Here is a 72,089-nt window from a genome sequence, read left to right on the forward strand (position 1 = left end):
GCTGTGCTCCCCAGGAGCAGTTTGTGCTGCCAGCAGCTTCTGCAGCCAAAGCAGAGGCAGCTCTCACCTGGGGACCAAAAGCAGCATCATTCAGGGAAGTTGGGGTCTAAGGTGGCAACTACCAGTAATAAGTCTGCAACAGGATTGCCTGTGGGCACTGAAACTGCCTCATGGTTTTCCAGCCCCCAGAGAGCTGAGTGCCCTCAGCCCTCCCCACAGAAGCCAAGGTCACCTTGTAGGTGTTTTGTGGGGATCAAGCCCCACAGACTCTGACTCCATCTCCAGTTTGTCTGGAGGTGCATAACTTCTGGCATACCTCGATGCACCTAATTATTGTCACTATTAGAGCACAAGGACAAATTGCTGACAAAGAGGGCTGCATAAAAATGCACTTGGGTGCAATAGCTGTGGCAGTATTTCAAACAGCTTCCTATTGTACATCTCCAAGAGAGAGGCAAGCACGTGTGCTTTATAATTGTGCAACCATATCATTGAATATGGATAGCACTTACAAGTGCTGTGTAACATGTTGACAAGTCTGCACACATAAATATGTATTGTTTTTCAGGCACAACCCAGGCAAAGGGAAAAACTGAGGTTTTATTTTAGTTTCTTCTGCAATATCTGAGCTAACTGCTACAAGTTTTCTTTATAAAGGAAAGTGGGAGTCCTAATGACTTAACAAGCAACTCAAGACAAAGCATCTCAGATCTCTAAGTTCAGCTCCCTAAAAAATTTCTATCTATGGCCCAGATCCTAGCAATTATTCCTTTTTATTATCATTATTATTTTTATTAATTTTTTGTACAGCTATTAGCTCCTGAACTTCCTAGTTTGTTCTCTACCTCTATTGGGTGACTTTTCAAAATTCAGATCATTCCACAGCAAAAGCTTTAACCGTCCTTTATACCAAGATTCCTCTTTCTTTTTGACATCAAGACTTTTCTCTTTGATAACTTCAAATGTTTCTTCCTCTCTGCAGTGAGTACTTAATTCTCACCAATGGTTTTCCTTTTCTATCAAACATAGCAGTAACACCCTGAATGTTTTTAATCTGCTTTGGCCATTGAGTGCTTTCTTTGCCTTTTAAAAAAAACTTTCTACTGTATTTATGTAAAAAACACCAGTGTTTGTTGAACATTGTTGTGGAGGTTTTTGTTTTTCCTAATTATGTAAAAATACTCTTGCATTTTAAACCCAATTAAAGCTTCCTTTATGTGTTAGCAGAGCTGCATAACAGAGGTTTTCATCCTGTGCACTGCTTTTGCTGACTGTGAAACAAATAAAAGCCAAGCTTTTGCATTTCATAACCTTGAAGTTCTCTGAGTAGTTTCACCTCCAGGGCTGGGTAACTGAATGTTTTCAAGCAGCTTAGAGAAAAAAAAATGGGAGGGGGAGGGAAGAGAAGAAGGTAGCAGTAAACAAGAATATGATTTCAGATTTTCATGATTTAGACTAAACTGAATTGCAGCAGCAGCAAAAGTAGAGAGAAAGAGAGATGGAATGGTTTTATAATTTAAAATACATACTATATTAGACTTTCAACATAAAAGGGCTAATGTGTTTCTCATAACATCCCACATTTTGTTATTACTTTTCACCCCATACCAGCACAAATGGTATTTGAGTGCTGACAGGCTGGAGGGAACATGCAGAGACCACATTATCTGTAGCTGGGGCATAGCTGCAGATGTGGTACTGTGCTCCAAGTTCTCTGCATTGCTGCACAGCAGTTTCAGGACAGATCTGGGAGCTTTACTGGAAAAGCAAATGCACTAGAATGGAGGTAGTGACTCATGAGTGGTTATGAGCTGTGCAGCACTGCTAGGATCATGGGGCAGGAAGAATGTAATTGCTCACACTAAATCATCACTGCCCCCTCTACACACCCAGGGCATTTTTATTACCACAAGTTATCAAACCTCCCTTGTTTTCCAAATATTCTGAGTCCTCTAAGTTCATTGACTTTTCTCACTGCCCTGATTCACTTGCTCTATCAGTACCATGTCAAAAAAGGTCTATTCCATCTAGAATCACCAGTACTGCTTTCTCTACTGGGCAAGTTTTCCTTAAAAGCTGTTCCTTCAACAGTTGACCTTGTCTGACCTTGTCTGGCTTGTGCTGGGATAGACTTGCAGAAAAGTGCACAGAAAAGTCAGTAAGAGACAGTTTTCCAGAAAAAAATTCAGAACTATTTACCTCCACTGTACAAAAAATCTAGCCCAGACATTCAGAAAATCCCTGATTTGAGACACATTTCTGCATTTATAGAAGAAAGTCTGGGAATTTAAAAAAAGATACAAAAATCAATTATTATATAATGAAGCCTGGATGTTCTTTAAATATGCCATGTGTTAGGTGTTTCATAGAATATAGGTATTCCTGGTGGGACAACAGCTGTGAGATACTGCTTCCAAGGCTTGAATAAACTCATAATATGTCTGTGGTATTTATTGTCTGTGTTAAGCAAAACCCCTTGACACTCATAATTTGAAATAATTCCTTTAGATTACAAATCAATTTATTAATGGATGTCTCCATATATTGAAGTTGAGTGTGGGTGCATATTATTAATTTTGAGTCTACAAAAAGCACATTTTTTTCCCCTCTTATATTATGTTCCTTTTCTTCATGGGTTCAGCATGCCAAGACACTGAGAGACACAAGGAATAGATTTCATAGTTGGAACTTTTGTGAGAAACCAGGGCTTCTCTTTTAACTGACCTGGAAGATGATGTCTGCTCACAGGTAGGATGGGACAATCTCTTTCACCAAAGAAATCATAATTGTCTTCCTTTTTTAAGTGCCACAGACCATGACTTTTGACAGGAGGAAGAATGAGATTTGGGAACCAGTCTTATTTTTACTAATGACCTTGAGACAGAAAGTTCAGGTGTGCTAATGTATTTTGTTGCTTGTACGAAGCTGAGGGGCATTGTGAACACAGATAAAGTTAGAAGACAGCATAGAAGAAGACAAAAATTTTGGCGGTCTGGCAGAAGGAAACAGGGTGCCATTTAGAGTGCAAAAAGTAACAGAAAATATTTTTCCCTGTGAGTTTTTGGTTACAAATTACATGGGAAGAAAAAACCTCTGTGCACTAGAGGTTGACTGTGCACAGTTCCTATGAGTATGTGATGTGATCTTTGAGAAGGAAGTGAAAGGTATCAAACATATTGCATCTGCTTTGCATGAGTATGCATCTAAACCAGAGTTGGAACATATATTTTTTAGTATGACAGGACTTGTAAAGACCAGTTTGTGGGAAGAACCAAGCTGCTATGTTCTGGATCAATTTGAGAAGTACTTTACATAATACCCCCATTCATTACTTCAAGAAATGGGTTCAGTGAGGAACAAGATCCTTTCCATACTTTTTTCCTTTAGTAGTACTACCCTCATCCTTGATCAGATTTCTTGGTAACATTCCTAATTTGTTGATTAGCTGGGATTTCCTTTTGAAAAAACTACGATAAAACAATTATTTCTGCAGAAGTAGCTGCACACTTTTCACAGCTGGGATGGACTTTGTAATTATTGGCTCAGGGCCTGGTTGGAGCTCTGTCACTAGAGGTGTCTCCCAAGGTTCAATACTGGGCACAGTATATTTAAGTTATTCATCAATGACTTGTGAGAAGCCACAGAGTGCCTGCTCAGGAAGTTTGCAGATGACACAAAGCTGGGAGGAGTGGCCAATAGCCCAGAGGTCTGTGCAGCCCTTCAGAAGGACCTTGATGGGCTGGAGAGGAGCAGAGAAGAACTGTCTGAAGTTCAGCAAAGCCAAATGCAGGGTCCTGCCCCTGAGCAAGAATAACCCCAGGCAGCAGCACAGGCTGGGGATGAGCTGCTGGGAAGCAGCTCTGCAGAGAAGGACCTGGGGGTGCTGGTGGACAACGAGCTGTCCATGAGCCAGCAGTGTCCTGGTGGCCAAGAAGGTCAATGGCATCCTGGGGTGCTCTAGGAAGAACATTGCCAACAGGTTAAAGGAGGTGATCCTGCCCTTCTGCTCAGCCCTGGTGAGGCCTCATCTGGAGAGTTGTGTCCAGTTCTGGGATTCTCAGCACATGGACCTCCTGGAGTGGGTCCAGTGGGGAGTAAGGAAGATGATGAAGGGACTGGAGCACCTTGCTGACAAAGAAAGACTGAGGGAGCTGGGCCTGTTCAGGCTAGAGAAAAGACAACTGAGAGGGATCTCATCAATGTCTATGGGTATCTGAAGGGAAGGTGCCAAGAGGATGGGCCCAGGCTCTTCTTGGTGGTGCCTAGCAAAAGGACATGAGGCAACAGGCAAAAAATAATGCAAAGGAAGTTCCACATAAATGTGAGGAAGAATTTGTTACTGTGTGGTTGACTGAGCACCAGAACAGTCTGTCCAGAGATGTTGAGATTTCCTCACTGGAGATAGCCAGCAACCATCTGGACACAATGCTGTGCCATGTGCTCTAGGATGACCCTGCTTGAGCAGGGAGGTTGGACCAGATGACCCACTGTGGTCCCTTCCAACCCAACCCATCCTGCAATTCTTTGACTCTGTGGTTCTGTGATGTGGCAGTCTGCTGCCCTGTGTCCAGAGCATCCCCTCCCACAGGCTGCTCTGGCTGGCTCCTGTTCCTTGCAGTGCAGTGGCAGTCTCTCCACTGCCTTATCCCCGGCCAAGCACAGCCCAGCAGGAAGGCTCTTGGCTATGAGAAACTCAGGCTGCTCTGTCACAACCCTTCATCTCCAGGACTGACTTTCTAACATAACTGGGATGAAAGCAAGCCTCAGAGGCAAATGGCAAACATAGTGGTAAATATTCTTCCCATACTAAACTCAGAGAGTCTACCCTAAAACCAATGTCCAGCACCTATATACTGAAGCAAGAAGAATAAGGAAGGCCCTATCACTGAGCCATACCTCTATAAAATTCTATGATACAGCAGCAAGAAACCAAGAATCAAGACAGACTAAATAAACAACTGTCCTTGAATGCCTGACATGTTAAATGCAAAGCACAGTGGTACCCCTGTAAAGGTAAGAGTAGGAAGGATGACTATTATCTCCAAGCCATTTAATTTGTACTTAGTGAACAATGATTACAAAGGCTGACCATTTAGTAATGAGATTCAGACTCCCTTAGTTAATTGATATATGGCAGATAACATTGAAAGAGATCTTCTTCAGTTCAATGCCACTTTATACTAAAGTTGTAGTAAGTAAAATAAAGTTTTCTCTGAGCATTCATATGAAGAAAAAGATTAGTTTGTTTGAATTTGCTTGTAAATTTTCATTGGAGAAAAAACTGGGCTTGCAGGGTTTGTTGGAAGTGATGGGATTTTTTTAAGACACATGCCTGTAAACCTTTATATCATGACCTACTAATGTGCTGTGGTCTCAAGGTACTTCCCTGGGAGAAAAAACCCTACTTCTTGACATATTTTAGTTCTAGCAGGAAATGCAGTAGGAAGAATGATTTCTCAAACTTTCTAGGAACACAGAGCATGTAGAAGGAATAAAAACAATCAAAAAAGAGGAAAGAGCAGCACAAGAGTTATTTATGTAAGCCCAGCTTATTTGCAGGCTGAACATTTATGCTTAGTTTTTCTCTTCCTGCACACAGGAAAACATTTATGCTTAGTTTTTCTCTTCCTGATGAATTTAACATGCACAAAAGCACAGGTGATTGTGACTACTTGACTACTCCATGCTAATGGCTATTATTCATGTGCAGATGGCAGCTGCAAGATATAGAGGTGATATTAATACTGCCTCACTTTTCCCAACTCCAACTCCACTCTCTTGCTCTCCTGTGTCTGCAGTACACAAACTGCAGTTTATCAAATGGTCCTGAACTCTCTGAAGGAAAGCTAGGAATTTGCTGGGGTGTAAAGGGGTACCAGAGACATTTTCTTTTGACATAACTGTAAAACTACAGTCCAATTTAGCTAAACAGTTGTCTTTTAAAAAACTGTCTTGTTTTACTCATCCTGTGCAATGATTGCCTAGAGATTCCATTTACCCCACACAGGCTGTGTCCCGGGAGCAGCCTACTCCCAGCAACTGATGTGGCCCTGGACACAACGATGGGGTACAAAGAGTGACTAGTCCCACTACTGTGCCTATTGTTAATGTCCTGAGAGCACACGGGTGAAAAAATAGACTCTGTTTAATGGAGCTGGATGAGACCTTCAGCTGTCTGGGAAGCAGGGAAGGATATATATATTTTATATATATTATATATATATAAAAGCAGACTTGGGAAAGACTAGAAGGGAAAGGTGCATCTGAAGCAAACTCATCGTACTGCATTCTTGGCCTTGCTTTTTTTTTTAGCAAATACCTGTGAAGCTCTCTGGCACCCTAATATGTCACTTTTCTGTCCCACACCATCCTGAAAATGGGACAGCACCCTACTGCTCCCCGGCAATCCACTAGCCCATGGACGGAGGCTTGTATAGGAATATTGTTTTGTCAGTATGGTGCCAGAGATGGAAATTCACTTCATCTCCTCCCCTCACCTCTCCTCTCTAAAAAACTGCACACTGAAATTAAATTAAAAGGAACATGAACACTGAGAAAAATCAATTACTCCAGATTAGCAAATATGGTTCTGAAGGTACTTAAACCTTAGATCAGCCCCTTTCAGTGCACGCTTTCCAAAGCTGTTTTCATTTATGTGTCATGACAAGAAATCTAAAGCTGCCACCTTAGCAGCAGAAAAGGGCTTAGTAAAGCCGCAGTCATCTTTACATTCTTGCTGACAGTGAACCATTTCATTCAGCCAGCTGAGATCCTCATATTCTGTAAAAGGAACTTTTCTTGTGCTTCAGACAGGGGAAAAATGTCAGAATGTTGTAGTTTCAGGGACAAAATTTTAACAGGGAGAGCTGCATCAAATTTGTCTAAAATCCTGCTGTTCTGGTCCTTAGTCTTTCCCAGAAACTAAATCCAAATATAACCTTTCTGCCCCTTCCTGAGGTTTAAAATTATTCTGTTAATATTTTTAGCATGAATTTTCAATTCCTTCCTGTTTCCAGAAAAGCAGGCAGAGTTAATGAATTTCTCCATGTCCTGTGGAAAAAACTGTCAGAGATTAAGTCTTGTGTCTCATATTGTCTGGAATTACAGGTGTTCAGTGATCTCACAGCTCCATGTGCTAAGCACTATGAAGACACAACAGAGACTGCTAAGGAGAGCTCATCTTCTTCACCTCACGAGCCGTGACTTCCTTACTCACGAGATTCTATAAAAGGACTTCTAATATAAATAATGCATCATCCTAAACTAAAATATAATCAGCAGAAATTAATTTGAATATTAATGCATGAGACATTTATGTTCATCACCATTAGCTTTCTACAGCTGTCCCCTTTTGCTGAGCTCTCTGGCCCATTACATTCCCTTGCAGCACAGAATGGGAGGGCCGTCAGGGATGTATGATTGTGGTCAAACTAGTCTTAATCACAATACATACACAACCCCTGAGGACTTATACTGGAGAATCCTGAATTTAGATACTGTCCTCCATCCCCTCCCTCAGCACCTGTGCTGTTTACACACAATTTCTGTCTATGACAAAATCCCTTACTGGCTGGAGGGATTCACCCAGCTCACCATCACTATGAAAGAAATATGGGGGTCACTTTGTGTGATGCTGACTGAATGAATGATGGGTCCAACTGTGCTTATATGACTGTCCTTACACCAGAAAATAACCCTCCCTATGCTGCTGAAAGGCAGCTCCTCCTGGGAGCCTGACTTTTATTTCTTCAGAGGACATTATTCTAGTTGCAGCTGAATTTATATAAACGCTATGGAGAGAATACAACAAAAATAAAATGAAGATCCTGTTTTTAATATGCAGGTATGACTATCTCCTCCACAGGTTTGTACAGCGACAGCTTTGAGTGGAAAAATCACCATGCTAGACATTTTGTGTAAACTGCCCAATCTGTTGCTCTCACATTCCTCACACAATCATAAAACCTATTACCTCCCCAAGGCCATAACTGTGATGCGGCTGGACAGAATATCCTGGACAATGAAACGAAAACCCTACAATAAAAAACAAAGCTAGGGTTTGAGATTCGTGGCAATATATCTGGGGCAGAGTCATTCAACCTTGGTTGTAATTATTCTCTGAAAAAGCAGCAAAAACTCAGTCATTCAGAGGGAAAGTCTTACAGAGCTCTAGCATTGCTATAAAAAGACCCAAACGGTATTGCCTCTGATACATAAAAATATCTACTTGTACAAAAACACCAGGTTACTCCATCACTGTAGATTGATTATGTAGAAACAGCTATCACCACTGCTGGCTAAAAGCAGAAATAATACTCAGCTCCTGAAAGAAAAGGATTTGCTTTGTTAAGTTTAACATGCTACTTGGAGAGATGCTTTCTAATGACGCTGAATAAGTTGAGAACACAAATCTCATTTAATTTGAGGCTAGAGGTAAACCTAAGCTGGGGCTTACAGCCTGAGTCAATATTCTTCCTCTGTCTTCCCAGTCTCCCTAAATCAGCAAAGATGGGGACTACCAAGAACATATGGGATGCCAACCAGGACATAATCAGCAGAACATGGGACAATCTGAGCATACAAGGCAGATGATCACTCAGAAAGATGTTGATGTCCTTATGCCTATTCATTTATCTACTTGAATCAAAGGAATGGAGGAGGAGGGGGAATGGGTATTAGTAAGCAGGGAGGGAGTCTAGGCATGATTAACAATAGGTGTGAGACAGGAAGAACTAGATTAAACTGATGCATATGCAAATGATCTGAGTCTGATTGAATCAAACCACGAACAGTTTAATGACTATGGTAAAATGCCTTTATCTCTGCTTGGATGTGTTCTGAAAAGAAGGACTGCTCCAAGATAAAACAGTTTAATAAGGAGGTTTTTCATTACAGGGTCGATCTGCATTTGCATTTCTCTCTCTAAGCCACACAGCTTTCCTCAATGTCCATTCCTTTTCAAGAGATTAGTCGGGTAGGTATTGTTGACACACACCTTAGGGCATTGCATACTTAACATGTGCATGAGTTTTAGCTGTAGCTCTTCATGACCTGGGTAAAACATCTCAGAATAAAGACTAAGTGGAAGAGTCTTCTTTTTTTGCTTATCTATGAAGCATTATTTGCTCTTCTGATATTTTGAAGCTTTGTAAAATCTTTTCCGTATTCATACACTGATACAGAAAGAGAACATAGCTTGGGTGCTTACATGGGCTGGACTCAGAATGGCATCACGGGCTGTGGCAGGATGATTACTCCAGCTCCTGTGAAGTTAATCTGATTCTCTGGTACTGTAGCTGAGGTCTAGCCCCCTATTTCTAAACTATGTGTTGGTTTCTTCCAAATGGCTGCCTTTGAACATTGAACAAGGTAGCTCAGCACTGCCTCAGCCTCACCTTTTATATGCTCTGCTTACTATTACAGGTACAAGTGAAATAAAACAGAGGCAACCTTCTTCTTGTGCAAGTCAGATGGGGAAATCTCCAGGGCTCTCAGGTTGATCATAGGAAAGACAGCTGACAGATGCCTGTGCTCAGACTCCAGCAGAAGTGGCATGTAGTAAGTACTGGTATTCTCATCGAACTATGATTAAAGCTGTGGTTATCAAAAGCCCTGAATCAGATTATATCTTATTTTTACTCTAAGACATAGTAAGAAGCCCGAGCTCCTCCACCTTGAAGAGATCTAACCTGGCTGGGACATTTTTTAGTGGCCATCTATGGATACTGTGAGCTTCCTCACTCAGGGCAAAGTTTTCCTGTCTAAGTACTGTGTTTTTCTCTAAAGCCTGTGTACACACTAACATCTCTGTTCATATACTACATATTGCAGACAAAAATTGCTTCAATCTCAAGGTGCTAATGCTGCATAGTTACTCTCCAGCTAATACAGGCAAATAAATACCAGTGGTCATCCAAATGCCTTCATGAAGAAGACACTTTTCACAGCACCTAGAGTTTGTCTGTGGAATAAGGAACTCTTGAACTAGGCTGGTTAACAGTCTGCCTACTGAACCTCAGCTTCAACTGATCGTCTTCATCCTTATATCATGAAGATGAGAAATTTCAATAGAAACAAGACACTTGAAAAAAAATTAAAATTCCATTTATTTTAACAGAAACAATCATAGGCCTAAATGCCTTGCAGATTGGGAATCCAAACCTCTTATTGCATATGCCATCATTATTAACATCATTGCTTCTTTTCCATCCCTGGTCTGCTTCATGACTTTAGAAATTTCTGCTTTTATACTCCTTTGAATACAATGTATACTTATGTAATATACTTAAATTATTTTGATTTGAGTGTCACTTCTATATATTTTAGCTTTCTTGACTCCATGTTGATGTGTCTGCAGCTTTGCATTTCATCACTAATTCTGGTTCAGCAGCTACCAAGTCCTTTCTTATCTTAGATTGTAGTTTTTCCCTGTATATATTCCTGTACAGTTAATACTACAGACATACCATCTTTCCTCACAAACTATGAGTCCTACAACAGTAGAAGGCAGAATCTTGTTAATCCAGTCATAAAACACAGTTGTGCCAACAGTTAGAAGACTCCTACTTGTGTCCTAGCTCACTGTTATTTATTACCATCTAAGGTATCACAATGCTGATGGTTCATGGGCAGTCAAAGTAACAGAACAGCTCAGTTACTGGTGGCAGAGAACTTATGTACCCCTGTGCCTTGTGAGAAGATGTGCTCCCAGGGCTAGGTGTGAAGGAGGTGTGCGCAATAGAATCATAGAATCACTGAGGTTGGAAAAGACCTGTAAGACTGAGTCCAAACATTAAGCCAAGTCCACCACTAAACCATGTTCCTAAGCACCACATCCATGTGTCTTTAATACCTCCAGGGATGGTGACTCAACTCACTCTTCTGGGCAGCCTGTTCCAATGCTGACAACCCATTCCATGAGGAAACTTTTCCTAATAGCCAATCTAAACCCACCCTGGGACAACTTGACATCACTTCCTCTTGTCCTGTGACATGAGAGAAGGGGCTGGCACCCATTTTGAAACAACCTGTTTTCAAGTGGCTGAAAGGAGTAATAAGATCTCCCTGAAGCCTCCTTTTCTCCAGGCTAAACAACCCAAGAGGGATGGGTGCTGAACAAATACAGGACAAAAATATATTGCTTTTCCCAAAATGCTTGTCCTTGAAGTACAAGTAAATGCTGACAGATGAGAGATACAATGAGTTAATGGGGGAACATTCACTGAATTTAACTTAAGAGAGCTAACTGTACTTTGTGCTATCTGCCAGACTGCTAATAACAGCTGTATCGATAGACCTTGCTGTCAAGCTCCTGTGGGGGCAGTTCAGAGAATGCCTAATCATCCCTCAAAGGATCCTGTCTGTCTTTATGGATTAAACAGAGAAATCAGATTGCTAACATGGTGAATTGAAGTTGGATGCTTAAAATTAAGTGATGTGAATGTTACCTTTCCTCCACTTCCACTTCCCCCCTTCCACCTGATGATGGATACTGGCAACTGGCTTCATTTGAAGTGAAGCATTTTTAAGGTCAGATTTGAAGACAAAGAAGAATACAATTTTGTTACTGTGGCAGGGAGTTTAAGTGAAAGCACAGAGATGGGTGTTGAGAAGTGTAGTGAGTGGCTGACGGAGGCTGGCACCACCACAGCATCCAACGCATGGCACGCAGTGGCCGTACATCTTTAGGCCTACATCTCAGGCACAGTTCCAACCCTCCTTTGATTAGGTGCTGTCAGATGTCTCTTGGAAGTCTCTGCTCTTCTTGGGCTCAATCTGGATTGGTATTAAAACATGAGTTTACACTGGCATCCTTTCTCAGTTGCCTGTTACAAGGAACAAATTCATCATCTTGCAGTGAACTGCTTGGGGTGAGATTCTGACCACTCTGTAAGTCTAGATCACCTTTGGTTTCAGCGACCTCGAGATCCAATAATCTGTTCTAAACATTTTCATATTATGTAAGTGGGCATCCCTGTTCCAGTGGTGGCCCTTCCCTTCCCTTCCCTTCCCTTCCCTTCCCTTCCCTTCCCTTCCCTTCCCTTCCCTTCCCTTCCCTTCCCTTCCCTTCCCTTCCCTTCCCTTCCCTTCCCTTCCCTTCCCTTCCCTTCCCTTCCCTTCCCTTCCCTTCCCTTCCCTTCCCTTCCCTTCCCTTCCCTTCCCTTCCCTTCCCTTCCCTTCCCTTCCCTTCCCTTCCCTTCCCTTCCCTCACAGATGGGAAGGATGAGTTGTCTGATTTCATATTCTTAGCACCTGTGAACATGACAATTAAACTCCTTGCAGTCCTCTCAGTTGTCCAGTTTCTATTTTCCTTTCATAACCAGAGGAGCTGCTGTTCACAATCACTCCAGGCCTGGTGCAAATGTTTAAACCTTTATAACTTTTACAGGGTCAGTTGTGGAATAGGTCTGATGACTGTGGTCTGGGATGAGTAAGGACTTCTTGGACTCTTCCCATGAATTCATGGTGGGAAACAAAGCTGTCAAAAACATCTGCTATTAATGCCATCAGAGTGTGCTTCTGCTTTATTTGTGTAATTTTATGCTGTCACCTTAGTCCCATGTCATTTGCACTTTTGCCCCTAGGATCAACACTGGATTCTGTATTGAAAGTCGAGAGTAGGTATTTATTGTAGGCTTAGAGCCATACCTAAAAATGATGTTTGATCTCAATGCCATTATCATAGCATAGCTGTCTCTTTCTTCTTTCCAAGTCTCTTTCATTCATAAGGCTGAAAGACCTTTTAATCTTTATGCAATTTCCTCTGCAAGGTCTAAATCACCTTGATATTTGGCAACATTGATTCTGTCTTTCCCTTCTTGATTGCTCAATCTTAGAGAATTTCCTGAATAATAAAAATTATGTCCATATATGCAAACGTGGTCATAAGGTCTCTTTTGGCACCTTTTCTTTATTTATTACATCTAATTTATATAGGATTTGTATTAGTCCAAATGTGCTCTTTAGCAGGCCCGATCCAATTTCTGTTTAAGTCTATGGCACTTTCATGATAGATCTTAATGGCCGTGGGATTTAGCCCAAAGCCTGGTGTATTTAAGTCAGTTTTAATCTGAAGGGCCTGTAATAAAACCAATGTCTTTGATCTTCTTTTCTGGGAGTTCAACTGAATCAGAGACTTTAATTTTTCTTTTTTAACCTCAAGTAACTGCATGTTAGCAGGGTGACTGTAAGAACAGTTCTCTTGTGCATAAGCTGTTCTTCTTTAGAACAGTGCATAGCACTTTGGACTATGACAGAAACTATTTTCATTACAAGCAAAAGTGGGGATTCATTACATAGAAACTTTATTATAAAAATAATTATCTATTTATATTAGGGCCTAGTAATTATATGCATGTGTGTATGTATATGTGTGTATATATGTATATTTATACATTCATACAGGGGCTGAATTGATGAATTAAGTTCAGGGGTGTTTTTTCTAACAGGACACTAAAGCAGCACATATCCTCTTCACCCTTACTGGACACTTTGGGGCTGAATTGTGATGTCTTTTATAATCCAGGCTTCTCAAATAGCAGTTGTGATGAAATTTTTTCCTGATATGCTCATTTATCCAGTAGGAATTGACTGTAGATTACCAAACTGTTACCAAGTAGTAACAACTTACAGATGCTGTCAAGATTGACTTGATATGAGCTGGTGAGCTAGAGGAGAGGGAATAACTTACTAACCATTCTTTTGAGCCACATATTTCCCAGCGCTGACAATTTAACAGAATTGCCAGAATGCTCATCTATTACAATCACAAATCAGATGCCCAACAACCTTAGTGTTTTAATCTTACTCCGCCTTTGTTTCTCCCCTTGTTTTCTGTTTCCCCTCTGCCCCTAATACATACAAACACAGAGATTTTCCGCTTTTATAAATACAATGGATGTTGTTGTCAGTTCAGATAAGAGCAAATGCCAGATAGGATAGCAATATTTTCAGTCCTGGCAAATGCAATCATAAGTTCAGTTTATTAATATTGCAACAGTTGCACTAAATGAGATCACTTGGATAACAAAACATTTATCAACAAAACGCTGCCACCTACTGAAGTTTTGCAAACAGCCCAGATGATTGGATAAGATCACAAATTCACTCTGTCACAAGCTTATGGTCTTTGCTGAAATCGTTCTGAGGGGAAAAAAAGCAAGAATGATAACCAGCAGAACAAGACAAGACATCTCTTTCATGCAGTCTGTTCAGCAAGTGTCAGGGTAAATCCTGGAGAGCAACCTCCAAAGAGGAAAGGAGATTTGGCTCTTTGTGCTCAGTATGCCGGGGAGTTTTCAAGCATTGTGTCTAGGGAACTCATCTTATCAAACACTTTGGCTTACAGCCCATTATAAACTTCCAGTTTTCTTGTGCTGATGTTCAAAGTTTCTATTCAGGCCCTACTAAACGGACAACTTGCCAGCTTTTTGTTGCGTTGCACCACCCTAGATTATAAAGGCTTTGTAAATAAATATAAAAGAAGTCTTAATGATTACAACAAATGTTGTGAATTTTCTGTTGCAAGATCTCAACCAACTAAAAATTGTAATTACTTCAGTATAGGAACCAGAAAAAGACATGAAACAAGAAGTCCTGCACACCATACAGGTGTGTCAACCAGCAGATGATTAAACACGCAAGGGCTGATAAGGCTTTGGATAGGAATTTTTGTGCCCACTTGAAACAGCAGACAGCACTTCTAGACTGCCATAACCTGAAATGACTTTTAGGCAAGAATGTGGATCTCATTTCCTAGTGTCTTGGGAGAACTGCTGGGTTTAGGTGTCAGTTATTGGTAGAAATATTTAAAGGAAATGCAAACACAATTATTCATGGTACAACTATTTTTTATATTATGGGTAGAAAGGAGTACAGTAATTTCACGATTATAAGCCGCACCATTTTGACTAAAATTTTGGTCCAAACCCAAAGTGCGGCTTATAATCAGGTGCGGCTTATATATGGACAAAGAAACAAAAAGTTGCTGAAACCCAGAAGTGCGGCTTATATTCAGTATGGCTTATAATCGTGAAATTACTGTATTTATGTTAATCAAGTAAAGCAAACTCAAAGAGTCGGGACAACATAGTTTAGGAATTACTATCTCTGCCTTTACTTCATGAAATGGGTGACCCACCTTAACCTTGCAATAATATTCAGTTTCTGATTTGTAATTATCACAAAATTAATACTTATCCCTGCAACATCACTGAATGATAAAGTCATAGACAACTAACAGGGCATGGAAAAATATTTGCTTTTTAAGACGACTACAACAAAGCATTTAAACATCTGCATAACTTTAAGCATGGGAGTAATTCCTTTGAAATAAACAGGACTACTCAAACATTTCTGATTTTGCATGTGCTTCAGTGCTGTGCTAGCTTAGGGGCTAAGAATGGATATGCTTATTTAACACAGTGTTTGTCTACTAAGCCTACGTTCAGCATTACTGATTCCTTTCCCTTTCATCAGACAGATACAAGGAGTTCTCAATTTTTCTAGCGTCCTTCTGGGTCAGTGTCTTGGGGTGACTGTATGATACTGTATCCCCTATCATCTGCTTTTTTTTTTTTAATTGTTTCCTCCTAATTTGTCTCAAAACCAAGACATTCAGTTTCAAACTTCCTTCTGCCTTACAATGCATTTTCATTTTATATCTGACATAGAAAACAGCAGCTATAAACCCAAACCCTGAGTCCTGAGGGAGTAAAGTGGATGACTTGAAAGGGAACACTCAGAGGTTAGTCTAGATTAGGGGATGCAATTGATATTAGGCTGGGGCTGGCTCTTCCTGACGTAATTTTGGTCATTTTTGCACTGGGAAACAGGATCTCCTTTCTTTGGATTTAGCTCTTTGTGATTGCTCTTGGGTTCCCCTTTATGACTTGACTAACCCTGGATTCATTCTCTCTCCCTAATGCAGGAATTGTCCTTACAGCTGTGACGCCAAGATTTTTTCATGCAGGACATGAACATATATACTCACTACTGTTGTGGGAAAGCCCAGCTAGTGACAAGCCAGACCCAGAATCATTAACTTGACTTGGCCACTATGTTTAACTCTTTTGTGGTAAAACCTACAACTTCTCTTAGTCTTCAGTGAGTTTTTAACATGGATTGTTTAAGATGGGTTAGTTATCCTATTGTACCTGTTGCGCGCACTCAGTGCCAGCTCCATCATCTTTCTTGCTGTGCAAGCAGGGAAGAACCTGAAATCTCCAATGTGGGCCACCTGAAACTGGTGCTACCAGATATAAGCTCTGAGTAGTTTAGGTAGGCTTGGGCTTTAAGCTGTGCTCTGCTGCAGCTGCTCTCCAACACAAAGGAACTTCAAAGGGTTTTGACTCCACTGGGGGACACCGCAGCCAACACATCTGCTAGCTGCGGAGATGAAAGCGACTGTTTAATGCACACCATTGCCCTAACAAGTGCGCAGGTGCAATTTCTGGCTGGAGCTCTTCACATTGGCCTGTCTGTATTTAACTTCTTCTATCAGGATTTGTGGTTATTTCGGAGTGACACCATTCCTCTAATAGCAACTAGAGATTGCTTCTTCCGTGGGCATCTGCAGACTTCCCACAGTTTTACTCTACCTTGCCCTACGTCCACAATAGTGAATGGCTGTGACAAGCACTCCTTTGGTGATAGAAAATGGCTCAGAGAAGAGACATGAGAATACAGGTTTCTAATGACAAGCTATTTATAAAGTCAAGAAAACATTGATTTAGGGCCAAAGCCCCTCTGCAACCTGTTGAGGGCATGCTCACTCTGCCCAGGGCAGAACCATGTCAGCTGCTCTCAGGAGCAAGACAGCTGCGTCTGGGAGGCTTTACAGTCCTCTGTGAAACACTGCTCATGGCAACTGTGCTCCATCATTAGAGGCTCCAAGGGGATGTACATGACCACCCTGAGGTACATGTGCCCACAAACAGGTCTGGCAGCCTGCTAAAACAAGAGTTTCAAACAGCCAGACTTTCATGCACAGTGTGGAGCTTGGCAGGTTTTGCCCTTACAGATCTGTGTGCTGTGGGTTGGGATGGGGGGTGGGCAGGGATAATTTTCATAAACCATTTTATTATGGAGTCTGGAGTGGCACAAGGGTGATTATATGAGCTCTTACTCCCTGCAGTGAGAGATGTCTGTGTTGGTATTGCTACAACGACAGATCTGATACACTTGATGTGTACCTTCTGGAAAAATCACTGTTCTCCAACTCTTGCTGCACAAGCACACTAACAAAATTTAACACCAAAAATTTCATTATGATTTTTAGTAGCTAGTCAAAACAGCATATTTTATGAGATTTTTCTCATCAACCTCAGTGAAAAGAACATTTTACTTCACCCAGATACAATTTTTGAAGGCACCACATCTAGAGGTTCTCTCTTGCATATGACTTACCTGGATGTTTTACAAGTACAACTTTGTATGTGTTAAGATTTTCTAGTTACACCTATCAAAGAAGTTGGTCACTATGTCATTAAATTAGAAATGCTTGTTAATTTGCATTTTTTTTGGTCAATGTATCTTTACCAGTGAAGACCAGAGCATGATCTCATTTTTCATGTGTAAGTTTACAGTGGACCACACATAGGCAAATGTTGTCTCTGAGCTTTTCCAGAGCAGAGGCAGGTCTTGTGCTGTGGAGAGTTAGGCATGAGGAGCTTGGCTGATTGTGGCTGGTGGGAATAGCTCCTGGGTGGCTGTTACTTGCCCTCTAAACAGATTAGCTTTGAAATAAAGGACTACTATTTTCAATTTCAAGGTTCTCATAAAATTGACAAGTAGGTAAAGTTGCACAAAGGATTTGAAATTCTAGAGCACTGTGACACTGCATTGCACCCAGCCTCCATGCACCTTGCTAGGGCATCACATCCTACTGGACTCTAAAGTGTCCCTATAAACTGGCTGCAGGAAACATGGCTTCTACAGAGAAAAATCTTCAAATAAACCCAGCTACCTAAGAAACCACCTGAGCTAGCTAGACGCAAAAGAGAATTGACACAAGCAACACTTTGATACACAAGATGGTGTACCTGACAAGAAACGGGCTCCTAAGCAGTCCAGACATGTCACTTTTGTGTGTCTCACTGTCAGGAACTTCTAGGGGTGACTACATCTTGATAATTGTATTTTAAAACCCAGACTGATTTTCACAGAAGCAGATAAATAACACAAAACAGGCAGTTATTGGTGTCTGTGGCACTCACTGGACATGTGGGTGTTCAATTCTGATCTCCACTAGCCATTGTTTTCAGTTCCTGTCACTCTGGGAAGCACCTGTGAAGAATTGTGTCACTGCCTCAGCATAATGGTACATGTCTACAGTCAGAAACACGCACATCTATCTTTTAAATTAGGTGAAGCAGCAGGTTTGATTCTTAAAAGACTGAGTGGAGAGCCTTCCTTCCTTCCTTCCTTCCTTCCTTCCTTCCTTCCTTCCTTCCTTCCTTCCTTCCTTCCTTCCTTCCTTCCTTCCTTCCTTCCTTCCTTCCTTCCTTCCTTCCTTCCTTCCTTCCTGCCTTCCTGCCTTCCTGCCTTCCTGCCTTCCTTTCCTTCCTGCCTGCCTTCCTGCCTTCCTGCCTTCCTTCCTGCCTTCCTGCCTTCCTTCTTGCCTTCCTCCCTCCCCTGCCTTCCTCCCTCCCTCCTTTTGTTTAAAAAACATACATAAAAACTTCTGGAAATGTCTGTAAATGCTAACTCAAATTTATTTTTTTTTAATGCAAGAAACCACTCACTTATGTTCTATCACAGAAAAAGGAGATAATCATAATCTATTTTAAATTTTGAGATAAAAAATAAACTACACACCATGGACATGATTTTTTACTTCTCATATTTTTCAGACCCTTTAAGATGCTTTTAGAATATGTATAAATTAGCTCCAACTATAATAACTATACATACTTTATGGCTTTCATAGTGTTACTTAAAATTTCATTTTATTTACCATTAACAAAATGAACAACACTTGAACACCTTCACTCTCTTTCTTACATTCTCATTTGTTTCTGAAAAACAAACATGGATATAAATAATCAAAAGCCATTACAGGCAAGATGTATACCTCATTTCTGGAATCACATTACGCCACTATAAATTAATTCTGCATTTTGCATAAAAAGAATAAGCAACATTAACCCGGTCCACACAATTGATTCAGTGTCACTTTAACGAAGTCATAGACGTCCTTCTGCAGACTTTATCTGTTCCTGTTCATTCAGATGGTTAATCCATAGCAGGTTAAGATCATGACTTGCCAAGAACAAATGACATGTCCTAACTGTGGAGTAAAATTGCTCCTCTGTGAGTGTAGAGGTCCACATTTGGAAGGAAGCAATGCTGTGCAATGGGATGAAGAGAGATTAGAGAATAGCAAATTTGTGGCTGTGAGGTTCCCCAGCTCTTACAACACTGGGCAGCAGGGGAGGGAGGGAGCCCTGCTGCGGGAGAGAGTAAGGGACTCCTGAACTACAAATCAATGTGATTATGCAAAAGTTGATTTATTGTTTACAATTAGTCCTAATTACATACTTTAGAACTACTTCTCATGTAGTCACATATTATTTCATTGGAAAATCTCCTTGTCCACGCATCTTGCTCAAGACCCCTCTGGTATGCTGATTGGTTACAGTCTAGGTCTTCACCACTCATCTTTATCTCAGGTCTTTTAATCTTGGCATCCTGTTTTTCATTCTCTTCTCTCCTGATTTAGCATAGTTTATGTTTCAGCAACCTTGAAGGGTCTCAAAACAAGTTGCAGAAAAATCCCCAAAGTTGTCTCCCATTTGCACCTGTTATAAACACAGTTTAAAACTAAGAAATATACAAAAACATCTAAGCATGGGAAAGTACAGTAAAGTACAGGAAAAAGCATTTAAACAGCAAAATATGAACAACAATAGCTAAATATAGTTTGGTTGGTGCACACAACTCGAACCGTGGTCTGGACTTGGACATGTCCAAGGCCCAGACTTGTTTAATATTACTACACCCTGCTGTTCTGTTGTTTTCATCAGACAGTGCAGCAGTGCCCACCTTGCTGTGGGGGAGGCAGGGAGCTGCCTGGTAAAGGTTTGTCAGGACTAAATCAACGCAGCACCCCAGGCATGGTGTTGATTTGTACTGGCCATTGCACGGTGTGTATAGGGCTGTACCAGTGGTGAACCCAATCCTTTCAGCTGGATTTCCTGTCTCTTCTCATTACAGATACTCCAGTTTAACTAAATCAACATTTACATTACTTCAGTGAGGTTTTTTTTAATTTATATGGAGCCCAGTGTTCTCCACTTGGCACTGCATGAGTTTGTTCCCATTTCATGAAGCCAGCACCTAAATAATCTGTAAGCCAGCATTGTAACTTCCCTGCTCTTTGGCATGTGTTTAAAAGTCACAGTACACAGATTTAAGGCTGGTGGATGGTAAAAGAGATTAAATTTTCAAGTGCCAACTCATCACATCAGGTTGACACAATTCCCACTGTGTTGCTAAATTTACTTGAACCATTTTTTATGTTGGGGCTAAGGGGAGTCTAAGAAAAATGGTTTCTTTACCACAACAGCAAATAAGGAAATACAGGTTTTAAAGTGCAAACTCTTCATTCTGAAAATTGGACTCTGTGCTTTGTGTGATGTATTCCCTGTCTGAAAATTGCATAACTATGAATGTAAACTTTGCATATGTGTGTGTATTTGTGGTTTTATTACAGGAAGCTCAGAGTAAGACCTTAGAGAGCTGGACACCTATGGAATCTACCAGGTGGAAATAATGTTTGTGATCTTTCCTATTGATAAGTTAGTAAACCACAAGAGTGCCAGGAGCTCATTAATGTGGCATTCTCAGACTGCATTCCATGAAGACAGGGAGAAAGACCTGCACTTCTGCAAATGTGTTCCTTTCTTAAAGTAATGGTCTATGGGATGGGACCAGCCTTGTATCAGCTCAAGTCATCATTTCTGGGGATCGCTAGAAGGTTTAAACTCATTTTCATACTAGAAGCTTAAGGGATAAAAGCCCCAACAATCCAACCCTCCATCCCCTGCCTTCTCCTGTTAATAGCTTGTTGTTGGGTCAGTAAGAGATGATTAAAATTATGGAGGTCCTTAGCTCTCCACTGTAAATACCTCTGCTTAGCCAGAGGATGTCATATAGGGCTTTGACTGAGGAAAGCTACCAGTCGAGTTTGTGTTCATAACTTGCAGATAACAAAGACACTTGTACTAACAGATATTCCAGCTCCTGCTATATAATTTACAGTATTTGAAAACAATGAAATACAATGCAGGTATATCCTGATCCTTCATTAATCAGGAAAAAACAACATTAGAGGAAGCACTGGGGGCCCAGTTCTGCTTTCCAACATGTACGCACCTTAACCCCCATTAATTTCAGATGGAGTCACATGTGTGTACCCTGAGGAGGTGATTGCATCCTACAGCAGCTACAAGTGACCGAGAAAGGGAAAATAATCACCCTGATACTGGTCATTTGGACAATGTGGATTTGATGTGTCAGAGTCATTCCAACCTTCCAGTTACCAGATGTCCGTAAAAATTCATAGCAGGCTATTAAATTTAGCCGATCCCATCTTAATTAGATTAGCTTCTGCTCAGCATGCCAGCAGAGTATTTCACTGATGGAGGATTTATAAAGATTTCTGGTGGGAATTCTTTATGGAAGATGTAGTCTTTTATCCAATGGGATTTACAAATGGAGAGGGGGGAGGGAGGAGAGAAAGCCCTGATAAGGACACACAAACATTGTCATGGCATGTTAAAACATAAATGGGAGCTTTTATTTTATGGATGTTCTCTTTTTATTTCTCTTTCACAATACGGACAGGCAGCATGAGTGTTTTTTGTGTCCTTGCATTATCAGGCCCAGCTAACATAATGGCATACGGGTGGTGGAAAACTACAAGCAAATTCTTGTTGTCAAATTCCCTCCTAAAACTAGCACCAAAGGAGTGCTCAATGTTCAGTTGCCTGTCAGGTCATGAGTTATTTTTTCACCTACAGGAAACAGAACTGTACAGTTTGTCTTGGGCTGGTTTTATGTGCTGCAATCCAGCATCTATCCATCCATTGCCCTTCTTTCTTTAAGGTCACTGGGAAAAAAAGACACAAAAAAACCCCCAACAACCAACAAACCCACTTTCTTATTAATTCTACCTCTGTCCCAGTGCCAATGATTTTCTGGTTTTCTCTGCACAGGTTTTTATGGAAGATATATACCGTTAATGGTGACACTGGTGTCAGTAACAGAACGTGAGCAGCAGCAATGCCTGCGCTCTATTCCCAGAGTGTAGATAACTTCATAAAGAAAAAAGGTGGGTGGAGGGGAGGGGAGATCTGGATAATTTTTCTTGTCATTTGATTCACCACTGAAAAGGTCACTCCCTGTAAGAAGAGACAGTCTTCTCTCTGAGGTGTCTGGGGGAGGAGCAGGAATGGTGGAGCCAAAATGGGGGGGGATCCTTGCTACCACGCAGCTTTTGTGAGGTGGCAGAGCAGCCCTTCTGAGCACAAGGGCATGCAACGCCCAGAGTATGCATGCTGGCAGCTGATAAAAACAGAAAGGGTCCATCCTTTGCTCACGCTGCGGGCTGATAGCATTCACATCATACACCGTTTGTTACTAGGCAACTGATTAAATATACGTGCTGGTCCTTCAAGCAGTGCTTGCAATTAATTAACCAAACCATTTTCATTTTGACTGTCTTCCGTCCTCCCCTCCCCACCACCAACCACCTTCCCAAATGCTGACATCTGACACAAGTGAGAGGGATTTGATGCTCCCGACCTGTGGTGTAATAAAAAAAAGAATGGAATCTCTGCACAGTGGATGTGGTCTACACCTGGGCAGTTGACACCTCTGAGCATCACTGGTGGGTCCAGACAGCAGTGGGCACTAGGAACAGACATTTTGCTTTGCTTTGCTTTGCTTTGCTTTGCTTTGCTTTGCTTTGCTTTGCTTTGCCTTGCCAGGGTCAATATAAATTGAACTGTGAAAACCACAGGGCAGATTCCAAAAGAAGTTCTGCTGGCAAATCTATTTGAAGTGCAGTTGTATTGAAGGATGGAGGTTGGGTCTTCTTTCTTGATTTTAAAATTGAGATTCTTTATCCCTAAAGTACTCATCCTCAAATTTAAAACCACTATAGAGCTCATTTGCATGAGTACATATACAGACAAGTGTGTATATATATATTGTGATAAATATAAATATTTATACAGCTACTAATGTATGTGAGTGATGTTAAAGTCCAGATGTCACCAACTCTAAGTGCACACTCATCTGTCATAGCTGTTATGCTGGGACCCCAAAACCAGGCAGTCACTGCACCACTAAGCTCACAATGTCTAAATTGCAATGACAGGCAAAGCGGAAAAAGAGATCTAGACATCAAAGGTTGTTCAAGGTCATACAGGGGGTCAGTAGCAGGGCTGGGAACAAAAAATGGCTTTTGTTTTTGACATAATATTTTCTAATAAAAAATAATAAAAAATCAGTGAGTCATCTCACCCCAAATCCTCTCTCTAATTTTGTAATACAGTTGTCATATTAAACTTGTATGAAATAGACTGGAATTACACATGGAAAATGGGTAACTACAAGAATCCTGGAAGATCTGACTGTTCCTATTACACTTGATCAAATGCAACTGTCAGCTGCTTTGGCAGAGATCACCTTTGATGATTAAAAGGAGAGGACTACATTACAAGAGGGTTTGAGCACGAAACCACTTGCTGCAATCCACAATTAAACAGGAGAGGCTATTGTTCTGTTTCTGACTGGGAACAGAGTTACAAATTTATTGGAGTTCACAGGCTTGCTGCAGAGCTTGTCTTTAACAAAATTGTAGCCCCATTCTGTATCAGAGCTTCCTACCCTGCTCAAAACCTCGAGCGCATTAAAGAAGCAATTTAGGGTTTATTTGAAGGGGGAAAAATAGAATGTCGAGTTGGGTTTCTTTCTTCCTTCCTCCCACTGACTTTCTGCTGAGGAGGGAGGGATTTGAATCAGCAGATTCTCAATGGCACTGTCGCCTATCAGAGCTGATATAGATTCAGTAGAAATGGGTAAGAAGCAAATAATGAAGCACAGACTAACTGACAATTCAAGGGGTTTTTTTACACACTGGCCAGCAGCTGATTTGGTGTGAACCATCTGTGGAGCCATGCTGCTCTGTGCTGCCTGTGCCTTTGAGTCAGAACTGGAATGGTACCTCTGAAAAAAGCATTCTTTGGGTTTTTGACTCTTTTGAATGAGTCAAGGCCATTTTCCACTCCTGATGAGACTCAGTTACCTTGGCCTGCTTTGCTTTGACTCTGGCCTGTCATTTTTTTGGCCTGTACTCCATTTTGAATAAAGAAGGGCTTGTGCCTTTTAGCAGCCTTTTAGCAGCTGGGTAAATCTTTGTGGTGGCAAAAGCAGACCCCCAGCTGCCACCCTCTCTGTCACACGTGCTCACAGCCTGTGGTGGTGACAAGTGGCACAGGTTGACCCTTATGAGATAGCAGATTAAGTCCTTCTTCTCCAAAAATGGCTGGTTGCTTTCAGCAGCCCCACTGAGTTGTGCACTCCTCCTCTTTAACTTTCACTGTGGCTTTGCTGACCTTTGAATGAGGAAAACATCAGTAAAGGGCAATTTTATGCCCTCATAATGAGTTACGTGTTAGTAGGCAATAATGTAAGCAAAAACCAACCTGGCCAAAAGATCTCAGACTCTCAGCCTCCTTCCACTGCTTTCTTTAATGGTGCTGCTGCATTGTTAATCTACTTTGAGCTTGTCAGTGGCTAGAAAGCCCACCCAGATGATGATGGCTCATGGTGCCAGTACAGGCCCTGCTCCTCAGCCCTGCTAATCCACAGAGGTGGAGGGAGAAAATCAGAGAACACCTGTATTTCTTGCAAGTTTCTGCATGCTGCTCCTTTCCTCTTATCCTTATAATGATTTATATTTAATTGACTCGTAATTATACCCACTTTTATTTTTTTATTTTTTTCCCCTTCTAGCTCATCTTGGTTTTTCCATACCCATATATGGTTGGTCACTAGCCTCAATTTTTTTCCACCACATTGAGGCAATAAATCCTGTGGGGCTGGACAGGAAACCCCGCTTGCCAAGGAGAGACAGGATGAATATCTCCTAGAAACAGCCAGAGGTTTGAGTGCGTATTGTCCATACAGCATATTTCAAGGAGTGCCCAGAGCAAGCCTGGAAAAAGTTTTATGTCTGTAACAGTATTTCTTTCTGGAAAAGCAGATTTTTAAAAAAGTCCACTGTGTATTTTTTGCTCCTTTTATATGTGTGGAATTAATGATATATAGAAGTTGGTTCATCTCAAAATTTCATCTAAGACCTGTTTTTTTAATAGGCAGAAGATAATCACATAGAAATGCCTCCTTTATAAAATGTGCATTTGCTGTCCCTTCAGCTATACATGTGCATATTCCTCAAGTTGGAAACAACTTCTGAGATCTTACTGCTCCAAACACCTTTATTAAAAACACTGAGCAAGTTTTATTAATACTTTCTTGGGCTTTCAAGCATGTCTAGGCTCATTCATGTTTATGCTTCACTGCAAACACTGGTGAACTCTCCGATCACACGTTCCACCCAGCTGCTTGTTCCTTTAAAGGCAGCAGAGATCCTGAGATACTGGGATATTGTAACAAAATTCAGATGAACTCAATAAAATGGTGGTAGATGGCGTGCTAATGACACAGTGACTACTCTGCATGTTCTGTATGGAAATGCATACTGTGGATCCCTTTTGAATGAATCCTTTCAGTAAGACTCCTGTGGTATTTGTAGTCCAGAAAATCCACTCCAGGTCTTGCAAAAATATTACCTTGCAGTAAGAATATGAAGGTGTTCAGACACAACACTAACTTACTCTGCATGCAATGACATTGCCTTGCGTCCTGGCACAGTGGTGCAAAATCTCCATATTTGAGAAAGCACTACTTTCAAATATGAAGAATAGGTTACAATTGTTGCTGCTAGTGTAAGCTCAGGGGAAACAGAAGCAGAAGCATTGGTGCCCTATTATAGCTGGCTATTAATCACTATGTCATTCAAATTACGCCCCTTACTGACATAGGAGCTGGTCTGTAAACATCAGGAAAAGAACTGGATCCTTGGTCATCAGTGCATGGGCAAATAAAATTCCCAGATATGCACAAGTCTGGGAGTACAGCATCACTTAACTGCACTCTCTTGCTTGCACACATACGCAGCCACACTCCGAAAGGGTTTGCCAGTGCAGTGTAGTGTTGAATTATACAGGCTAACTCTACAAGCTAGCTCTACAGGAATTAGCTTGGGGACCAGAATAAGTCTAACAGCAGTAGCAGGATACATTAGCTCGCATGGCTGAGTTAGCCTGTCTGGCAACCACGATGATTAGAAGGCTTCTAGAATTAGATTGCTGGAGCTAAGTTATGAAAGCTACCTTGGGTCTTTCAGTATTGATAGGGTGAATTGTGACCCCCTCCTCTCCCAGCTCCTACCCAGCAAAGAGCACTTTGCAAGATGCAGGCTATACCTACTTGCATTCAAGTTCTGGATTCTTAATGGAATGAGCTGGCCCAGCTTCACTGTGGAAGTCAGTGGCATAGCTACACTGATTTACACTGACAGACTCCTGGCCGAGATGTTTCAGTCTGTCAGTTGTACTTACCGTGCTCTGCCAATCGGGAGAGGGGGGCTAGTCATAGTCTTATTCCTTTTAATGATGATTCTGCTGCAGTTGTCTCTTTTTGCTTGTTGCAGTTAAGGCCAACAGGCACTATTATGGTCTTCTAGCTTGGTCTTGCAATGATTTTAGCTCTAAGGGATAATTTTGAATAGCGCTGCAGAAGCAGAAGCAGCTTTCTTACACTGCCAGACGTCAAGGCTCAATCCCTCAGTCTGCTTCCCCCATGTTTCAACCTGCAGAGTGTTATGCTAATTTTGCTTGCAGCTTCAAGTCAGCTGAATTTCCGGCTGGCTTCAACTTAAGCTGTTTTTATTTCAAATAAAGTAAATTACCCGCTTTAGCCCAGGGCTTGGTTTCCAAGCTTCCGTTCTGCCGGTTTTCAGGCTTCACTTCCAGCAGTTCTGTATAATCCCTGCAGAAGGCATGTCCTCCGCTCCTCCTGTGCCAGGGACACACTGCTTTGCTTGGCTGCTCCCAGGGCTGGAATCCTCCTCTTCCTCCTCCCTCTTGTCTCAGGACTTTTGGTCTGAAATCAACAGAAATTATTTTTAACCTTTATTTAGGAAACTTCTGCTAAGAGCAACTTGCCAGTCCCTAGACCCTCCTCCTTGTTTGTCTCCAGACTTTGCAGAAGCTCCCACTGCAGAAATGGAAAGTGTGCTTGACAGTCATTCCCATTACTGGCTACAATTGTGCAGTACACCTGATGGGGCTGAGAGCTCCCTAGCAGGCCCATGGTTGCCAGGTTTCCTTTCCTGAGGCTTATGACAAATTCAGTAGTAACAAAACTGTGATGGTGTGAAGGCAATCCTAACCCGATATTGTAGGAGAAAGTAAAACCAGGAGCATCTGTGGAGGCAAACTTTGGTGGTTTGCCATGGAACCCAAAAATATATCCAGTCAGATTCCTCTAGCCAGGGAGTCACCATGCACTTCCTAATACATCAGAGGACAGCCATCTCTGCCATTGTGCCTAAAAAACCTGAGACAGTTTCTCTCTAAAGGGATTACATTCAAATAAACAGTCCAGATGAGTGAAGGTAAACAAAGTACAGAGAGATGGGGTGGCACATCAAAGCTGAAATATCAGTCTCCCTCCCTATACTGATCCCATTAAGTCTCATGACCCTGTTGAGCCGGTTAGTGTATACTCCCACTTCAAAAACTTCAGGAAACCAAATATAAACCTAGAAGAAAACTGCATGAGGCATCATATTATAGCATAAACGAATAGCATTTCTTTTCTTGCTTTGTTGAAAGCTGACATTTTATGTGCTGTGTGTTGGCATTTCCTGTGATATTGCCACAGGCACAGGACTCAGAAGGATTGTTCAGGAGCACATTAAATACTGCTTCATAGATATAACTTTGCACAGGAATCTGTTTTATGCATGTGGAATGAATAGGCAAACCATCATCCGAGATAGAGATTGTTAGAATCTAAAAAATATTATTGAGGTGCTCTGCAGAAATCTCCCCTCAATAAGGGTAATCCAGCCCCCATTTCTCTATGATTTACTCAAAAGTATCCTTTTTGGTGTTATTTTAATCCCATTTTACAAAGCTTACATTTGTCTTGGTTCACCCTTCATATGTGCAGACAGTTAATTCGGGAACATAGGATAATTACTATTGTGGTGGATTGATCCTGTCCAACAGCCAAGCTCCCACACAGCTGCTTACTCACCCTTGCTCCCACAGCAGGATGGGGGACAGAAGAGGAAAAACAAAAGTGAGAAAACTTGTTTAATTGGTGAAGGAAAGAGGAAAGGAAAACCACAAGCGGAACAACCAGTCTCCAAGCACTGAACACTCTGGAAGCCAAAAAGTTTCTCATTCTTTCTCTATCCCTGTTTTCATGGCTAAGCATTACACTATATGGTGTGCAGCATCCCTTTAGCCAGTTCAAGCCAGCTGTCATGACTGTGTCCCCAGTTGCTTACTCACCTCTCACCTCTTACCTATTTGCTCCAGGAATTGGGGACAGAGTGGAAAAAAAATAAATCTTTGATGTTGTGCAGGCACTGTTCAGCAATAGCTTAAACATTACTGTGCTATGAACACTGTTTTAGACACAAACACAAAACACAACACCATCAGGACTGCTATGAAGAATGTTAACTCCAACCCAGCTAGAATAAGCACAGGTACCTTCTTAAAGATACCCTGCTTCAGAGAAGGTTATAATTGTCTCTGAAACAACAGGTAGAGGGGATTATACAGCAAGCATAACATTCATAGGTACCTCCAGAGAATGGCCCCTTGGATATGGGTTTACACCTCTCATTTCAGTACCAATGCCAAGCTTGTAATTTCAATACCAAGCAGCTTCAGCTCTTAGATAGCTGAAGTGAATTGAGATGACCTTTATTCTTCAGTGATCAGCCATGAGACTTTCTCCTGTTCTCTATCAGTTATTATGCTATATCTATCTATGTGTTTTTTATCTGTGCCACAACAGGTTTCATGTATCTCATAATTTTACCTTTAAATACAGTAACTAAAAGTAATTTTAAATCACTCTTTCTCATATTTCTCTGCAGAACTGGATCCCAGAGGTTAAAAACATATATTTTCTTCGAGTAGTGTGTATTTTTTACTGAGTAAATCTTGTGGATGCTTCTTGGCCCTGGATCTTACTTTCTCAAATGCAGAGAGCAGCTTTTTGTTTAATGTTAAAAGTGACCAAAAATCTGAGACTGACCAAACGCTCTAAACTGTGACAACTGTCACCCCCAAATAAATATTGATTTTTAAGTGTCAATTCTTAATAAAGATAGCTGTCAAAACCCAATAAACTAAATTACAGTGCAATAAAATATTTCCTAACTCTAATTTAAATATGTGCCAAAGGTTTTATAGTGTAACATGGAAAGACAGAGATTCTACTCAGCCTTCTTGGCACAAGAGAGATATTTATTAAATTTATCTGATATATTTTACCAATATAGCCTTTGATTTTTCAGGCCCCAGAGAACCTAAGCATGAGGAGCAGAGGCAGAAGAAACCCAGCCTTGTCAGATCTTTCAGCAGTTCCTTTCATTTTTCTCTTTTGAACAGGGTGGGCTGAACCTGAAAGTGATGGATTGTAGTCTTTTCTTTATTGGTTTTTAAAAAACACCTTTTTAAATAAGTTTTTCAAAAAGACTGATACTTTCTCAACCACCACTGCATGGTCAGGAGTCAATTTCCTGGAGTGGACTCTACAGGTGCCTGATTTATTTGGGGATGTTTAAAAGAAATTCAAAACCTACCCACACACATAAATAGTTTGTAGTGTTCTCTACAAAGAGTTCTTCTCCTGCGTATGTTTAATTCCATCCACTATCTCAGTTCTCTTAATTTTTTCATCCTCTGCAATTTCTCATGACACAAACTTTTTCACCTTTGCTCTTCACCACGGCCTTCAAATCATTAATAAATATTCCAGGCACGTGTCATATTTTTAATCTTGGGGGCACCTGACATGAAGTCCTTTCCCTGCTGAGCCAGACCATTTGTTCCTCTTCTTTGTTTCCACTCCCTCAGCTGTGGGCTTTTTTCTGCCCCCATCCATGCAGGACTTTACCTCTCACCTTGTGGTTACTAAGTTTCCTTTATAGCCTCTTCTCAGGAACTTTATCAAAAGCCTTTTGAAGGTCTAAATAAAATACAGACACAGGTTGTCCTTTATCCACTGTTTTGTTAACTCTTTTAAAGGTCCTGAAGAGGTTTGAGGTTTTTTCTAAGACAGAGGTCATGCTGGTTTGTCCCTACAATATCACCCTCATCTACTGCTCCTGCTTTATAAGAATGTCTAATGACTCCCCTGCACCAGGAGTGTTGCTTAAGAAGAGAAAGCAGAGGGAGATACTTGTCTATGGAGACTTTTCCTTACAGCCTTCTAGCTGGTTGGTTTATGCAGCCTTTAAGCCCTGAGGTAAGGAAACAGGAAAACAGATTAATAGACATAGCAATCTCCCCCAAGATACTTCTAGATAAACACAGCCTTGGGCATTGAGAAAGTTGGATTTATTACACCTTAAAAGAGGTTCCTGAAAACCACGGCTGTTTTATTTTAAAATATGCAGCCAAAGGCATGCACTTCTTTAATCTTTGCCACTCTTTCCAGATAGACAACCAAAAGCACAGGTCCCAGGGTTTAGAAACAGTTGTGTATAAACTGGAAACAATCTCAGCAAGCCTTTAGAACAATGAAGATCTCTTTGGGGGCACTGAAGTGGATTTGAACTAAAGCCAAAACACATTTCCAGTGCACAAGCTGTACAGAAACAGACACAAATGCACAATTGATATTGGTAGGGTAGTATAATTGCCAACATTTTGCTGGAAAAATGAGAATGCAGACAGTGATGTTTGAAGGTAGGTGCTTTTTATGCTCAAAACAGCACTGAAGAGCAAACCCAGGCCTCAGAGCTTGGCTGCCATGGGAAGTCTGGGATCCCATCTATGACCCTTGTTGCCTGCAAAGTGGCATTACCAGTGTACTCACTTCTCATCATTGGTTGAATGTATCCCAAGATCTCAACACTTACTTGCACTGTTCTAGTGGTGGGTGGGCTGCATATGCCAGCTCAGTTGCATACACTCAGCTTAGTTTATATGTTTACTTTTGGGGACCACTGAAATTTTTCATTCATTTTACCTGAGCTAAAAGTATTTGAGAAGATGGCTTTGCCATTTAGCATTCATCTCTTTCTTTACCTCCACAAAGGCATGTATTTGTTGATTTGCTTTTGACATGTGAAGGAAAGGCTAATAGTCCTAGTTACCCTCATTTTGTAATTTCCTCCCCCGCCCCACGTGATCCCATTCCCTCCCTTTCCTTAGTTCCCAATAAACAGGTAAGTACTGTAATTGGAAATTCTCTGACTCCTCAAAAGGCTTAACTTAGAGTTTGAGGTCTATAGCATTTTTTATCAAACTAAAGATAAAAAGCACCCACCACCATGGTCTTATGTGCCAGGTTTATAATTTACCAATAAAACTCTGTAAGACTTTTTTGTGGACCCTCTGACTTTTGTTGCTCCTTTTTGACCATAAACATCTGTGAATTTTGGGTGCTCCCTTCCCCTTAAGGGTGGGATACCACAAAAGGTATTTTTTTCCTTGCTAAATGTGTTACTTTTTGTTATTTGTGAAAAGAAGGATTAAATTCAGGTGTCTTTGATGCCATACTGGTCTAGTATTTTTTAAAAATATTCCAATATCATCAAGAGTGATCTCAGTTCTGAAAGGAACTGCTGGTCCCTCTGGAGATGCTGAGGGCTGCTAGAAAACTATAAACCCATCACTGTTCATAGTCATAGGGCACACTGGGCTGGGTGTTACAAGATTCCCTCTTTTTCAAACTGGTTCCTGCCTCAGATACATCCACCTGCACTTGTAAAGGACACTCATACATGCAGAAGAAAACTGCTGATAATGTGTGTTAGGGATTGGGGCTAGCACTTAATATTTTGTCTTCCACTGTGTCTTCACAAGCCTCCCTGGATACTCCTCATCCCCAGCATTTTGCTTTTTCTTTTTCTGCACTGCCTGAAGCACAGTTTGCTCACGCTTAGGTGATTTACTAAAGGCTGCATAACCGCTTGGAAATATGCAAGGCTGTTTTTGGCAGTGCTGGTGTAGATATTTCAGTGCCCTGCCTCAGATTGATAGTCTTGCACAGGGAAGAGAAAGCAGCTCTGGAAAACATTTGAGTTCAAAAGGAAGAAGAATCTCTTTAATCACTCAGGCTCTCAGGAAACCCAAGACTCAGTGGGACAGTTTCCTCACAGTTGGGACTATCCCAGAAAATCAGTGGCATTTGAAAGCAAGATCACAGCCAAGGAAAGTGCTGCAGTGATGGAGAGGGCCCCAGCCAGTGTGAGTGGAATGGCTACTGCCTCTGCCGCAGCCAACAACTGGCAGGGACACTTGGGGTTCAATTCTGCAGAAAGAACAGCATATTTAGCAATGTCACCTTTTCTTTTTGAAATATCTGTGAGGGTTTGAATCATATAATCAGCTTTTTAAATGAGTGTGGCACAAGGAACTATTTGAAGTCTCTTCAGATTATATTCAGGGCCTGATCTGGCAATTTCTTGCTTGCTTTCTTTTCCTTCTCCACCTCCCTAAATATACACATCCTGACTGACTCCTATGAGATTAATTCAAACGGAGCAACTGCTGGATTAGACCTTAATCCCTTTTCCATCCATTTAAATCATCCTGAACGGCAAGGGATTGCGGTGTGTTCCAGCACTGGCCTAAGATTCATTTCATTCTGGCATCTTGTTGTTTCACATCTGTTTTCTTTTTTTTTTATTTTTTTGCAAATTCTCTCTCTGTCTTCAGTTGTATTTGTAACTTGCAATCCTACCAATATGGTCTGGCAATGACATTTGTCTTGAGGGGACCACTTTTCCCCGGTCTTGCTCTGCAGCAGCCAGTTGATTCTTATGAAACATCCCTCTCTCATCCGCCTGGCTCTGCTCTGCAGCTTCACGGGGTGTGAACTTTGAAAGGCTCAGCTCAGATGATTCACATTTATAACTGTTTGTTTTTGTTAGGTTTTTTTTGTTTGTTTGTTTGGTTGGTTTTTTTCCAGCAGTACCCCTTCCCCCCCAACCAGTCACTAGCTGCCCAAATACCAGACGGTGTGCTACTACACAAAAACCTCTTTGATACAGGAGTTTACTCAAGGGAAGCGGTGGTCACCTCCCAGCCACCCAACTCCCGTCAATCAGGGAATCAAGTTCAAGAGGAAGCACCTCCCTGCACAGCCCGGACTGTGGCGGCGGGACAGGCCCATAGTGACCAACGCAGTGACACTCCGGCCCTGCAGAGCGAGCAGTCCCGCTGCCCCCGGAACACTGCGCGGGCGCGGACCCCGGCCGGGAGGGAGGGAGGCGGCGGGCGGTGCGGGCCGCGCCGGGCCGCTGGAGGCGCGCTGAGGGCCGCGCTGAGGGGAGCGGCCGGGGCAGGGCGGCGGCGGGGCCGGGCCCGCCCGAACGCGGGGTCGTGACGCCCTCTGGTGGGGGCGGCGCGGCGCGGCCGGGCGGGGAGCGGGCCCAGCCCAGCCCGGGCCGGCTCTGCTGGAGCCGCTTGTGTCCGGGTGCGTGGGGGCGCAGATTCGGGTGTTGGCGCGGGCCCGGGGGTGGGTGCCAGGAGGGGTGAACGAACGGCGCCACCTCTCAGCCCAGAGAACCGCCTCGTGTTTTAGCCCTGCGGATAATCCAGTGCCCCGTCGCGCTGTGTCCCCACATGCTCTTGAAGCCCCTTGGGTGGGGAGTGGGGACTGGCGTAATTTAAGAGGACACGACTTGGCCATCCGGGAGATGTAAAGCACTCAGTGAGAGCCCAGGCCCCAGCAGGGGAGCCAGACTGGACAGATCCCTCCAGGAACATCAGGCACATGATGCAGGTGCATCAGGTGCTAGAAGCTAATTGCTGCCAGGGAGGGTCTGCCCCGGCCTTCTTACGCTGCCAGGCTGGAGTGCCACGTGGCAGGAGAGGACATGGATCATAGACTCGTTTAGGTTGGAAAGGACCTTTAAGATCATCTAGTCCAGCAATTAACCCAGCGCTGCAGATCATGGTAGATCATGTCCCTAAGTGCCACATCTTCATGTCTTTACAGTTCCTCCAGGAATGAGAGCTCCACTAACTCCCAGGGCAGCCTGTTCCAGTACTTGGCAACTCTTTCAGTGAAGAATTCTCCTAATATCCAATCTAAACCTAGTAATAAATCTAATAAAAAACCTAAAAATAAATTAAATAGCAACTTAGTGAGAACATATACCTTCATTTTCTCTCTCTTTTCTTCATGCTTGCTCTGCCTAGCTTTGGTGTGCTTTTGTTTTGCTGCATCCTGCTTTTGTTTTGCTGTGTCCTCCTGAAGATGCCTGCCTACCTATCAGGTTTGAAACGATGGTTGAACTAGCTGAAAATTTTAGCTGGTACAGGTGTGCTTCTTGTGTCTTACTGAGCTAGGTTTGCTCATTCTTAGACACAGTTTTGCATCGACTAGATTAGGAGGAACCATCTGTGTGTCACTGTTTGGGATACCTGTAATGGATTTATTTTTGGGAGCTGCAGAAAAAAAGTGATGCGTTGGCCCTTCCAGGCGCATGCAAGAGGTACTTGTGGATTTCAGAGCTGAAAGCCTTTCTAACAACAAGCTCCTGAAGTAGGGAGGGTGCTCTTTGCTATCTGGCATCAAACATGTTTTGAAAGTGTTGTTTGCTCATTGTCATTGGTGCCAGCCCAGATCTCTGTTTGCCAGTGCTGGTGGTTTGGCATCACTGATCTAGAGTGAGATCAAACAAGGGGGAATAAGGAGCCAGAGCCTCAGTTTATTTACCCTAGTGTGAGTGAATGGAGAAATGCCAGTGTTAAATGTAGGTAAGCAAATACATAATCTGTCACTTAGACTCATTTTGACACTTGGTAAGAATAACTTACAAAGCATCCTGTTGGACTACAGTAAAAAAGCAAAGACTGTGTGTATCTACTTTATCCATACGCTTCTTACTAAGGAAGAGGTTTGTAACCCAATCCATTAGCAAAATGAAACGTGAATGTTGCTCAGCTCCATATACCTGTCACCCTGTGTAACTTGCATCTCTATAATTTCCCTTCTGTGGAATGTGTTTATTCCTTCAGCAGGAAGAATAACAACTAGTATATGAAATACTTTAATTCTCTTAAATTGCTTATAAGTGTCAAGTAGATATTGAACGTAACGAAAATACCATCTCAAAGTACATTTTAATGCACCAACTGAACCATTGAACAATATAGAATAGCCAAAGTCTATACATGTATTTTCGATATTCTTTTATTTTGCATAAGATTTTTTAGTTGTTACATGCTGACAGGATTCTTAGTACCTTGACACAACTGATTTTTTTTCCTGGGCAATGTTTGTAGGAGGTGAACGAGTAACTCAGTCCATCAGGGAAGCTGGGAGAACTGTTCTTTTGTTCCTGATGAGTGTGGTCAAGGCATCCTGTATTTCACCATTTCTCATTTGTATGTGTAGCTGGGGATCTGTGTTTCCCAAACCAAAATGAGTAAGGTAATTGAAGTTGTTCTGATCAAAATTCCCTTTTTAATTTTTTTTTTTTAAATTTATATGAAAGAAGTAGTAGAATTAGTTTTAGCTTGTAACTGTAAACCACTCTCTTAGTGTGAATTTGAAGGTATGTCCTGTAAAATCTCCTGCAGGCAACTGACAACTTGTGTTTTCAAGTAGGCAAACATTATTTAAGCGTCAGATAATGCTGTGTTTAAATGATTTAAGTAGTTTGCTTGATTATTTGTGGTTTTTTTCTGCTGAGTTTCACAAATAGTCTATTGAATGAATTTACTACCAGCTATTGAAACAGTACATTTAAGTAAATATCACACAGTATTTTTACAAGGCTATTTTCTGTTTCAAAAGTCTAAATATTGAAGCAAGACTTGATTCAAAATGTCTCATTTAGCTAATCAAGGAAAAGAAATATCTTCTCTCTGTCTGGTGTTCTGAGTTTTAGCATTCTTTTGACTAGTCTTGCAATGAATTGCTGTGGACAACAAATAACTCAGACAATAATTTCAGATGAATAACAGAAACTCACAACAATGTCTGCAGATAAAAAAAAGACTTTTTAATTGAGTAAGTCATTCACTGTGAGCTATCCACTCGGCCATTACTGTGCAGTAACTCTTCTTCATGTGGGGGTTTGGAAAACGTTAGCACCTTGCTCCTATCCTGCAGGATAAATATGGCTGGTTGCATGTCAGACCAGTGGTTAGGTAAGATATCTATAGTGAATGGTTTCCAGGATTTTCCTTCTAGGCCAACAGTTTGTAAAAAACTTTTCAAAGTGCTGTGGAAATGGTTCAATTTTCCATTGGCCTCTGGATAATAAGCATGAGGAGCCCTGTGATTCACTGTGTCTTCCTCAGTTCTTCTGAAGGTGAAGTCCAGGATTAGAAGCCAGTTTCTTTTGGATTTCCTTCATGGCTGAAATTTGCTAACAAAAACTTGATTACTGCAGTGGAAGTAACTTGGGAAGTAAATGGCTACTTCTGGCTATTTGCTGAAGCAATCAATTGCACTAATAGTGTAGCAGCAATCCCCTTCTGCTACTTTAGGTGTACTTCCAATTTCAATAGCATTTCCCCCTGTAGAGTGAAGGATCTTGCAACAAAAGGCATTGCATACTGCAGGCATTTTATCAGGCTGTGGTTGGGTGACAATAGCTTTGTTACACCTCAAACAGACTCTATAGGATACTTCCTCAAGTTCAGAACTGAATTTTAGCTACCTGCACATATCCCTGACTCTTTGCTTGGTCTGGACTGCCCTGTTTGTGTGTATCAGGAGCATGTTGAATACTATTGAGTGAGGTTGTGGCAAATGCCTTTGTCTGTTGAAGGTAACAAATTACACTTAATTTTTGTGAGTGTGATCAGAGACCACAGGCAGAAACAGGACTACAGTAATTTCACGACTATAAGGCGCACCCTTTTGACTAAAATTTTCCCCTGAACCCAGAAGTGCGCCTTATAGTCCGGTGCGCCTTATATGATGTACAAAGTTGCAACATTTGCCACCCCGGAAGTGTGAGCCGTGAGCCATGGGGGGAGCCGGCAGTGTCGCGGCAGCTGGGTGGAGGCGGGCCTGGAGGCCCATGGCTGCCGGGCAAAGGCGAGCCAGGGGCCCCACGGCGCCGCCCCTGTCGGGTCCGGGCAGGCCCCCTGGCCCATGGCTGCCAAGTGAAGGCGGGCCCGGGGGCCCGCAGCACCGCCCCTACCAGGTACAGGCGGGCCCGGGGGCCCATGACTGCTGGGTTGAGGCGGGGCCTCGGCCAGCAACCGCGTGGGGTGAGCTGGGGGCGGAGCCTCGCTGCAAAAAAAAAGTGCGCCTTATAGTCCGGTGCGCCTTATCTGATCTACAAAGTTGCGGGTTTTACCGACTCCTGGGGGGTGCACCTTATAGTCCGGTGCACCTTATGACCGTGAAATTACTATATATTTTTATGAGAAGTGTGCAAACAGGAAGCAAAAAGTCTTGCCATGGTACAATGGCTATAGGCAAATAGTAGTTGGTTCAAATCAAGGGCAAGGTGATTGATAATCAAGATAACTTTTTATTTTAATGCATGTCTTTCAGCAGGCTAATCCTATGCACATTTTCATTTTTCAATTGTGTTTAATTTTCTCCTTCCTTATATTCTGCAGATATTTTGTAGCACAAATTGTTACATTTCTGCCTCGCCTTTCAGGCACTGCCAAAGGCAAATGACCTTCATCCCAGCATTTTTCCATGGTTAGCTTTGCCTGGAATTGGAGAAAAGAAAAAACTGAAAAGAACAGCTCACTGTGACCATGCAGCTTGAGTCACTTGAACCATGTCAGATGGAAAACTATTCTTAGTGGTCTTTCTGTGCAGTCAGCTTATCTTCCAAGGAGGAAAGAAACCCTTTTTTTTGGGTGGGTACTTCACCTTTCACCAGGAGATTTGCCTGGCCTCTTTTGCTGCTCTAATGCGCTTTTTCCCTCATCTTTTCATATGTTATCTGTGCCAGTAAAAGTGCTGGATTTCACAGAATGAAGACAGTTAGGCAAACAAGGTAATCACTGAGGCTTTTATCAGTCAGTTCCTCAAAATTAAACTGAGCAACATTTATCTAGGAAAACATAGCATTGCTCTGCCTGGCGAATTTCCATTACTCTTGCATAATGTGGATACATTTGGCATAGACATACCATGAGGTTCAAGTCTCGGGAAAGGATGCCAAGTAGTCACATCTGCTGGCTTGGGTGCCAGAGCAAACACTCCGCGTTGCCTGAGTCAGGGCTTATGCTTCTTTTGGAGTTCAGAAGAATAGTGGAAGGAAAATTGTCTGCGTAAAGGAATTTCAGCTGAATGTTTATACAACTCTCAGATTTCTTTGTGCTGCTCTGAGGTCTCAGCACTGATTATCACCTAGATAACTGTTCCCCCTACAGCAGGATGGCTCTTTCAAGATCAGTGAGACAATATACTAGGAAAGCACTAGGCTGATAATTTAATGTGACTTTTATGAGACAAAGATGTGGAATTCTGCATTGTATTACTTGCAAGATCCTACCTATTTGTAAGCCATGGTGCATACAAGTGATTACTCAAAAATTCAAGGAAGTTAAATTTTCTCATAGTCCCAAGAACACTGCCCCAGTGGGAGGAAATGCTGGTAGATTGCTCTCATTTACAATTGTCTTGTTAAGACCATGTACACTCATACAACAAGGAAAACTTACCTATTTTTCTTTTTACTTCTTTCTTGGGAACAAGAATTGGACACAACAAATTATTTGTCAATTAAATCCCCCATATGATTTCATAACTCAAATGGCTTACCTTACAAATGGTAGAGTCTTACATATGTCCTGACTATTGTTGAATGCAAAAGTGTAATTACACAGTTTAGTAAGATAAACTTGGTGCGAACAGTTGACATTGAGAAAGCGGCTGTTTTCTTTGCCAGGGAAGTAAAAGATAGACAATGGGAGGGTTTAAAAGGTCAATACAGAACTTAGGCATGTACACCAACAGCAACAACAAAAAAAGTGTGCAGGTGTAAGGCTGGAGAATAATTAAGGCTGGGGAAGTTGTCACAGTTCAAAACAAAGTGTGCGAGATTCCCACAAATATCTCAAGGTGTGCATATCAGAGATTATTTTTAATTACTCAGATCAGTTGTACTTCTCTAGGCCCTCTGAAAACAGAACCAGCTGTAGGTGAGATACCACATAGATACTACCCAACATGACTTCACTATAGCAGGGCTGCCTTAAGATGGTAATTTTTCAAGAATGAAATAGAGCATGCACCACATCACAAGCAGCAGCATCTTGTAGATTTTGAGGGGAAGAGTCAAGGAACATTTGAGATGTTTCCCTTAAGAGGGCTTCCCTATAGCATTTTGTGCATCTTAAGCAGCAGTTTTACCTCTTCAGACCTACTTGTGCAACATTTCCTTTATCAGTTAAAGGCACCGATATTCATGAAGCTTAAATTTCAGAATGACAAGTACAGTAATTTCATGATTATAAAGCCGCACCATTTTGACTAAAATTTTGGTCCGAACCCAAAGTGCGGCTTATAATCAGGTGCGGCTTATATATGGACAAAGAACAAAAAGTTGCTGTTTTAGTTTGGAGGACAGGTGTCTACTGAGAAAGGCAGGAACTTCTCTTTGAAATGGAGAATGTAACCCCCCTCCCTCCAAATTATTATAATTTTGAAATCAAGGGGCTTTCAGGCAAAAATATGGGAATTAGGAATAACAGTTCTTTTCTAGGGAAATCAAAATAGAAATACAGTACCACAAAGAAACAAACCCCAAACCCTGACAAAGTCAGAGTACAACCTGACATCCCACCAGGCAGGATGTTGGTAGCAGTCCCATTAAATGGTGACTGCATCCTCCTGCAGTGACAGATGTGGCTCAGTTGGAGCAGTGCTCCTGTAGAAGGTGCAGTTTCCCTCTGGAGGTCCAGTGGTGATGTGGAGAAATCTGGTTTTTCACTGAAGTCCAGTGGAGAAAGGGGCTCCCTTAGTGTCCCAAAACCTCTGTTTTTATCTTGGTAAGAAATGTTGGGCTCTTCCCCCTGGCTGGAGCAACTTCCAATGGGATGCAGTAATTTTATCAGTCACACAGTGGGACTTAATGGGCCATTAGCAGACAATGACTCCCTGGAGGAAGTATGGGGTGTGAAAAGATAAAGAACAATGCCCTGCCTGGTTTCAATGGATGGCCCATTAGCAGAACTTCTCCCAAGGAGATAAGGATCACTGTCCCCACCCTCAACAGATGGTGATAGAATAGATACCTTTTATCATACTCTGTATTGTAACATGCGGCTTATAATCAGGTGCGGCTTACATATGGACAAAAAACCAAAAAGTTGCTGAAACCCAGAAGTGCAGCTTATACTCAGTGCGGCTTATAATCGTGAAATTACTGTACATTTTTCTTAAACAACCTGAAATAGGTATGTCCAAGTGTTCCTGGCAAAAATGGCTGATAGCCTTGGAAATGGAAATGAACCATGCCACCTGAGTCAGACATATCTGGCAACTTATGTGAGAGCTGGATTTAACATTTGGAAAGCACATTTTGGCAGTGACACATGGGGTTTGTATCTCATTCAAAATAATTAATTCATTCAATATTTGATGGCATAGTTTACTAGAAGCAAGCATAGACTCCATCCATGTGATGCATCATTTTCTGCAAGTAATTTAGGCAGATGTTACTCTTCACTTCAAAAGGGAAGTTCAGCCAGTGACTTCTGTGGGATATACTTTATTATTACTGTCTTCAGGAGAGATCAGCACAGATCTGTGATGAAGAGAGGCATTTGACTGTTCAATTCAGGCTTTCTCTGAACTAAAGGAGGGGACAGATATGGTCAGTGCTTAGAGGCAGATGCAACCCAGACTTGGTGAGTGGGAAGCGGAACAGTGCAAGTCCTATCATGGTAAGCTTGGCTGTGCTTGGAGCTTTAAGCAGAGCTACTGGAAGTGGCTAAGTTATTTTTCTGAATTCCCATGCTTATTTCTCAGAAAGCAAATCTGTGGATGTTGTCAGGGGTCTACTTTCGTTGACTTGCTTCTTCCAAATGTGATCTGGATCTGAAGCATTCAGCCTTCTCCTGAAGAGAAATGCACGCTTTTAATGCACTGCTGAAACCTGAATAAGCTGTTTAAAGAAAAGTTTGTGTATTTGTCCTCAGTAGTCAAGTTAAGTTTTTGCAATGAGCTCAGACCAGGCTGCTCAGGGCTTCATCTGGTTGGGTCTTGAAGACTTCAAAGAATGGAAGCTGCACAGCCTCTTCATTTTCGTGGAGAAAGGACACTTTCAGTTTGCCACCATCAAGGGTAGAAACTGCACACACCCAACCAGGCTACTCCCTCTTTCTGACAAACGTAGATTTTCCTCTTCATTACTGAGACTGTAGATTGTCAAGATGCTTTGTCACAGAAAACAGATTGAGTAAAGCAGGGTAGAGGTGTAAAGAGAATTGTGGGCAGTTTTAGCACCAAAATACTAAATACTAAAGCTGTACTACTGAATTGTGCCACCACACCTGTGAACAGCTGAACCTAGCAATCCAACTGCTTGTTCCATGATTTTAAGTCTCTAGATGTTAGGATGAGGTATTGTGGACTGTGTCTAGAAACCTGGAGTTTTCTGTTCATTACAAAAATGTTCCACCTTTCCCATGTCCTGAGAAACTGTGCAAATCCCTAAACTTGCAAATAATCTTTAAAATAAAAATTTTGTTTTGATCCAGCAACATCAATGGTCTTTTTGTATTTACTGTGTTTTGTTTCACTAAATGGGATGTAGGCTATTTCTCATACCCAGAACTGCTACAAGTGGTCTACCAGATGGAAGCCCCCTATGACAGGAGTATTTTATGACATGGATACTTGTGGAGAAAGGGCAAACACAATCCACCTGCAAGGCTCCATTCTAAAAATAATCTTGCAATAAGCTACATTATGAAAGAGTAGCCCTAAAAGCAAAAGTCCCCACATGGACAGTTCCTCAATTATTTCTCTGCATCAGTCTCTGAATATTAAATGCCATCATGACTGACCATAGTGATTCAGTCATGAACTAATTCATAACTAAAATGAAGCCTGCAATGACTAAAGGTCTACACGAGACTGAAGAGTTTTTTTTCTGAATTACTATGCAAATTTAACAATTAAATCTTCTTTCAGCTCCTAAGGGAATAAGGGGGATTACTAAAGAGAAGGAATTTGATGCGATTGAGAAAAAAAACGAGATGGAATTGGAAGGATTCTCTGCAGTTGCTCAGTTTTGCACTGCACAGTAGGCTTCACAGCAGTTAGTAGGAGTTGCTACAGAGATTTCCAGGAAGATTTGCACAAAGGAGGAGAAGTACAATCAGGAAATATAAAGCCTCCACTGCGTAAGTCAATTTTTATTTGCTTGTCTGTTTGCAAAACTGAGCTATGAATTTATCTTCAAGACCTCAAGTGAACTCCTTGCAAGAAGTGAACTTCTTGCTTCTGTATTCAACCAACTCAAAATAACCAGATAACTTCAGAAAAGAAAAAAATAAGTCAACCAAGAAACAACGACTCTCTTTGGTTTGACTGATCTGAGCCTTTCTAAACTCATTTATTTATTTATTTTCATTATCCCCCCTTTCTAAGCTTGGTAGTTTGAACAAGAGACTTCTGTTTTGACAGCCTGTCTCCTGGGTTCCCACTGAAAAGGCCAAAGCTCCCAGTGAGGCAGCAGTAGCTGCCTTTAAACAGGAGCCGAGCACTTCTTGCTTTCCTGTGCTGCATGCAAATGGAGAAGCTCAGTGCTACCCAGCTCAGCCAAGCTTCCCCCTGATGTGCCTTCTGCATGGCAATGGCCACTACAAGTGACCATCCAGCGTGTCTGTGAGCGTGTTAATGTCCCTGACCCTGGTGTACTGATCACCCGATGTGGCAGGGGACTCATCTGTACAAACAGCGTTTGCAGAGCCCACAGGCTCCCGGCTGTACGTGACAGAGAGCTCGGCTTTATGCTCTGCCTGTTCAGCAGAGCTCAGTGAAGGGCAGCTGCCCCTTCCATGCCTGTAAGTAACACTTCCATGACAACACCTTCAGTTCATTAGTTTTGTTTGTTTCTTTCTAGAATGGCAGTATATTTTCTAGGGTTTTTTAAAGTGTACTAAAGAATGGGCCATCATATCTGTTACTAAGCTACCCATGGGGTAATTCAGGAAAAGGCTGAAGGCTTTATAAACAGCAGAGAGATGATCACACGGCAGAAACTATATTTACTCCTTCAACCCCCACCTCACCACCTGATCCTCTGCTGCAGTGCCAGTATCAGAGCCCAATACATACATTTGTAGTCACACACGCATGAAAATGTGTTTAATAAAGTAAGAAACTCAAAACCCCAAACTGATAAAATCTCAAGCAAAGGTAGTCAAGATGCTGCCCTCTTCCAACTTGCTGTTTGTTCATTTCTTTGATAGGGGAAAAAGTGATGCTACCTTCCCTCTGCCCAGAGGAAACCAAGTAGCCAGGTAGCCCCAGGACGGTCAGAGGGGGATGGATTCATATGGTAGTGGGGAGTAGGTGGATTATCAGGGTATTTGTTGTATCAGGGTGTTTGGCAGCTCTGGGCTGCCAAGGCACAGGCCATGATTCACACCTCAGCTTTGACCTGACTGTGCCCCCCAGTCAGGGATTTGAAGCTGTAAAATCTGTGCCAGTATGAGATTTCAGTGCCATAGCTTGGGAAAAAACTTATAGTCAGCTGGTACCATGAAACGCACCCTAAATTGACACCCTACAAGAGAAGAAAAGACACAAACAGAAACATGTGAAATCACCGTTTAGTAATGTAAAATCCTTTGCTCATTGCTCCCCCCATGCCTCCCCAAATAGTAATCTTACCATTCTATATGAAGGTTTACTTTCCTCCCTAAACCTCACAAAATCTGGTTAAATCTTTAAGCAAAATTTTTTGATAAATTTCACAGCACAAATATTTCAAAGCATTTCTGTGTGGATCATGCATGTGCAGTAGATATTCCCACATATTTGTCCTTTTGTGCTAAATCTAAATGGCCATTTTTGCTCCTGCTATAAAGACTACACCCTAACTGGAGCAGGTGGGCACAGATGAAGAACAGCAATACAATTGTTTTTCTGTTATCTGCACACATGTATCCACAATGAGTACAGCTAACTCTCATTGCTGCTATGAGCTGTGCACACGAGCAGCAGCCAGGCAGATAAGGCACACATGCACATGAGTAGGCCAGGGATAAGGATTCATAGAATAGAAAATAGAGTAGGATTAGTGCAGGGGTGAAGGAGGACAGAGGCAGCAGTGCACATCAGTTAGTCTGCAGGTAAGAGAGAGAGGAAAGGGTGCACAATATGCTGCTCTCTCAAAAGATACTGAGAGCAGAAGGAGGAGATAAAATAAGGGAATGACCACTGGTTAAAAAAAACAAAGAAGAGAAAATGTCACCTTCAGGAAGGAGGTGGTTCTGTAAGTGCTGATTCAGGTATAGTCTGAACCAGGGCAGAGAGATATTGAAATGAAAAGGCCTCTGTTTACTTTAAAAATTGCTGTGCAATGATTATCTGCTTGGGTCTCTGCCACTTTCTTCCCAGCAGTTTCTCCCTCCTATAACCTGGTGCTTCTTATTTGCAGTGGCAGTTTGGCTCACAAGCTGTTCTCTGCCAGCTCACCTGCTACCCCAGCCAACTTTCACAGTAGCCACAAATCCTCCACTTCTCCTGCCTTTTGCTGACAGCACTTTCTGGAGTAAATATCACCTGGTAGCTCAGCTTTAAAGCTCACAAAATGTGGACTGTATTAGGTCACACTTCCTTTTTGTCACCAGTGTTCTCCATGTCAGGATGGGAATAAGAAGAAAAGACACAAATTGTGACTGAGGTATGCTAAGCCTTCAATGCCTAATTGCTGTAAGCCAGAATGCCCATCCCTTAGTTTTATAAGCATCAGCTTAACTCACAAAATTAGGTAAAAGGAAAAAAAATTACACCCTGAGGCAAATTTTCTCATTCAAGTTAAACATTTTTCTCTTGAACAGCAGGGTCTATAAAGGAAACGCTGATACAATCTTAACCTTGGCAGCACAAGCACTGGGGCTGTGTTAATCAATGTAAAGAGCAGAATCAGTGCTTCAAGCATTAGTAAGAATCCCTGAGATCTTTGCATAGAGTGGTACGAAAAAACCAAAATCAAGTCACAACTCAACAAAAAAGGCTTAGAAATTTCTCTTCCCCTGCTCAGGTTCAAAGGCTTCTTTCTCTATCTCTGATAAAAAAACAATATGAAAATAAAGTGTCATTTATGCACAGTCTTAAAGCTGAAGATAAGTACTATTTGCATGCAGATTTTGACAGCTTTGGGCCAGAAGAAAATAGCCACACATTACTACATATGTAGAAGCTGTGTGCATGTGGCAGAACAGTTGCAGCAGGGACAGCCTGTTACTAGGAAGCAGATATGCTGAGTTTCAGGTTCATGTTACCAGGAGACTCGAAAAAGTTGAAACTCAGCCTAACCAGGCTGCCAATGGCCTCTAATGAAAATTTCCATTTGGAAAGGCTTGATGTTGACTTGGCATGACACCAAACAAGCAGCCTGCTGCAAAATTTTACACCAATTGTATTTCTCCTAATTAAACCCTGTCTGACCTCAGCATTAAGAAACAATTTGTTTCAGGATATAACCAGCACACATAAGCAATTACATTCTGTTTGCCCTATTAACATTTTTTTGGCTTCTACTCTTTCCAGTTCTTCTACTATTGCAAATGCTGCGTGGGAGACAGAGGTATAGAAAGTGTGGAGTGTCTAAAATTTTTTGTTGGGTAGAGAGGAAAGGGAGGAAAGAAACAGAAGCTTGAACTGAAAGTATCATTAACTTTTAGTCATCCAATAGGCGTCCAGAAGTAGTGATCAGATGGTACCTTCAAGTTTATTCTGAGACAATGAAAGACAGATGAAGTGACTTATGCAAACCAATGAGAACATATATATCAATATCCTACAATTAAAAAAAAATATATAATAGAATTATTCTCTTTTAACTTGTTATTTTTCATTCAGTTCTCTAACTTGTGCTCTTCACCAGTCAGTTAAAGGACTGCCTTTGGTGCCCTAGCTGTGAAACACTGCCCCTAGCAGGACACATGATGCGCTTGTCTCTGTCTTTCTGAGGGTCAGGGAAAAGTGGCTGTCCTAAGGCAAGTGATTTGGAAGTTAAGGTGGGGCCATGCTGCACCTCCAATACTGATGGGTATCTGTGGAGAATTTTCCAGTTCCTTAAGGGTATTTCTTTCTGACAACTTCAGTACCTCTCAGGCATAGAGTGGAGAATTATTTAATACTATATAGGGTGTAAGAATATAGGAATCATTGGTGCATTATGGTTTCTTCGCAAGCCAGTGATCTGGAAGACCTTTGTCCCTGCATATAGGTTGGTGCTCAAGGACCTACCTTAAGGTGTGAGGAGTCTGGAGAGAGGAGTGAAAGGGGAAGGGAGTGGCCTGTTGACCACACTTTCTACAACATGCACAGGATGGATAAAATGTAAAAGACTGCTGTAGACAGCAGAGGAAAGAGAGGAATGAAATAACCAAATGGGGTGTGTCCTGAATAGGACACATCAGCTACAGTTTGGACATTTCAACATTTTCAGTCCACAATGGGATAGCACTGAAAGCTAGATTAGACCTTTCTGTGTTTCTTTGCCGTTGTGAGGCTGAAGAAGACTTTCTAATGTTCAGATATTCAAGGAACTGTCTGGAAAATAGCAGCAAGATGTGTTTGTGCCAAGGCCATTAACCCTCTATTCTTGCCAACATCAAATTAAATAAACTGAGAAAACAATTTGCATAACACTGTCACAGCAATATACAGTCGAGGCAACCTTTTGGAAGACTGAGCTTATGAAGAGGTTTAGTAGAGTAGATGCAGTCGATGGTAAGACCTGGGAGTGACTGAATGTGACTTTTGGAAACAAGCTCTGCAGGTCTACGCACAGCTTTCACATGCAGTTGTATTGGACTCCTGTCCAATGGGACACAAAGTACAGCCTTCTGCTTTGACCACTGCGCAAACTTCTGGTAGGTTTTCCTGGTGGGCTTCTAGAGGCTGATGAGACCCATAAATATCATAAATATGTGAGCCATTTGAAAGCAACAAGAGAACAGCAAATGAAACTCTGTGATTGCTGGAAAACATAGCTTGTGTGAAAATGTCTAAAACAATCACTTCTGACACTGTCTGTACCTGTTCTTGCTCTTTACAAAGCAGTTGAACCTTGAGCAGAACAGCAGCAGCCACTTCCCTGCCCTGCTTTCACTTGGACTAAGCACATGAGACTTCTGTATCAGATTTGTGTCCTGGCTATTTTTTATGTCCACATGACAGCGAATGGAGTAGCAGGATGTGCAATCCAGAACACAAGATCTGAAACTCTGAGATGGAACACAAAACAATATAAGGCACATCTGGAGTCTGAAATCTTTATGCTAAACAGTTACAGCTATTTACTGTTGCTTCAGATTTGCTATGGATTAGCAAAAAGAAATAAAAAATGTATGCATGGATAATTATCAAAGTATGCTTTAACTTGAGAGATTCTTTCAGCTCTCAAGAAAACATTTAAGAAGGGGTAAATGAAAATGTGCATTTTACACGTTGTCTAACTATGCACATTCTTTTCAATGTATTTGCATATTTAAACAATTGTCTGTAAAGAATGTGTTGTTCAATCCCACAGATAAGCCCAAGAGAGCATGGTTAAATCCTATGCTAACTCATTGAAAGCATAAATCTTAATTTTATTTGAGTACCAACTCATGTAGTTTAATTTTCTTTCTTGTTCTGATTTGTTCCTCCATCTCAGTCTCATCAAAACCAAAACAACCACTCAAATACTTGGAAAGCTAAGAAAAAACCCTACGAAAAGGGAAGTCCTCTAAACTTTCTCTTGGAGCCGTCTGGGAGCAGATACAACATTTTCTTTACAGTCAATTGTGTAAATATAAAAATACCTGGAAATGGAATGTATTTAGGCAAGTTTTAAAATGCATAATATTTATTCAACTCTAATAGCTTTTTATTAGGAGTCAATAGGGTCTATCAACTAAATGGGTATTTCAACCATTTTCAATAGACACATTATTTACTCAATAGACCATAATGATTCTGAAGGAGGCATTAGGGCTTATTATGCAAATCTCTGTGTGTTGTAGGTGTATTCAAAAATAGGGAAATTTTGACCCTGGCTGTTCTACAGATCCTGATGCCGTCGCTCTTTAGAAAGCAAATTGTATAAACCTGGTTTGAATGAAATAGAAAGTAGCACAGTTGAAATAATAGATTTTTTTTTGTTGGGCTGCAGACCAGAGAATATAAAAAAGTTTTAGTTCAACTTGAAATAGTCTTTTTCTTCAACAAAATATATTTTTAAAGAAAGGAAAAATAATTGTGTATTAGAAGAAACATTTCCTTTCCCACACAATGTTTTCACTCCTTTTTTTACCCAGTAGTTACACAAATAACTTTATTGCATTTTTGGCTGGTTAAAACATTCTCCCAGGAGACCTGCAATGATTAACCTACTTGACACTGGATGTGAGAGGAGAGGTTTGAACAAGAATTTGGGCTGTTGCTAAGATGGCAATGTCAGTCACCCAGCACTCCAGTTGGTCAGTCCTCTAATTTCTTTCCAGCTATACTGCTGACAAATTGTTTCAGTCTGACTGAGAATAAATTAAAAAAAAAAAATACTGCAGGTAAGAAACCTATAGAAATGGCCCATTTGTAATGGTATGGGGAAATCCTAATAATAGCACTTGGTAGGTAGCCTGATTCAAAACTAATAGGTATTAATAGAGATGTTTCATAGAGTTTCAGTGGGGTTTGGCTCTGTGTTCCTTGTTGCACACCGGATGCAAAGAGATTTCTTTAGGGATATTTACTAAAATTCTAGAGAGCACATATAACTATAAAAGATACTTCTGACACATAAAATGGCATGAAGTTCTCTCAAATTCAGCTAAAAGTGTCAAAATAGGTGTCTTCATTCTTATCAAATATTATAAAAAAGCATTTCTGAAATTAAAAAAAAAATATATATAGGTCCGTACTCAACAATTTAACATAGAGCAGTGAATCCTGGACTAAGACATCCAGACTAATTCAAGGACCACAGGTAATATTATAAAAGTTTGGACAAAATATTATGTACACGTCTTTATGGCTTGTACAAAGTATTTTGGTACTGGGTGACTGCCACTGCTTGGCGCTTTGACTCTCCTATGTGTCTTTACAGAATAGAAAATAACATAAATGTGACATTAAAAAAATGACAAATTGGCATTGTTTAATTTGCTGTGTACTGCAAAATTCTTTTGATTTGAAGGACTCCTTTTATTTCTTTTTATTTTAAATGCTGAAATATTCAAAACCAAACAAATGACCAAATGTCTGGGTCTGCTTCTGTCAGGAGCAGATGCATAGAATGTCTGCAGAAAAACTTACGTGTGACTTACATGCAGAAACAACAATGACTTAGTTACTCTTTATCTGTGTATAATTAAATCTAATCAGTGTTTTCAAGAAAGGGCACAGTCTCTGGTGAGGCAGGGTTTGCAGAAAGAAGCAATATTTTGTATGAAATCATACTGTTTGGAATTATGTGCACAGAATGAATGGACACACATTCTCGGTTGTGTACAGCTGGTGTATTTGGAGAAAACCAGATGGACTTCTGCGCTCAGACCCTTCATCATGTTCTGTTCATCAGAATTAATTTGCAATTACAGCCTGGAGGATGACCAAGATTATACAACTATCTTACATTATATGGTGTACTCATCATATTCTTCCCTGAGGACCACATGAAGTGAGTTAGCCACACTGCCACTTGTAGCTTCCTTAGTTATACTAGTGGCAGCAGGTAGGTTTCCTTCACAGAATAAGGTTGATAGCTAACATCAGCCATGGTCTGCACAAGCTGAGAGCTGACACTGAGAGCAGTGTGAGCCAAATGGCATCCTGTATCTGGGCAGCTGTTCTGGCTGGCCTGGAGCATACAGGAGTAAATATGAGATAAAAATGGACAGTGCATAAGAATCAGCCAGAAATGAGGGTGAAGATTTGACTAACTTGACTATCTTGACAAAAGAACCCCAACCTTACTATGTTTGTCTTGATTTTATTTGTGCTTTATGATCTCATACCACCACCACCAAAACTTCCATTTTCTTTTATTTCCTCTTTTTTTTTTTTTTTCTTACCCTATCTTGTGAGAAAGAGTTATTGAAATGAGTTTTGGGGCTGATGAATACCCTGGAGATGCTTTGGCCCATTGCTTCCTTCTAGACCATTTGCCTTTTACTCTCACTTGAGCTTCTGTTCGACAAAGTTAATAGCTGCAAATTCTTCAGGGATGGTTTGTTAAATCGTGTCCAAGAAAATAAATATAATGAATGAACAATCTCAGGAGAAAGCCCTGACATTTAAAAAAAAAAGTAAATGAATCTCAGAAGTATCAAGCCACAGAATAGAAAAAGTACATTAGTAAAAATGAGAGGTATTTTGCAGCAATTAGAAGAAGAGTAAAGTCTTCTCCAGGGGAACACACCTGAGTTCTTGAAAACTCAACCAAAAGCTGGTTGTGTACTGCATCCTGACATCTGATAGGTCAGACCTGAACCTCATCTGCTCGGAACTTTCCTCCCACTCTCCCTGCATTTCAATGTGCTTCATCTGCCACTGCATCAATGGACTTTGATATGAGGCAGCTTGAGTATAGCTTTGAACTCCACTGAACCCAATTACATGTGGTCATTTCAGACAGCTGTGGTGGTGCAACTCTGAACTAGGAGGCAGAGAGTTCATGACAGACTCAAGCGCTGCAGCTGGAGCAGCAAATTCATCTGGCACTGTGGTATTGCAGGTTTTGTGCTCCAGGAAAAAACTGGCAATCTGAACTAAGTGCTGCACTAATTAAAAGGAAGGTGTTTTTGCAGCTAGTGCTTGGTTTGTGCTGGGATTAATGCCTTTTAACTGCCATGGCACAAGTGGTAAATTTAATCTCTGTATGCTACTGCAGGTGTGTAGGGAATCTAAGTCACTGAAATGGGCAGAATTCAGCTTTCCCTCCACTACCAATACAGAACATAACTCTCGCCTTGGCAATGGCCCTTGCCATTTAATGCTCTAGAGAGGGTAAGCATAGCAGGGATCTTAATTTCCTGTAGATACAGGGAATACCGCATCAAAATGATATTAGAAAGCAGACTTAGTTTTGCCCCTGGCTTGTGTAATTAAAACCTAGTCTCGTGACAAGGTACTGCTACACATAGTGATAAAGATACCCTTGGGCAGAGGACTACTGAAGTCTTATGCATTGCTAAAGTCCTATTAAAGTCTTTTTTGCTTGGCTTTATTAAAACCAATTTCATTTCTCAGCCCTGAAAATGTACGTGTGAAGTGTTTCCGTAGGCCTTCCCCAGTACTGATGGCTTTCAAATGCGTATTGCAGATTTTGTTCCCACAAAGACAGTGAAACAATCCTGATCTCCACTGCATTAATCAAGAGAGGCTTCTACTTGGTTCTCATGCTTGCTAGCAATTTCTCTTAAGAGGACCAAAAAGAACCTTCCTTTCCAGTTCTTTCTCAGGTGGAAAGAACAAGAAACTGCGCACCATGCACATGCAACAAATGCAGTCCTTTTTCCCATTTAAAAGAAATAAAAACTCATGGCAATGTCTAGGCCTTCCACTTCAAAATGTATTTTAGTTACAGGTAAAGCTTTGCATTGGATACAGAGGAGATCTGAGATCTGCTCCTGTTTTGTGGTGACCTAACTTGAATTTAGCATTACCCAAATCTCTGCTAAACCTGTATTTTTCTTGTGCTTATTATAGCTGCTGTCTAAGAGGTTTGGGCTCTTTTTATTCCCCCCTTTCAATTGTTGGAATATTTTTCACTCTTTCTAAATATAATTTAAAATCCAGGAAAATTATTCTTGGGATGGACTCTGACCAATGCCCAATGGAATTTAAGCCAACTGAGTTATTCTATCATATGGATTTGCAGTTCTGATTATTTCTTGTACTCTGTATGAAAAGCTGCCACTAAACAATGGTGAGAAATGAACTTTCCCATGCTAAAATTGTGTTGAAAAAAACCTACCTGTGGTAAGAATAGTGAAATTCTCAGGTTTCTAATCACTCTCTTGATCTTTAAAGGATCAATTTTAGGTAGTCAGACTGAAAGTGGGGAGGACTGATTAAAAAAGAATATTATGAGGAGACACTCCAAATGTTTAAACTGCAAAACGTAGCCAAGTTCATAGTTATTATTAGCTCACAAAAGATTTTGGTAAGTAATTGTAACAGAATTAAGAGAAAATAGTTCTACCCCAAAAAAATCTCATTATGCCAAAAAAAAACTGTACCCAAATGATAGCAACAGTCATAAAGGCTCTAAGTACTCTGTCTTGCTTGGCATTTAAGAAAAAAAGCGAAAGATACTGATATTTTAAAATTATAAATAGCATTTATGACAGAGAAAGTAGCAAGCAGAAAACAAAACCCAAAAAGTTGCCTTACCTCCAGAATTGCCAGTAAAAATCATCTATATGCTCTCCAGGTGCTAAAGGATGATTTTTCTGCCTTAATATCATTTCACTTAAAATTAATTCTGTTATTTCAGAACTCTCTTGCACCTTGCTCTTTTAAAGACATTTCATGCACAAACAATTTGTGGTATTCATCTGAGAAAAGTGTAAAATGGTCAGAAGTAGAAGTCAACTACAAGCAATATGGAACGGAGCTTTGTCTTCCATATCTCTCAGGCTATGTACATATTTAAAGATTCCCAAGACCAAAACCTCATTTTGTTTTTACCTGAAAAAATGTCATCTGCAGTACTACAAAGAACAAGTGAAGATGGGAAGGTATTTTTTATATTCTTTGCGTCTTCTGATAGAAGAAATTTAATTTAATTGCTTTAATCAAAACAAAATGTGATCCTCAACAGAGCATTAATAACCTTAGCCTCAGCAGAAAGACATTTGGTCATGTAAAGTGGGATTTCTTCTGGATCATTGACAAACCTCACTCCAAAATAATGTCAGATGCTGAGTTTTTCTCACTGTAGCAATTATGTTCAGTGTAGCAACAGGTTAAATTCCAGGGAAGGAGGAAACATTACAGATCTGGTTGGGTTTGTTGGCATTTTTATGCTCAAGCTGCAGATGCTAGAGTATATCCAGAAATATTCTAAAACGGAATTGAATTTTTCTATTCATTTTTTAAATATTTAGGATCACTCTTAAACATTTGAGTACATTGTACTTCCACTGCCCTTTGGGTCTGGAAGACATATATGTAGTCCTGTAGAAGTCCACATATCCACAGAATGATATAGAACATGACATTTTCTCATTATCTGTGATTTTTTTTCATGTATCTGTTTCTTCTGTTCAGTTGATAAAACCAATTACAACTCGTTCGATTTTCTATCTACTATTGTTAGAGTAGACACAGTCAGAGGACAAAACTCCCACAGAGTACAAATGCTCTGAAATCAGCATATCAAGGATATCATTTCAGAACGGTGAGGACCAAGAATTCCCACTGAGAGCAATGGAAAATAATGTTTACTTGTTTAATTGTCTTCTGTGCTGCCTGAACAGGCTGTGAAGTCCCAAGGACTTAGGAAAACATAGGCTTCAGGTTCTAGCCTGGGAGCATGTGTTGTGAGGGATCTTGTTTCCTGCCATATGGTCATGTGAGAAGGTCTTTTAATTTCTCTTCAAGAAACAAGATCTAGCACCAGCTCTACTAATCTCACCTCTTTCTTCTTTTCTTCTCAGTCTGTGCCTAGATTCATAAAACCTGTGTCTTGCTTTCAATAAGTAAAAAATAAAAATATTGTGTGTGGTCTTCTTTGGGTAATTGCTGACAATAGAAATATAATGATTCTGTTACAAAACTGGCAGTTTTTCTCAGCAAGTTGTCCTAATCACTTGACAATCATTGATCAAAGGACTGTGGTCTTGCTTCTTCTAAACAAACTGCTATTTTCTCCTTGGTTTTTTTGGTGGTTTTTTTTGGTTGTTGCTGGGGGGTTTTTTTGTTTTTTGTTTGGTTTGTTAGTTTGTTTGGGGGGTTTTTTGTTTGTTTTTTTGGTTTTGTTTTGTTTTTTGGTTTGTTTGTTTTTTTTTAAAAGGGGCTCCTTTCAGACACAGGAGCTGTTGCCCCTTTGTTGGGAGTTGGGTTTCTCAGGGGATAGATGAGCTTCAGCATGTGGTCATGAGTTGGTGGTGGTAGTGGTGATTCCCTTCTTGAGGCATCTCTCATGCTCTTCAGTGGTCTTTATTGTAGAGGCAAAGCAGTTTCACAGCTGACTGCAGGTGTGCTCTTTGAATATCACTTTTCCAACTGCTCTGTGGTTCAAATGAGTTCATCCATCCCTGACACTTGCACAAAAACACTCTAGAAATGTATTATTTAAAGCCTACCTTCCTTGGTGTTTCAGAAATAAAGGTGTAAACTTTCTTTAGAGGTCTGAGAAAATAAATATTTCCTTTGCTCTTGCAGGAAGAAGTGAAAGGCCAGGCTTTGAGCTGCATGTGTACCCTCAGAGGGCCCTTATGGCAGGAAATGTGCGAATGACCAGAGATGATATTGTCTTCTTCCTCGCTGCCTCTGAGGATGCTGAAGCCACCTTGCCACTGCTGTCACCACAGGGATGCTGGATGTTTCTGGAGCAATCAGTGTGTCCTGCATCACACCTTCACCTGGGCTGGGGAGGTAGGAGCTGCCCTAGAAGGTGAAGGTCTCTTATAGATTTATTACACTTCTACGCTTTCTATTATTGCCTGTTTGACCAGTTGCTCAAGATAGAAAGCAAAACAAGGGGTCTAAAATGAGCACTGTATGGTAAACATATTTTGAAGGGCCTTGTGAAAGGCTGGGATTTGGAGACTTAGAATAGTGTGAGGCGGGCTGGCTGGATCTTACTGATATTTTCATTAAATGTGCTTTTTGATTTTCTTATAGATGCTTTGTTGGGGGTGCCCATTTGAAGGAACATGTGAAGAAAAGCACTTTTAAGGGTCAAAATTCGTTGTCTCTGGGGTATAAAATTCTCCAGTTTTCTGTGCCAGAGTTGGGGGTCTTCTTCTGCAAGTCAACAATTTTGCAAAATATCAGCCTTTGGAGGTTCTCAATAGATGGGCTTTTCACTCTCTTACAGAATGAAAACAAGTTTGAAAGCTTATGAACTGAAATTGCTGGTCTCCAGGTAGCAGTACACGGTGAGCATTTCCCTTACAAAAAATCAGATAAATACTCCAGAATGTTGCAATAGCAATCCCAAGTAGAGCTGTAAAACCAATGTACAGAGGATGTGTTGGAGCAGAACGGTGACAAACTGCAGCAGTTTCAGGGAAGCATCTGTGCATATGGTGGTGCGGCGAACATATGCAGTTGGTGTGCCACACACAAGCAGTACCTCTTGTTGGAGCACATCTCTGTAAAGCAATATAAGAGCTGAGCTTTCTGAAGCATGGTATGTAAGAACATCTGCCCTTAAAATTACAGTAATGCATCAGGTAAATGGAGGTGAGCAAGAGCTTCATGCTGCATCTGACATAATTAAAGGTGATGAAAAAGTACTGCTGTTGTAATGGGGGGGATATGATTTAATACATCCATCACAAAGAATGCCATTTTAACAAGAGTAGAAACAGAAATAAAGATGCTCTAGATTTGTACGAGCAACAGAATTTCCCAGTACAGTTTCTGCAGGTTTCATCAGGCGCTTGGTAGCATCTCTGCAAAATGACTTTTATCTCCGGGCATGTTTAAACGGTTATGCTACACTTCCATGGACTCTGTCAAGTTACATCTTGTTGCAAAGGACAAGCCCTGTGCGATGGTTTAGCCTTCCAACTTCTGTTCTTAGATTAAATCTTTGGGTAACTCTCTGGACGGTATGAGGAGTGACAGCCTTAGATCAGTTCAGGAGACAAGGGTCTTGTAGTATTAGTCCCCCACTCTGTGCTCATACAGTAGTCTCCTTCTCAAGCCCTATAATAAAATAGTTTAAATAAAACAAGACCTGTATCAAAATCTTAAATGCAAAGTAAGAATAATAAAATAGGAGTGACCCAAGTAATAGAGTTTCATGAAGAGACTGTGTGAAACACAGAACAACAACAACCAGCAAACAAATAAACAAAAAAATCAGGCTGGGCAAATGACTGCACAGATTGTGATTTAGACAGAATAAATGCATTAAGACCAGCAAGAAGCCCATTTAAATATTCAAGGTGAGTAAGAATCAAAGCATGCACCAGAGTTTTGGTTGCCTCAATCGTTAACTAAGCACAGATTTTAAAAATGTTCAATAAAGGGAATCGACAGGTCTTTACAACACAGTTTATATGGAATGAAAGGACAAGTCAGAGTAAAAGGTCACACTCAATTGCTGTGCTGTAGCCAAAGAAATGTGGTGATATTCAGGAAGAAGAAAGAAAAAATAATGCGAAATAGGCAATTTAAGAGACAGGGCCTGTATAAATCTTTTGCCTTAGCCACATAACTAGAAATAAAAATTAGCATCCACTGGGAGGTGTCAATGAAGCAATGCAAAGTATGATGAAAATCATCCTTGAAAGAATAAAGGGGCAGCACCCACTGAACATTTTAATGTGAAATGTAGCAGATTAACTACAAACAGAGACTCCCAGCTACCTCCTGGGTGAAATGCTTGGCCCAGTGCCATGGCTGGCATGGCATGGGACAAGCAAACCTTGGCACCTTCTCTGTCCAGAAAGGAAAGACTTGACAATACCTACTCAAAGCCTACAGTGAATCAGCTCCACTATTGGCAGCTTTTGTCCTTCTCAAACGGAAAACTTCCTAAGATGGCTTTCTGAGTGGTCCCTGGTCCTTCCTACTTCACCAAACTTTAGACAAAGTTAAGCCTGCGATGTCCTTTCTACTTCCTTGGGAAGTATTGGGTCCCTCTTGGTGGACAACCAGTGCCATGAAGAGCCATGGGATATCAGAGTTTAGGGAATAGCATGAGCAACTCATTGGTGCAAACAGAGATTCCTGGCTGAAGGCTGCTGTTGAGAAGGCAGGAATCTCACAAGAACTGTTGGCTCTGTGCCATGGAGAGGGAGCTTCCAGCGTGCAGGGCTTGGATGGTGAAGTCTCTAGTTAGGGTGGCAGAGCTGGGAATTCCTGAAGGAGAAAACCAGTCTTTGCTGATGCTATTGCTTTTGTTGCATCAGGAAAATGAGTCTCCTGGTGAAATACTTCCCCTGTTTTTGGAGGGGGATAAATAAATGAGATTTTTAAAAGATTATACTAAGAGTACAGTTGACTTACACTGCTGATTTCTTATGCAAATAGAAACAACTCTGCAAAGCTTTGAAATTTCGGCTAATCAGTCAACCAAAATTGGTACTCTATATTAATAATAAAGACATCTATTGATGATTATGTTCTGGATTCTCTAATCCAACCACAAATGACTTTTCTCTGTAGTTTCTTTGAACTCATATTTCTTGGGTTTTTTTTAAATTCAGAAATAATTGGAAAAACCTCAATAAATAGATTACAGGAACAGGGAGGAATTCCATTGCTATGCAAGTTCTTCCCCTTTCAGCATTCTCAAGATAATTATTTAATATCAGAATACAATTAGGTCAACTAGGGAAAAGTGTATGGCTTTCTGTTATGTGATATCACCCTTATTTGCCAATATTGTGAGTACACAAATGACCCACAAAGATTTCCCTTGAAAATCTAGATTGGACACTGGTGTAGGTGTTACATCAGGACCTTTTGTGAATAGAAATGCATGTCTGAGAACTGTTCTAGGCTTTTTATTCTCCTCAAAGAGAAAGATAAACTGAGATCGGCTGTTTTATTTTTTATTTTCCCTAGTAATTTTACAGACAGGATTATTCATAATCCAGTTTTCTGGAAAGAACCAGTTCATGCTCAGCAATTTAAAAGTTTCCTGCTCCTTTTCCTGCTGTGCTGCTTTATGCACACAGCCCTCTGCTCTTGCCTCTCCCTGTGCTGCCTTCTCTTGTCAGGGCCTTCTGGGTTCCAGATGCTGTAGCATTATGGATACTTTCTCCTGATCCTTTCAGCTCAGAAGAGGAGAGGTTATCACTTGACAAGAAAAAAGCCTGGCCAGAAAAATGTGTTGTTCCAACTCTTAATCAGATACAGAGGACATCTGCCAGGCAATTCAGGATACAACAGTAATGGTCTGGAAACAACAGAAATGCTGTGTCTGTCCCACCTCAATATCTCCTCCCATGTCCCTTCCAGAATATCACCTATATATCTACTGTGCCCCTGCTGTGCACAAGGTGCATCCCTGTGTTACCACAGATCTCCATCCTCCCTTCCATTGCTTTTGAGTTTATACTATTCAAGACATGTCAGGAGATCTGGTCTTTTCTAGATAAGGGACCGACCAGCTGCACTGCAGATGTAGAAAAGTGAAGATTGCTAAAGCCTTGTGACATCCAACAGGGTTGTTCAGACACAGGGAACTGTAGGCCTGTCATTTATTTTCCTTATTTTCTTTTTTTTTTTTTTTTTTTTTTTTGTTTTGTTTTTTTCCTGCTGCTGAAACCCTTTTTCAGAGGGATACTATTTTGCAAAAAAATTAGTCTCATGAGCTGTATTGCTCAACTGGGCAAATTTCTGCTATATTCATGTGATAAGATTATTTATAAGATCTTTAACAAGTACTATTCATTTCACAGATTATGACTGCAGCCTCCACACAATGGATAGTGTTGGCAAGGGAAACATAATTCAGTCAGATGGCTCAAGAAATAATCTGTCACATGTACAGGGAAAAACTCAGTAAGGAGGTTTCTGGAAGACTAAATTTATGGTTTTGTCTGCATATGATACGGAGTATGGAGAGGTGGTGGCTATGGTGAAAATGAAGTTGGACAAAAGCAAAAAAACACTCATCTTTTTTTCACTTTGCTTTTGTGACAGTGTTTTTAACAGTGTGGGCTTTCACTTTTTAGCAAAGAAATTTATGGTTTTGTGGGAAGTAATTTCATATATAGTCTAGTCATACAAGTATTGGGTTGCCAAAGGACTTGGATTCTAGCAATGTCCCTTTTTCTCATGCCTGTAAGGAAAGATGTGCCCTGCATTAACAAAGGGTGATTTTCAATGTCCTGCAAAGGCATCCCACAACCTCTAGTATTGTTTAAAGATGAATACATCTGGTGAAACAAAAGCATTTTGTTTGCCCTCGGCTGGTCTGGAAAACAACCCTGGTCCCTATTCTTGTCTTTAGGGACCAGAGCCTCCTTTAGGGACCAGTGACTCCGCTTCAGTCCTCTGCAGTGCAGCAACATCAGCCTTCATCCTTTCCATCCTTGCTCCCTGCTGCCATTCCTGGGAAACACTTGGGTCACTGCTGGGTCTGCTGCTCTTCCTGCTGTGAGGCAGAACAGAGGCAGGGGTGCAGCAGGGGCACTGCATGGGTCAGAGGTTTCCCCTGGTCCTTGCTGAGCTCCCGGGGGAGCTTGTAATTGTCCAGACACTTGTGGGCAAAGGAGGAGGCAAGGAAAGCATGCGGGATTGAAGTGGTGGCTCTGCACATCCCTCAGCTCCCAGGCTTTCCAGCTTCCAGCTGCTGCAGGGCACTGGCAGTGCAGACAAGATATTTTTTCCTCAGATAGCATGTGCAGAGGTCAATGACAGTAGCTTAATGCTTATTATTTTTGCCTCTAACTGGTATGGGTAATAATCAAAAGGAAAGTGTGACTCATAACTTCTGGTTGCTTTCACTCACTCTTTTTTTTAGGGTACACATATTTATGTGCCAATTGCATCAATTAAATTGCAATCAATCCAAGTACATTTACAGTCTGCCTTTAAAATGCCAGTTCCATATTGTACTTTCCAATTAAGCATGAGCAGATTAATGGGATGCATTGTTCTCTTGGGTTAACTCTACCATATTGTCATTAGGTGGATATGCTCTCATGAATCCAAGTTTCCTTTCTGTGAAAGGAAAAGAAAGTACATACTCAAAAAGTAGGGCAATTTCTACCAAGCAGAATCATCTGAGAGAAAAAAAGAAGAGAGTCCCCTCCCTGCTACTTTTTTATTCCAGTTGTTGTTTAATTGTTTTTTCGACCCAGTGGTTTAGTGATTTCACATCTATTTAATTAACAGAGAAATGGATAGGGTGCACTGAAAAACAAGAAAGGAAGATCAGATAGACAAATGGTCTCTGTAAGTTCACAGTTCTTAAAACAGATGTTCACCTCCGCTGGCTACGGTATATCATTATCTCCAGGAACCCTGAAGAGAGAGCAAAATCCTTCATTACTTGTAGGAAAATTAGAACAGTCTTACAGGACTAAACACCAACCCCTTTCATCAGATCTCACTGCTGTTGTATTACTCACAAGTCAACAAGTGTATGTGTCTGGGGAAACTGAGACTGCAGATAAGCATTGCAGTTTTCTGTGGAATGAGGGACTATGGAGATGTGATGATGAGGTGATGTCTAAGGCAGAAGCAACTAAATGGTGGGAGGCTGAGGCAATTCCTCTGTTATTTATTTGGTGTAAAGGCAAGATGTCAATTGTCTCTGGGACCTCTTGTTTTTTGAACAGGGTCAGCTTATTATTGAAGAGGGGCTGCCTGATCTATAGCTACCTATAGCTGCCTGAGCCTCTGATTGAAGGGTTAGGGAATGTGTGGAAAAGCATATTCCCCTTGCTTTCTTTTTTCTACTTTCACTATACATTGCAGACATAAATAGGTAAAATATCAGTCCAGTGCTAAGAAGTCTTCATTTCTTCTGCCAGGAAAAAAAAAATCAATAATTATGAGAATTCCTCCTGTCCTAGGGAGATAGACAAGAAATAGATAGACAGGAGAAGTTTACCCATGCAGTCAAATGCATGTGCAAACACATGCACAGACACACCTGTGCAGACTGCCCACTGCCTAATTCCCTGGCATTGAATCTGGTTTCCCCACCTGTGAGGCAAGGAGTGCAAGGTTCTGCTGTGTAAACAGTTGAGATGGCAACCATGAAAGAGCCCCTTGGAAAACGTGCCCTGAACACTTTGATTACTGGTGTCCCAGATTTAGTGTGCCTTGTGATTATGCTTTATTGCTCTTACTGTCTTCACTAACTTTTAATCACAGTTGAGTATTTCCAGTCTGACAGCCATTTCTGACTTCAAGTGTATTAAAGGAGTATTCAGACTGCTAGATAAGAAAAGTGTGGGGATTTGCTAGGCAGGAGGCACTAGAGGGACCCCCTTTGCTTCCCCTCTAGCTCTCACCCTTCCCCCTTACATCAGAGCCCTGGTAGTGGAAAAGAAATGTTGAAATCAATATGAGAATAAATTGCCACGTGGTCATTATTGTGGAGGCAAGGTTTCTACAGAAAATCCTTGTAATCAGAAAAGAAGGAAGATGAGATTAAACTGATTAAACTGAGAAAGTCAAAAAAGGACAACTTGAAAGATTAGCTCGAGGACGACTGAAAAGCATAATCCTCCATGCATGTTAAGTAGAACAGTCCCTCTCTGTTATCAGCCCCTTCATCTGGTGACCTTCTGTACCATTAGCACAGAGCTACTTGATCCAAGGCAAACAGTGAAAATTGAAAAGCCAGAATGCCAGTGATTACAACAGGTATCAATATTACTGCAGTGATGGTTTGTTATCATTAGGGAGCTCCATCAGAGCTCATTCTGTAAGCAAAAGGAACAGAAAATCACAAGTCATTACACTTGTAGCAGGCAATAGAAGAAAAGACCTTGTGTTAGAGTGGAAAAACCTTTTTCATCTGTTTCAACCTTTAAAATTACAGCATCAGAAGAGGAAAAAAGATGGGGGGAAGCAAGACAGGAATTCATCTGTGTTTCTTGCCCTGGGAACAACTGAGCCTCAGAAGATTGCACACAGCCAGTGTGTGCTACCCTTTTCTTCTGGAGTGAAACAAAAGGCCAGTTTCAGTTTTACTGGTTCAATGACTTTTTTTGCCTCATACCCCCAACTTTATAGCAAATCTGTTCCTGTGTGGTGCCAGCAGCAGCAGCAAGGCTGGCACCTCTGCAGCCTTACAGTTCCACCTTGCAGAGCTGCATGTCTGAGCTTGGTGTGGTGCTGCTCAAGGGCAATATTTACTCCCTTCTGCTTTAGAGATGTCAGAAGGTCTGGAAGAAGAAAGAAAACAAGCCTGCTCCAGCCAAGGGTTGTTGAGCTCAGGTACATCACATATGCCATCTTAACATATAAAGGAATATTGTTCCTGATTAGACTCACATTTTGGAAATGTGCTTAGCACGACATTGACATAGAAACCTTTTTAGAAGATGATTTAATTGTCTTTCCTTTTAGGAAAAAGCTAAGGAGGGGGGAGTGGCACAGGTTTGTGACTGTGTACTTCACCAGTTATATTTGCTATAATTCCGCACATTTGTTCCTGTTTTTTTCCTTTTCTCTGTTTCCTCTGCCCCCCAAAATTCTGTCTTTTTACCCAGTATTGCCCAAAAATATTGCCACTCTTTGTCAAAAGCTTGGAAGTCTACAGTGCTATTAATCTTTTTTGTGATGTTGCTGATGTAAATGGAGGAGCATGACTCTGAATCATTTGAATGTTTTGACTGAATCTTAGATTTGTCACTGAGTTGCTGTTTCATTTTGTTCAACTTGCTGCAAGTCAGTGCTGCTGTTTCCCCTGCTGCCTTTGTTGGTCTGTGAGTTAGGCAGGATGTCTTCATAGGTCAAAATTGTTTCTTACTGGGCATTTGTCAAGGGAATGTGACTCCAGTTAAAAATTGACAAAATTACTGTGGTCAACGATCATTAATGGAAAAATACAGTATTTATTTTTAGATAATTTGTCATCATTTTTAAACCCACAAAATTTCTCATTAAAAAAGCACAAAGCATTAGTGTAACTGCATCAGGCTTAAATATTTCAAAAAATCTGGGGGGAGAAAAAGGTCCTGCTACTAGTGAAATTTAATCTAGCTCCAGGATCCAGAGAATAGACTAATTTCTGGCAAGGTTCTTTATTATTAGTTTGGAAGATCTTATCTGCACATAGCACTAATGTCAGTAAGGGGAACTAAATGGTATAGTCTTACCTTGCCTTTCTTTACTGGATCCCACTACACTTTTGCTCCCAAAAACCTTTTGCCCTTTTGTCAGTAGGTTGGGTCAAACCTAATCTAGGTAGGAAGAAGCAGTACTGTTGCCTTGGGAGAGTTCCTACTTCTGTCATGCCTGAATTTGTCCTCAGTTTGCTTAAGTCTCAATGAAAAGAGGTTTTCAGTTCAGGAGGTAAAGGGATTCATTAGATCTCATTCCCAGAAATGTCTACCTGATTGAGAAAGAGTCCCCTCAGGGGTAACGCTCATAAGCAGGCGGAGGCTGAGGGGCTGAAAAATGACCCATTTTGAAGTTTATCTAATTAGCTTCAAATATATAAGTTAGGTGTTTTGCTAGATGGATTAGTGTAATTATCTTAGTGCACCTATTCATGCTAGGAATGTCAGAAAACCAGAGAACAGAGGAGCTCAGAAAGAAATCACAGTGGCTCAGCCTGTTGACTGCCCTGACCCACGTGTAATTGTGCTGCAGAGGAAAGAGAGAAAGCTGGGAAAAACACAAGGTGAGAGGAGCTGCTTCAAAGACAAAATATTGACAGCTGACCTACAAATAAATTGACAGGGATCTACCTTGGCCCAAATTCCTTGCACACAAGCACTACAGAAAAATCATGCCAGGTGCATGCAGTCATTGCATAAAGACAGTATCCTTATTGTAACAGCAGCAGTTCAATCTGAGGTATTCACTGTAAGCTCTGTATCTTTAGTTTGTCCTCCATCACTGAGCAATATTTAAAATGAATGAAAGGATTTTTCTTGATCTTGAAAGCTCTTCTTCTGATGGACAATGGATTACTATTTTATTGTTTGGTTTCAGATTTTTTTTTCCGGATCTGTTGATAACGTAGATCCCACACATCTTGTGAGATCAGTTAAAAATTCCCTTGAAAGACAGTTGACAGCTATGAAATGGCTTTTCCCAAAAAGGACTTCAATTTCTTTTGTGGAGGAAGGAGATGGGAATTTAAAAAAAAAAAAAAAAAAAGAGAAAAAGGAAGAAAGAAGGAAGAAAAACAAAAGAAAAGAAACATAGAAGTGGGGTCAGCTTCTGTATTACTAAGCTTGATTTGGTTAGGATTTTTTTCTAGGTACACATCTGTCATGATGTATAGAAGAAGACTGGGGAAAAGAACAGCATTGCCAAGTAAACATGAGACCAGTCAATGGCTCTTCCAATAATTTATTTTTAAACAGTGAGTGCTCCAGTTATGGGGTTTGTTCCACCCACAGAAATCATACTACAAATCTTGGGCTGATGGCCCGACTGCTTCAGTGCCACACAAAATCCACTGGCAGCTGGAGTTATTCACCCACCCTGTGGAACGCCCTCGTTTGCTTCTAGTTCAGGCTGCCTCCATTCGCCCATTGTGTAGGATTAGCCAATTTTTCAGCTAATGGCATTTCTAAGCGTATCAAGTGTGCAGCTTTAATTTCCCTAGCATCTCATTGACTTTCTAGTCAATATTGCCATGATCCTTTCAGAACCACTCTTGTGTTCGAAGTATTGTAAATGAGTTTAATCACTGGAATGACCTGGTTTTCAGCAGGGTTGTGCACCCTTGGTAACCATGCAGTCACCAGGTGACCAGCACCCCCTCTGCCCCTTGATTCACCAGGGCTTTGAGTCATGCCTGAAGAGATAACAGCAGGATTAAACACCCTTAAGAGTGTTCAAAATAGTCATAGTTTCCCCAATAAGTTTTTTTATTATTATTATTTCAAAAGGCCTGTTTTACCAAAATCTGAATTTTTCATGTGAAAAATGTTAATTATCACCTTTTTTTCATGAAAGAACGTCTAAGGTCTAAGCACCAGATAGTGATCTTAACTGGGTCCAACCACTTAGCTGCTTTGTGAAATTTATCTGATTTAATTTGATGTATCATTTATAACAGAGCAAGTCACCTTTAGCATGACAGCTTCCTGTTATGTTTCCATAATGTGAAATCGAAAGGATCAAAGTCAGGACATGATATTTTAATTTTAATAAAATTGAGTGGTTGTGACTTAATAATCACAACTTGGAATAATCACTGCTCTTTTTCTTGCAATGTTTTCCATTTGGAATTTGGAATGAAAACAAACTTCAGAATGTGTCAGTTTCAGACAGTTTGAAACTTCCAAGTGACAACCAGCTTTATCTGCCTGCTTGTGCTAAAGTTATTTTACAGGCATATGAACTTTCTCCCTTTGTAGATTTTTTCTTGCTGCTTTAAAGGCAAACATTTGTCCTTGAGTCACAGCAGAGGGCAATCAAATGGATTGAAGACCCGAGTTCTGCCCCTAGCCTTTTTTTTGGCAGAGCAGAGAAAGTAGAGGGAGATGTGTTCTGACATCTGTGGCATGTGGTGGTTGGTAAACTTGTAACTTCACAGCTACGCTCCTTCCTCATATGTGCTCCTCTCCTGTCAGTTCCTCTCCGTATCCCAGAAAAGTAACTGCTGGCACCTGGAGAAGGAGGGCTTATCCTGGCTACAGAGGGACATTTGTTCTGAAGGAGTGGATTGTTATAAACATTTTTATGTGCACATGCTGATGAGAGAAGAACTCGGAAAGAGAGACCCCAAGAGGCAAAGGGAGAAGAGTAGCTAGGAATTAAGTGGCTGGAAAGGAAAAAAAAGAAATTCAGACCCTGCAATTATTTGTGCCTTTGGAGCCCATTAGAAATTTCTGGGAGGTGACATGAAGAAGAGTTAGAAGGTTCCCACCAACAAGCAGGCTGCTTGTACTGCCAGCTCATGGCTTAAGGCCAGACTCCTGTCCAGATGGTATTATGTCCTGCAGGATACCTTAACTGTTATACCTCTGGATGGGTTTAGTACTCACCTGGTTAAACCCCCTCCTTTCCTCAACCTTTCCTTTCCTGCTTCAGAATGTGGTTTTGATTTTGGAAATTAGAGAGAAACTGTCATTTTTCGTGAGATTTCAGATATCTATTTGACATTACTTACACTATCTGAGACATTATAGAAATCCTTCCAGCATGTTCCTATTTGAATATGAATGTGGCATTTTAAGAGCCTTGCTTTTTGGTGAACTATGTTTATGGTCTATACATAAACTCTTTGACTAAACACTAGGAATAAAGAAAATGTGAAAAAAATGGTGACTGCTAGAGAAGTAGCATCAAGCCCAGGGCAAGGTGATGAGTTCATGTTCTAAGGAAACCGGTGAAGAAGGACTACTTTAATCAACAACTAGGTGCTTTTTTAGGTAGGGATGGATGGGGTATACTTGGAATGCCTTGACATTTTTCTTGATGCATAGACAACTCAGAAAAGTCAGGACATCTCTTCCTGTTATTACTAAGTTATTACTTACATTTAATTAGCACTTTGTACCCTCTGAGGGCTGACCTTCATAATCACACACGCTGAATTCATATAGATTTTTGTTTGACTTGCTGTGGGTAGATCTTAAAAGACAAGCCCTTATCAGCCACCAAGTCCTCTGTTAGCACTGCCATTCATAGCCTTTCGTGCTTTTTCGGTTATGTCCCTGCTACTCTAGCAGGAAACTTGCTTGGGAACACTCTTCTCATTTACTGCACACATCTCCTCAGGTCTGGACTATTTCTCTTTCAGCCGACACTTTCCCCAGGCTACAGAGGTCTGTGTTTCTCCTGTTTCCATCCCTTTGCAGATGGAGTGCCTGTTTGCTTCTGCCTTCTGAGCAGACACGAATCTGAACTTTTCGTATTTTAGGTGACAGTCAGGATAGTGTTGTTAGGCATCTGAGCTGAGGCTATTTTTTATTTAGCAGTTGAAACTCTTAAACTTTCAAAAATTTGAAGAAACTAGCCTCATAGTCCAAGGTAATGTAGTCATGTGACACATATGAGACCAAGGCTTAATCCCCTCTGTTCTGTTTAGCACTTGGTTACCTGGAGAGTACCTCTCATTTCAGGAGCAGCCTGGTTTTGGTCCTGTTGGCATTGCCTATGTTTTTGAGAAGTTTTGTGTCAGTCATCTGTGTCAGAGAAGCTGCAGGTGGATGCATGATGCCAGCAGGAGCTGTGCCAGACCTTTCCTCATGCTGCACAAGAGCAGTAGTACTGATGCTGTGGGAATTAGTATTATTGTCAGTCACTTCTTGTTTAACTCGGTTTGAAATGAGCTCAGTAAAGCTGAAGAATGGCTTAATAGTTAACTGCAATTTGGCTGAATGTCAGGTAGTGCCTTTGGGTCTGTAAAAATTTGCAATGATTAAACCACCTTCTTAAGAAACCTGTTTTGTTGAGCACTTTGAATATGTGTTTTCATTGTCCCTTTGGTATACATCATGAGTACAGGGCACAAGATGGAGGCAGTGTTGTTTTTTGAAATCAATGAACTAGATACATGGTAAAGATTAAGAGAGGGACTATTGACTCATAGATCTATGATATGCCTCACAGAGCTGTAGCATTCAAAATGCTTATTTTCATAATTGGTGAGAATGGTTCCAAAAGAACACAGCACACTTACCACACTTACCCCACTAACCAAACCAAGTTAATTTTACTTACTGCGTGCTAATGTCTGCGTTGATTTGGAGTTGAAGATTAAGGATCCTTTGCTACTAAAAACCCAGAAAATGTTAAATTGCTCCTGGTTGGAGCCTTGGAGGGAATGTAAGCAGTACTTGCTGATCTTTGGGCTGGCATGTTTTCCCTCCTTGTGTCTTTGATTGCTGCCCTCAAACATGGCTTTCAGTCCGGAGGCAGATTTGCCTGGTTGTACCCAAAATCCAAAATATATGAGATTTTGGAAGGAATACATGATTTGAACCTCTCTGTGGGCTCCTTAGCTGTTGTGTGTCATGCACCACCACATTTTGCAGTTAACATGAAGGGTCTGGTAGGACTGGTGCTGCTCCACTCTCCCTTTTAACAGGTCTCAATAAAATTACCAAGACAATATCAATAAAAAATAGAGACCTCAGTAAAATTTTCTTTCAAAACTCTGAAAAAATGACCTAAATGACCCTAGGCTTCAGTACCTCATCTGATGTAATATAAAGTAGTTCATTGGAGGTTTGTGGATTTGGGGGGGTTGGACTAGATGATCTCCAGACATCCATTCCAACCCTAACAATTCTGTGATTTATAGTGGCTGAAGATGTGTTCCAGTGCTGGAAAACTGCATTCTTCATACCAATAGTTGCCACAGTTGTTTTTATCCCCATACCTACAAATAAGTCTTTGTAATTGTTACCCTGCAACTTTACATTAAATGCTGGCACAAAATGTAAAAACAGCAGGTATTTTCAGATGTCTACAAATGAGTAAGTGCAATAATAAGGCTGTGGCTGCTGTTGTTACTGCTGTGTACAAATGTGACCAGGAACCCTAGTTCTGGGCGCAGCCCTTCTTTGTTATCTGCCGTTCAATAACAGAACAAAAAGTTGATTTGAACAATCTTTCAGACACCTAGTTTTGCAATATATGCTCTGGAGAAAAGTGTGAGTGTAAATAAAGGCAAATACACTCTTTGCCCCCAGCTACTGTGTATGCCTTGTATGCTGCAGGTTGGATAAGCGTGTGCCATTTGCTGTTAGCACAGGTCTATCTGCACAGAAAGGAATTCTGTCACATGCAGATGTAGCCAGGGAAAGCTTTTTGTTTGCACAAGAGGCTTACTGACACTAATTAAATATTTTCTTTATTTGGAAAGCAGACAATTCATGACTACCTACATGCCCCCAGATTCACACAAATAGTCGATTACAAACCTCTTATGCTCTGGAAGACTGAGAGGGAATTCCTATTTTAGCCCTGCTGAAATGACAGAGGTAGGCAATTCAAGTAATGGCCTGTTAGTCAGTTATTAAATATTGCTCTTCAGCAAAATTGCTAATGATGATGTTCTTTCTATGCTACCTTTAGAAGAGTGCAGAGTATATTCTGAAGAGAGATTATCTTGGATATGGAGGGCCACTAGCTTGAATGCTGTCCAAATCAACCAATTATCTGTGACAATCAACTAGCTCTGCCAGGCCACACTGAGATTAGTTGCTATATAAAGTTCCATGCTTTAAATTAAATGGCTAAAGGTGAAATTGTTCAGAGGATGAGACTTGATTTTTAGAGGAAGGATAAACTTTTAGCAGAGGTGGGCTGCCTCCTGTGGGTATGTGGACTATTGTTCTGAGTAAGTATCTTCATCATCCTTCGCAAGCCTTTCATAAAAACTGTACAAGCATAACTAATCTAAAATTCTTCAACCAACATTGTGCTGTCCAGGTAAATGCTGCTGTGTGCAGGGAGGTAAGTGTTGTGGGACAGGTACAAGGTGTGACAGAAGCTGGTCCCCTTGGGTGAGATTAGCAGTAGGGTTGACTTCTGATGACGTATTGTGCTGACTTTGGCTGGGGCAGAGTTAATTTTCTTTCCTGTGGCTGGTATGGGGCTGTGTTTTGGATTTGTGCTGAACACAAGGTAAATAATACAGATTTTTAAATTTTTTTTTTAATTGCTGAGTGGGGTTTAAACAGAGCCAAGGCCTTTTCTGCTTTTCATCCTGGTGAGGACACTGGAAGTACTTGGGCGATTGGGTAGAGACACAGCCAGGACAGGTGACCCAAACTGACAAAAGAGATATTTCTGACCATATTACATCATGCCCAGAATAAAAAGTGAGAGGAAGGAGGAAAGGGGGGACATTTGGAGTGGTGGTGTTTGTCTTCCCAAGTAACAATTATATGTGATGGGGCCCTGCCCTCCTGGAGATGACTGAACACCTGCCTGCCCATGGGAAGCAGGAAATTAATGCCTTGTTTTACTTTGCTTGTGTACATGGCCTTTGCTTTCCTTATTAAATTGTCTTTATCTCAACCTGAGTTTTCTACCTTTCTACCTTTTAATTCTCTCCCAAATTCTGCTGCTGGGGAAGTGAGTGAGTGGTTGTGTGGTACTTGGTGGCTGTCTGGAGTTAAATCAATACATATATTTAGAACAGAGATGAAGGAAAGAAGCACATCTTATTCTTCACACATCATAAAAACTAACCTACTGGTCAAACACATGAGCTTTAGCTATGATTGCTAGAAACGTTTACTTCGGTCTGTGCAAACAAAGCATCATCTGCAGCTATTGGCAAAAGAAATACTGTCCTCTGGGCAATGCTAGGGAAATATTGATTTGGCACAATTATACAAGGAAAGAAGTTTTGACTGAATACATCTTTAAAATAGTTTAAAAAACAGTGTTAAAAACCAGAGAGAGGTTACCATGAAGAAACAAGCCAAGCAGATACAAGGTTCCAGTCAGAGGAGCTTGCTCAGGCTTACCTGCATCAGAAAGACGCAGTTCAAGTGTCAAATCTCTGCAGAGGACACGTGGTACTGCTGCTTTCCAAACTAAAAGGCAAGGGAAAAAAAGCAGGAGGAAGAAAACACTACCTTTGCCAGGAGGAGATGCAAATGGCAAGAGAAGGAATATGAGTAATCATGAGCATAAGTTGTGGGCCAGAGACTCCTGCTCCTCACTCAGCTGGCACCTGGCTGCGTAAATCCTGTGCCCTCTTCCTCATCCCTTGCCTGGTCACCAGAAAGTGGTGAGTTTTTCCAAAGCAATGAAATATGGGCTTAAGTTACAGGGCCAAACCCTCACTGAATGTAAATGGGAGTGACTCCATTGCTTTCACTGGCTAAGGTTCTTGCCCTCAGTTTTCAAGATGCTTTTAAGTATTGGCTATAAGCAACCTACCACCATGGATACACTTTGGTTTAGAGTGGATTTTTCACTGCTCCAACATACCTATTAATTGCAGTAATGTTTTGCTGCACTCATTTGGACTAAAATGCTATTTCTAATTGTCAGTTAATGGGTTTTAGTGAAAGTAATTTCTTAAACATTATGTACTCAGTTTAAATCTAACAGGGTAACTAAACATTAAAGTAACAGGGGGGAAAATCTATATTGCTCTAATTTGTATTGTATGTTCTTTTCACCAAGTATAATTGCTATTGAATACCCAAAGCAGCATTCTCCAAAGCATGAATAACCAGAAAAAAAAGTTGCAGTTGTATATAAAAAGCACTGTCATACCTTGCTAGCATAAACAGGGAATGAAGAGACAAGAATTATGTAATATAATGCTCTGCATTCATGCCTGTTTCTCCCTCACTTAGATAGGGTTATTATGACTATCCAGCTCCCAGTGGTGTGAGGAGATGGTGAGCATAAAAGATGCATGCATGTTTTGTTGGTAATGTAAGCTACATGGAGGGCTAAATCCAGGCTGAACAAATGTAATTGTATGTAATTGTATGATGGACAGGGTGATGTTGTGTCACAGAATGGCACTTTTTTCCCCTCAATGCTGGAAAATAAACTCTATTTTCATATTTTCAGGGATGGATCTCCCTCCTTAATGTTCAGCAAGTTATATTGCCATAGGCACAGGGAAGCAGTGCTCTGTGTGAGTAAGGGAGGAGCTGGTGTCCAAAGTACTACTGCTGGTAAGACAACAAAATGGAAAAATCCAGATTTTATCTTTATTACTTGGGATTAAAATTACCTCCAGATTTATCAATAGCATGTATGACCTTGCTGTCCATAATATTCCATCTGATATTTCATACACAACAAAAATTTGATGTAAGAGA

The sequence above is a fragment of the Catharus ustulatus genome, chromosome 3 (genome assembly GCF_009819885.2).
Source record: "Catharus ustulatus isolate bCatUst1 chromosome 3, bCatUst1.pri.v2, whole genome shotgun sequence".
NCBI lineage: Eukaryota > Metazoa > Chordata > Aves > Passeriformes > Turdidae > Catharus > Catharus ustulatus.